The sequence below is a fragment of the Eriocheir sinensis genome, chromosome 3 (assembly GCF_024679095.1).
Source record: "Eriocheir sinensis breed Jianghai 21 chromosome 3, ASM2467909v1, whole genome shotgun sequence".
Lineage (NCBI taxonomy): Eukaryota > Metazoa > Arthropoda > Malacostraca > Decapoda > Varunidae > Eriocheir > Eriocheir sinensis.
The window spans coordinates 23,857,380-23,929,468 of record NC_066511.1 but is presented as its reverse complement, the minus strand read 5'-3'; the positions used below and the strand labels follow the sequence as shown (position 1 = coordinate 23,929,468).

The 72,089-nt window shown below is 42.0% G+C and overlaps 1 protein-coding gene across 4 annotated transcripts; it reads left to right on the top strand.

Moving 5' to 3' along the window:
- Positions 1-16,808: 16,808 nt before the first annotated feature.
- LOC127006955 (pantetheinase-like) lies at positions 16,809-41,542 on the top strand. 4 transcript variants are annotated; one of them, XM_050877355.1, is made up of 7 exons: positions 16,809-18,771; positions 19,482-19,657; positions 23,905-24,060; positions 24,328-24,533; positions 24,867-24,972; positions 26,277-26,388; positions 27,341-28,509. In XM_050877355.1, exons 1-7 carry the CDS (start codon positions 18,543-18,545, stop codon positions 28,210-28,212), a joined length of 1,857 nt encoding a protein of 618 aa, XP_050733312.1. In that variant the 5' UTR covers positions 16,809-18,542; the 3' UTR covers positions 28,213-28,509. The 4 variants fall into 4 exon arrangements, with proteins under 4 accessions (XP_050733312.1, XP_050733332.1, XP_050733322.1 ...); XM_050877375.1 differs by having other exon boundaries at positions 17,313-18,771; positions 19,497-19,657; XM_050877365.1 differs by lacking the exons at positions 24,328-24,533; positions 24,867-24,972; positions 26,277-26,388; positions 27,341-28,509 and adding exons at positions 38,225-38,430; positions 38,763-38,868; positions 40,023-40,134; positions 40,628-41,542 and having other exon boundaries at positions 18,624-18,771.
- The last annotated feature ends 30,547 nt before the right edge of the window (positions 41,543-72,089 follow it).

The following is a 72,089-nucleotide window of genomic DNA, read 5'->3' as shown; positions in this document are numbered from 1 at the left end:
TCTGTCGCTTTCAGGTAATGGAAATGTTTTATTAAGTACTGATAATGAATAAAATTGTTCAGTATTTTGCAGGGTCTAGAGGCATTTATTATGGGGTGCACCGAGCATTCGTGGGGGTCTGTCCCCTGACCCCCCCCCCGAATAAAGGGGAAAAGGTATAAAAAGAAAGAGACTAGGAAGGAGGACAGGAGATGAAATGGAAGTCCTATAGACACACAGTGAAGCTCTTTCTTTTTACACCAGTCCGACTTTATTTTGGGGTGTTAGGGGACACAGACCCCTGCAAATAGTGAGTTTCCACAAATGTTTGGTGCGTCCCACAATAAATGCCTCTTGACCTGCAAAATACTTAGCAATTTTACTCATTAACTGTACTTGAACCTCATTGGTTGCGATACTGCCACTGCGCACTGCATGTGGTATGAGTAGAATGGATGGAGTGAGTAATGAAAGTGTGTAGGAGTGTTTTGGCATGTGTCACGTGGGTGAAGGGAAGAAGTGTGGAGTGGTGGAAGAAGTGAAGCAACAGACTTTAAAGTGGTTTGGCCATGTGGAGCAAATGGAGGAGAGTAAGATGACCAGGAGGGTGTATGTGAGTGAGTTAGGGGGCGGGAATGTTAGAGGACAACCTCCAGTGAAATGGAGAGAGAGGGTGCAGGAGTATGTCAGGGAGAGGGAGCCTTGAGAAATTTTGAGCAGGCAAGGAGTGAGTGTACTTTGAGCAAGCAAGGAGGGAGTGACTGGATAGAGAGAGATGGAATTAGACTCTTCTGGCATGGCCATCCCCTGGTGGGAGCAGGTGTCAAAGATGAATGAATGAACAGTACTTTATAAAACATTTCCATTACCTGAAAGTAGCAGAAAATATAAAATAGTATGATTCACCAGCTATACAAACTGTATAAACTACACTAATTTATGTAGTCTTAGAAGTAGGTAGTCATTAAAATCTGTTTGCTTTTGGGTTCTCACTACGAAATCTCTATTTTTTTTTTAACTAAAGGTGCTAAAGCATATCATACCATGCACATTATTTACTAATGAATGCTCGTTTATAAAAATAAGGTAATAAAAAGTGGATCATAACTACAAGCAGTTTTTCAACTGATACGTCTTGTAGGGCAGGTATTAGTACCAATACTGATACTATCAGTACTGGCTAATATGACACAGTACCGTTGGTATTGTCAGTAAAGTATTCATTATTCCTGGTACCGATTGTCAGTATCAAAAAAATAAATATTGCACTGGCAGTACCCCCTTATACTGGAGCTAAGCAGTATGGTACCAGTGTAGTGTCATATAGCTGGTACTGTTAGTACCAGTACCAGAACTGGTAACTGTTATGCCCTATTTTTGACACTGCATGTTTGTTAATGTTATCAAAGTAATGTATACGTCTGATCCAGATTTTATTACCCTTTCATATTTATAGGAAAAAGCATTTAGTTAAATCAATATGTTATATTTGAAGGAAAAGGCATTCTTTAGTAAATCATTCGCAAAGTATGATATGCTTAAGCGCCTGAAATTGAAAAAAAGAAAACGGCAGACACTTCAGTGTGAGTACCCAACACTAAAGTGAGATTTTAATGACTACACAGATTATGTAGAATAAAGTAGCTACACAGTCTATGTGGTGCAGTGGTTAGCATCCCCAACTACGAATCTGGAGGCCTAGGTTCAAATCCTGGCCTGGGCAGTCGACATGCTGCCTATCCAGCTATTCATTCATCCTTCCTTTCAGGATGGTTGGTAAGTGAATGGTTACCTGTGGAAACTTTGGGAAGGAAAACTGTGGTAGCCTGGTTACACTGGGCTTATGTTGGCATAATGGGCTTTTTCCTAGCACAGGCTCAGAAGGCCAAGGGGATAAGATGAGCACCGCTACCACACGCAGCTACAATGTATGCTCCCAATTGTATAGCATGTATAGTTCATGAATGATGCGATTTTGTGCTGGTTTACGCAAGTATACATTGTCATTTCCTTAGGAACAACCAAATCATCCGTGGGTGAACTGCAGCTGGGAGAATAGCATGGGAGATATAAGGCAAGTAAAGTTGGGGCCATACACTATAGCTGCACATGGACTCTGTACTTTTGTCTCTCTCAATGGCTTTTCAACCTATGCATGGTGTGTAAAAAAACACTATCCTTAAGTGCGACATCCTGGTTACCAGAGTTAGCCTACTGCAGGTAGCCATTGAGACCAGTCTATGAGAAAGGATGAAAAGTGGAGTGGACAGCAATTAGACTGCCTGGGCTTGGACTTGAAGCCAGCACACCAACTGTTGGAGTCTCTCTGGCATCTGTTGCTGTCTGCTTCTACATGTCAATCACATCACAGAGAAACATTTTTCATGATAATATTCAAGGTAATCACTAACTTTTATAACAGAAATAAAATATAGATCAATATAATTTGTTGTTTATTGCAAGCATGTGGCTGTTATGTGTCAGCGAAGTCAAGAGTAGCATGCTATTATTGTTTGATGTGCATATGTGCCATGCTGTACCTCCAACATCCATTTAAGATTGTTAAATAGTGTATGGAACAATTATTAAGATTAAAATAATTCTTTAGTAGCAAAGAGGAAATTTAATTCTGAGGCTAAAGTGCTGTTGTGGGAAAGGTGTAAATGCAGTTATTCAGATTACAATAATTCTTTAGTGGGAAAGGTGTAAATGATCAAATATACTGTAGTACTTTAAAAAAAACTTCCATTGTTACAGGTGAGTGTTGCAGATCACCGGACATGCTGCCGATTAACTTGAAAAGCAACACGACAAATGTTCATTCACACTACTTAAGGAGAGTCCTATTTTGTCTGTAACTGCAAATAAATTGATATTAGAAATTGTATATGGTAATTTGACCCTCTTGCACTTTGTAAAAAAGAGAGAGAGAGAGAGAGAGACCAGTAGGCCTGTACAAGGCAGCTCCTTTGAACCTAAGCTCCCCTGTATCTAACCCCACCTAATATCGCTGTCCATGAATTTATCATCTATTTTTTAATGTGACAATTGTATTGGCACTCACCACATGACTGCTAAGCCTATTCCACTCTGTTAGTAAACCAATTCTTGCCTATGTCCCTGTTGAATCAGAATTTATCCAGTTTAAACCCATAACTTCGTGTCCTACCCGGTTCTCTTACCAACAAAACATTATGAATATCCCCCTGACTAAAGCCCTTCATCCATTTATAAACCTCAATCATGTCTCCACGCACCCTTCACCTTTCTAGAGGATGCAAGTTTAACTGTTTGAGTCTTTCCTCGTATGGCAAGTTTCTCAACCCCTGAATCATCTTAGTTATCCTCCTCTGCACCAATTCTAACATTTTGATATCCATTCTATAGTAAGGTGACCAGAACTGAACTGCATAGTCAAGATGAGGTCTAACTAATGCTAAATATAGTTTGAGGAAGACTTGGGCGCTTCTGTTGCTTACGCTCCTTGAAATAAATCCCAGTACCCTATTTGCTCGATTTCTAGCTTGAATGCATTGTGCCCTTGGACAGAGATCAAAGCTCACTAAGACCCTTAAATCCCTCCCACACCAAGACCTGCTTATGAGAGTGTCATTTAAGCAATAGTTATGTGAGGGGTTGTTCCTACCTACACTCAGAATACTGCACTTCCCTACATTGAACTCCATCTGCCATTTATCCGCCCAGTCATACGATCTGTTTAGTTCATCCTGGAGAATACTAGCGTCCTGATCTGACTCAATTACTCTACCGATCTTGGTATCATCTGCAAACTTACTGACATCACCACTGATTCCTGTATCTAAGTCATTGATATAAAAAATAAACAAAAGTGGACCTAATACCAAACCTTGTGGGACCCAACTCGTAACACATCCCCAGTCAGATCTTTTACCAGTGATTTGCACTCTTTGCTTCCTATTGCTAAGCCATGCCTTGATTCAGTTCAAAACTTTACCCTCTACTCTGTGAGCCTGTGAGGAAAAATGAAGGCAGACTGGAAATGGAGGCAGACATGAAGGGTGAAGAAGGGCACAAGACTGAGCCATGGAACCAGGGAATGAAGGGAAACTAGTGAAGAAAAAGGGATTTGGAAAGGAGGAGAAGTGAGAGCTGCAAGTTATGCAATGGGAAATATGAAAATGGTTACAAGACTAAGAATTATTACATCTGATATTAGTTAAAATCATCCATTAATAGCATTTAAAAGTTTTTACATTTTAATTAAAAAATAACTGAATATCTCTATGCTACTGAAAAGCAACTGGCAAAAAGTTCCACAAATTGTGAATGAGAAGCCTGTAAAATTCATATTTGTTTTCATGAATCATGGAAGAAATTTCATTGTTTAATTAAGGTGCATTTAGCTATCTAGAGATAAAATAACAACACTGACTATACTGTATACTTACGTGACTAGGTTGAAGGAAGCTTTCTGTCAACATGTATTCATGTGTCAGCACCAGAAGTCCCTTCTTGCTTTATCTCTACAGAGTTCTGCAAATCATAGAAGCCAACAGTCATCACAGAAGGCTAAACCTTGACAGCCTGGGAAACATTAATGGGTAACGTGTGTGTGTTCCACTCAGACACATGGGGTGAGGGGGGGAGGTTTACATGAGTTCAGACCACACACTCTGTCCTTTGGCCGAGGTGAAGAGACATGAAACTGCCATTAATACAAATATTGAGGAAAAGGATGTGGCAACTGAGTTTTTTTAAGCATATCAATCATGTTACATTGAACCAATGAAGGGAGCTAAATCAATTCTTGTACAACAAAGTTGGTGAGAAAAGAATTTGGTGGAGTCTGAATTGTTTGCAATGTGTCATTGATTACAGACAATATGGATTCATCCACATTACCTTTGGGACTGAGGAGCTTGGATAGAGCATTAGATTTCTGCTGTCATGCATGTGTGAGAAGAATCAAAGGTGGGTAACTATTGGCAGAGGAAGAGACAATAGAAGTGAATGGTGGTGTAATAGAAGTGAAACAGGATTGCAAGCCAATCTTGGTGATACATTGGATAGCATGGATGGAGTGGAGGGAGCAGGAAGAACATGGATAGCAAAAACATGGCAGAAGTGGAGAGATAGCAGAGCTGCTGATAAACAGGAGTATTCTGCTGTAATCAGAAAAAAATACTATTTTAATGTTTAAGATCAGGATTCCTATATGGTTCTAAGGCATGGGCTTAATGAAAAAGTTGGAGGATGTGTTGGTTGGCTGCAATTGGAGAATGTTGCGTTATAGCTGTTATATGGCTGTAATCACATGGAGAGATGGTGGGGGTGAGTGAGGTGGTGGTAAGATGATGTAGATTGCAGGACTTGAGTACAGTGCTGAGACTGAGGTGGTTTTAGTATGTGAAGAGGAGGGAGGCTGGTGAGGCATTGGGGAAAGCTGTTGGGGTGGAAGTGCCAGGTTGCTACCCACCAAATAGGCCAAGAAAAACATGGAGGCAGTGTGTTGATGAGGATGTGACAGTGATGACCATCAGTGAGACTGAGGCATTGAACAGAAATAGTCGGAAGCGTGTCATCGACAGTCTAACCTCATAAGAGATTATGGGAAATTCAGACATAAAACAGATGATGATCATCATGATTATGATGGCTTTCACTCACAATTACCTCCACTGTCAGCTAAGGGTCCAATCTCAATTCCCATCTCCTTATTCATTGCTAGAATATTTCAAGGAAACACTGTTTAGATTAGTTTTATGAGTGGTGACAATTTTTTTTCATACCTATGCTTTACTTGGCCTACTTATTTTTCCATTCAACACTTGGCTTCATGATAAAATTCTGTTATTTTTGGGCTAGTTTTGCACTGTTTTGCCTGTATGTATTAAAAAACGCTAAAAGGTTTGATTTCACTATCAAAACATGGAGAACTTTTATTAATATTATGTTACTTTTCTCAAGAATGGACAAATTTCTTCTGCTGAGTACGTAAGTAATTTATCTTTAAAGTGTTGCCATGCTACCTCTGCACTGGATTGATCTGGTCATTGCATTTTTTTTTTTTTTTTTGCCTAATTTACTCTATTAAAATCATTAAAAAAATAGGTATGTACAGTACTTGTATTTTTCTCAGAGAGAGAGAGAGAGAGAGAAAAAAAAAAAAAAACTCACGTATATGCTTTTAAATACCACGACTTTTTTTTTTACAGCTAAGGAGACAGTTCATGGGCGTAAAAAAAAAAAAAAAAAAAAAAAAAAAGCCTGCTACTTACTGCTCCTGAATAGAGGTCAAAGGAGTGTCCAAAAAGAGAGGTTAATTTCAGAAGGAGAGGTATCCTGATACCCTCCTCTTGAAAGAGTTCAAGTCATAGGCAGGAGGAAATACAGATGAAGGAAGATTGTTCCAGAGTTTACCAGCGTGAGGGATGAAGATGCTGGTTGATGGTTGATAAGGCAAACATGTGTACAAGTAAACAGCACATAAGTGTTGCTGGATATGATTACAAAACCAGCTGTGGTGTTAGTAATGCGTCGAACAGCAGTGCTTTCAAGAGTGCAGCAGTGCAATTTGTAATTCATGAATACAATCCGCTCTAAGACGTTCAATATAACGTCACACTACGTGACTAAAAGTACGCTAGTTTCAATATCAAAACGCCAACAGTGAGCAGTAAGTATTGAGAAGTTTCGTTACGTGCTTGTATGCTACTGACAAAACCACAATTTGTCTATTTTTAGATTCGTTAGCACACAGTGTGTGTGTGTGTGTGTGTTTCACCATGGCCTGATCACAAGCTGGACTCGCAATCACCAGCAAGTACACTCCCAGCAAGAGCAAGCCCATGTTCATTATAGTCGATCTATGGGTACTGCCAGAACCTCACACACCACACACCCCTTCCCCCTTGCTCAAGGGAAAAAACTTGGCCGGAGCGGGGCTCGAATCACCGCCTGTCAGACCGTGAAGCTTGGAACCACAGCGCTTTAGCTGACTGAGCTACAGAGTGGTGTGTGTGTGTGTGTGTGTGTGTGTGTGTGTGTATGTGTTGCTTTCACAACTTTATAGGTAGATATAACTTGAGAACACACCGACATGTATGTATAGGCTTTTTTTACCATTCACTTTAGTAAAACAATATATATATATATATATATATATATATATATATATATATATATATATATATATATATATATATATATATATATATATATATATATATATATATATATATATATATATATATATATATATAGAGTCGCATGGATTCTTCATGTATTACTACAAGCTACGGTTTTATACTTCCGGTTTTACGTTGTCTGAATAGCGTGAGGTGATGAAATAAAAGACCCTTTCCTCACAGCCAAGGAACTGTGGGAGATGCATGCCGATGTGTTGGGAGAGGTGTCAGTGCGAACAATTCAGCGTCGACTGCAGAAAGACCTTAAGTTACCATGTCGTTGCTCCGTGCACAAACCTCTCCTTACTAACAAAATGAGGAAGCAGAGGCTAGATTTTTGCAAGAAATATGAACACTGGACATCAGAAGACTGGCGCAGGGTGGTGTTCAGTGACAAAAGTGCCTTCAAAACAATCCCTAAAGCACCACTAAAACAGCCCCACACCACACCCGCTGAAAACTTCACTGTCTTCACCGTGTATTTACCTTGGAGGAATAATACGTGAAGTGGCCCTCAGTGCTTCGCTCTTCACTGTGAGGTGAAACAAGGGGGGGAAGGGGGGCAGAGCTTAGCTGGTGGGCGGAGCCAGCAATTCCACCCAAAACATTGCATTTCTCGCTCCCAGATCGTCGGCATAAATGAGCTTGTCTGCCTTATTTTTAGTTATTCAACTTCTGCAGTACAGGTAACTCTCGATTTACGCGAGTTTGGTTTACACATTTTTTCACTTATACGCGATATTTTATGGAGTGGCCATCAGATGTCTCCCGCAACTGGACTCACACAGCGCCGCGGCCACACAACTGAGCTCAGTTCTTCCCGCGTGCCACTTGAACAACAATACAGTACCCACGCTGCCATGCTACTCAACAATAGGGGTGGGCTGATACTGGTACCAGTACTGGTACTAACGGTACCAGCTATACTGTACGGTACCAGTACCAGACTGCTCGGTACCGATACCAATACTAGCCAGTCGCTCATGGTGTCCTTCATTTCTTCCTCACACGAGTGAGGCTGAGGCTGAGACTGAGTGCCTGAGTGGATATCTCGGTGATATGGATATTCTCTCTCTCTCTCTCCACTGAATGAAGTGAATATTTATTTTTCGATAGAAACCTATCTCTTGTTTGATTTACATTGATTTTGATTTACGCGACCACTTCAAGGACACAATTCTTGCGTAAATCGAGAGTTACCTGCATATGCACTATAGTATTTCCACGAGCAACTGGCGGGTGGGATAGTGGTGAGTGCGGGGTCAGCCCCGCCCCGCACCTTGCCACACACCCTCAACACCTCTCGCTTCCTCTCATATGTCAGCTATTTACTACCTTTAAATGAATTTAATCAAATAATTGGATAATCCAATAAGGTCATATAGTGTTAAGATTGTTTCGTTTTTAGGATAAAAACAAAGATTTTGTATAAGTGCCACGACACTTGACAATATTGTATTCCAATGTTGTCAAGTAACGTGGTATTTATACAAAATCTTTGTTATTATCCTAAAAACGAAACAAACTTAACACTATAGGACTTTATTGGATTATCCAATTATTTGATTAAATTCATTTAAAGGTAATAAATAGCTGACATATGAGAGGAAGCAAGAGGTGTTGAGAATGTGTGGCAAGGTGCAGGGCGGGGCTGACCCCGCAGCCTCACCCTAAGTAAAAACATCCTTCGGAGGTGGAAGGATGCTTGGGTGAGGAGGGAGGAGGAAGAGTGGGGTGAGGATTCGGCAGACGACGATGACGACCACTGACGCATCAACAAAGTGATGATGGTGAGTGTGAGGACATGCTTTTGTTGTGTCAGTGACTTACAAATGTAATGTAGCAATTCTTTCTTTAGAAAACTTTAACTTAAAGGAGTTATCTTTGCCACCAATAGCATGGGTAGTCAAAGGAAGAGGAAGGAGGCAAGTGAGGCGGAGTGGTGGAGGTGAAGGGACCGGCTGGTGACGGGAGCGCGGGGTGAGGAGGGACGGTGGCCGATGCAGGTGAAAAACAAATCTAAATAAAATGAGAACGTGTTTTGTTGTTTCCATGGCCTACTACAGGTACCTCTCAATTTACGTGAGTTTGGTTTACGCGTTTTTGAAATAACGCGGGGTCCAAAATCCAAATAAATGTTTAATTTACACGTTTTTTCCACTTATACACGATATTTTATGGAGTGGCCACCAAATGTCTCACGCAACTGGACTCACACGGCGCTGCGGCTACACAGCTAAGCTCAGTTCTTCCCGCCCACCACTTGAACAACAATACAGTACCCACGCTGCCACGCTACTCAACAATACGGGTGGGCAGGTATTGGTACTAGTACCGGTACTAACGGTACCAGCTATATGGTACAGTACCGGTACCAGTACCAAACTGCTCGGTACTGGTCCCAATACTAGCCAGTCGCTCATGGTGTCCGTCATTTCTTCCTCACACAAGTGAGGCTGAGACTGAGTGCCTGAGTGGATAGCTCGGTGATATGGATATTCTCTCTCTCTCTCTCTCTCTCTCCACTGAATGAAGTGAATATTTATTTTTCACCAGAAACCTACCTCTTGTTTGATTTACATTGTTTTTGATTTACGCGACCTCTTCAAGGACGCAATACTCGTGTAAATCGAGAGTTACCTGTAATATATTAGTAAAGTTTCATCAATGATGTCACACTCGATGATGTCATCAGTGAAACTTGTGTTAAATATATATATATATATATATATATATATATATATATATATATATATATATATATATATATATATATATATATATATATATATATATATATATAAATGCATTATTTAAACTATATATATATATATATACTATATATATATATATATATATATATATATATATATATATATATATATATATATATATATATATATATATATATATATATATATATATATATATATATATATATATATATATATATATATATATATATATATATATATATGAAATGTATAATAAGGCGCTTAATATAGGTTGATTTATAAAGTGAAATGATTATAAAAAAAATGGTAATTTTTTTATTTAGATATCTTAAAGTGGTTTTGATTCAAGTTAGTCAGCATATTAAAGTGTTCGTATATGAATTTTTATGCAGATATATTATTTTTGTGGCATCAGGAAGGTTTTTCGTCTCGGTGCGTGAAATGAGTCAGATTTGGCAAATGTTCGTCGCGAATTCTGGTCAAGCTCGAGCAAAAACTACTGAAGCTAGGAAGACGTGCTTGGTGGCAAATGAAAGCTCTGTTAATAAAGATTAATACTCAGAAAAAAATTGGAAAGCATAAAATAAATAAAAAGATTATAAGCAAAAAACTAGGACGTGTCCAAATCGCGGCAAAAGGCCCGAAAAACATGCTATTTTGTGATGGCTCGATGACTAACTTGGAATCGAGCTATCAAAAAATCCTTCGTGTTGGTCAAGCTACATTGCCAAGAGGGGCTACATGCCAAATTACAGCCTTCTAGAGGCAATAGCAAGGCCACACTAGACAAAAACGGCAAAGTGTCTGGAGTTCATCAAAATTGCTCTCGACAGGGTTTACCTTTCGAGCTCTAGTGACGAAACTACTGGGAGTAGGGAAATGTTATGAACTATATTGGAAAGCACATTGGCAGGGCTAAATCATTTGTTAAATAAGCTTTTTGAAATTAAATTCTCAAAAAAAGAGTTGGTTTCAAGGTTGGGAGCTCAAAAATAGGGTTTTGTCAGTCGTTTTTTGCGAATTTATTCAATTTTTTACCCTTTCGAGTCGGTTTTTGAGCCTGGTCGCTAATTAAAAAAAAAATATAGCCCTTTCATTTAGCCGTCAATTGATACCACAAACTTTTCTGTAGCCCCAGAAATAAGGGAGTTATGGTGACGCACCAAAACGGTTGATTTTCCAAAATTCGCGGCTTAATGACAAGGCTGGGGCAAGTGTTCGTTCCATGGTATAGGGTTCATTGCTCTAGCTCATCCCTATACTGTCCAAATCCCTAAAGCAAGAGTTAACCAGCATCTTCATTCTCTCATCTCTTACACTGGTAAACTCTGGAACAAACTTCCTTCGTCTGCATTTCCTCCTCCCTACGACTTGACCTTTTTCAAGAGGAGTGTATTGAGATACCTCTACATTTGAAATTGACCTCTCTTTTGGCCACTCTTCTGAACTCTTTATTATATGGGCAATGTTCAGCAGGCTTTTTTTTCTCATTATTACTTTTTTTTTAACCTTGAGCTGCTTCCTTTACTGTAAAAAAAAAAGTCATCAACATAACTCAGTACTAGGTGATTTATCCGGCAAGTTGATCAGTCAGTACCTGTGCCAGGGAGGGCGGCATTAATATCAGCTGTGCCAACATTAAACAGGTAGGGAGACAAGACCCTTCCCTGCCAAGTACCACTGACCGACTTAAGGCTGCACAGCGGCTGCCCTCCGTGTTGCTGCAAGTCCATGGGTTTGCTTACCTAGTGATTACCTAAGAGGCAAGGTATCTAGTGCTCATGAGGGGATGCCTCAACTTGTCAACATGCTGGGCATAATTATTTTTAAATGTGTTAATGCTGCCACTGTTGATGACTCCCTCCAGCTGTTTGTTCCTGGTACAGTGGTCCCTCGTCTATCGCGGGGGTTAGGTTCCAGAACCCCCCATGATAGGTGAAAATCCGCAAAGTAGCAGCCTTATATTTATTTTATTATTTACAAGATAATTTGTTTATTCTTTGCCAGCGGAAGGGGAGGGGTGGGGCAACGCTCCGCCAATCATGAGACGTGGCTTCCTCGAGCATGCGCAGTCCTGAATCCTTTTGCATGGGACTTGCCTGCTTGCAGTTGCAGCCCCTACACGCAGCAATCAGATGTCGATGTGAAATGGACAAGGCGAGATGCTAAACGCATGCTATACACGGGAGACAGAGGAGACTGATGCTACGGTCGCTGAGCCAAACAGCGCCCAGGATACAAAACGTAGTGCTCTGGTTGGTCGCCTCCCATCTATCAGCCCATAGTGTGCCGTGTACAATCTCACATGGGCAAACTATCTCAAGTGGAAGCGGCCATAGCTGCCTTTTCCATACGTGCGAGTCCTTGTCTACTCATCTGCTGTATGCTACGAATTCTATTTTGATTCAGTATTATTTTGATATGTTCTAATTAATATTTTTATATATATTTTTTATATTGTTTTCAATTTTTTTAGGTTAGAAAGGCTTATTTTACCACAAAAATAATTATAATAATATATATAAAAATACCTATATACCGCAAAATCCCACAATATAGCGAAAAATCCACAATAAAAAATTAGATATATATAATTTAAAAATCCACGATACAGTGAGACCACACAAAGTGAACCGCGATATGGCGAGGGATGACTGTATTCACAACTCTGGAGGAACAAAACATATTTCTCTTTTGTGTATGGTGCCATGGTTTTAGCAGTTTCAGCGTGTGGTCCCGGGGCTGTAGGTGTGTGTGCCTAGGGGGTAGTTTCAGGAAGCCGTCATTCCCCCCCACCTTGTCGAACCCTTTGTGGATTTTAAAGACCTCAATCATGTCTTCCCTGGTCCTTCTTTCCTCCAGTGTGGTGAGGTTCAGTCTAGCATATAATAGTACAATACAAATGTGACAAAGTACCCAGGTGCTCCCCTTATGTTGAGTTCCATTTTCCAGTAATTCACCGTCAGATGCCTAGTTTGGATGGAGCCACGAGACAGGGAACCGTCCAAGGGAGGGGCGATAGATAAAAGAATGAACAATAAAAGAGAAGTAAAAAGAACAAGTGTAATAGTGGAAAACAAACAAAAGGACAGAAAAGGTAAATGCAAAAAGCCAAAAGGAAAAGACCAAAGTAAGCTAAATAGAAGAAGACAAAGGAAAAGAAAGTAGAAAAGCAAAGTCAATGGAAGCAAAGTGAACAGAAAAACAGAGTTCAGTGTAAAGTCTATAAGTGTGCACACTGAAATAGGTAACTAAGAGTGCGTAGTGAAGTATGTGAGTATGAAGAACCAAGAAGGACCTAAGAAGCGATACAAAGTGGAACAGCTCAAGAAGAAAGGCCTGCCTCAACAATAACCACACACACACACACACACACACACACACACACACACACACACACACCTCCGTGCAGTTTAATCATACAAGACTCTATTTCTATTTTCATGATCTTTAAGCTTTGTCATGTCTTTAAACATCCACCTGTATGTTTACTTGCACCCTGTTACATGTATTTAAGGCATAGAGAGGAAAATACACTCACAGTTAGCAGTGTGGGTCCTGGACTATGTTCAGTCTGTGCAGGTGGGTGTTGAGGTGTGAGCGTTCAATCCTCAGGCGGGTGATGGTTGTGTCCAGGGGATGGCAGGGGGGGAGTGAGTCCACCCAGGGGAACGCCAGTACTCGTCAACAGAGCGATTTGATCGGCTCGATTGATGTCGGCCGATTCTGGATCTGGATCTGGATATATGATGCACAGGGCACCCGTACATGTGCATAACCGGCATAACACGCATATTTGTTGGCTGTTGGGGGGACGGGGGAGCCGGGTGTGCAGGGGAGGGAAGTGAATCAAGTGTAATTGTTAAGTGTTGGTGTGTTGTAGTGACAAGTGATTGTGTATTTGTTTTCTGAATGAGTCTATTGTATCGCAGTCTAAAATCTGATGAGGGAGGTTGTTCCAGTCACGTATGGTGCGTGGAAAGTACGAGTGCTTGTATGCGTTAGTGTTAGTGGCGGCTCTGACGTAGACACCCCGCTAGACACTGATGCCACGTCTCCACCTGACCTCACAGGCCCACACACCATGCCTCTCTCTCTCTCTCTCCAACAGGTGACCCGTTGGAGAGTCAGGCCTTCATATCGGCACACCCTGTAAAAATAAAACAAAACAAGCAGTATCCATTACAAATCTTCCAATTCCCTATTTCTTGCACACCACATCTTTTCCAGAAAACTCTTCATGGCTTCTATAATTTTATCATTTGCTTCATCACTCAGTCCCAGCAGCAGCAGCATCCATTCGGCCCTCTCTGTTCTTGCAATCCTCCCATTCACATCCCAGCCCATCTCACTCAGTGCCACCCTCATCATCTCCGTCCTATCTCCGGTACCTCCCACACACCAGTATCACATGCGCCACAGTTTCATCCACACCCCTGTAACACATCTGACACACTTTGCTGCAGGACTCAGACCACCTGTAATTTCTTGCATTCACATTCATACACTGCGCTCGAGCTTGGAAGAGAAGATCACCACCCAAGCTTCAATCATACCAGCTGACACACTTCGGGGCTTCCTTTTCCCTGTACCACTCCAAAGTAGTCTTTCGCTCCATCACATGCTTCCACCTCCTCAGACCATCACCTTTCACTGCACTGTCTATCTCTTTCTTCCACTTTCTCACATTCCATTCTAGACCCTCACTATTTCTGTCAGTCACCTTCCATTCACAGAAACGCCTCCCTTCCTCTCTGCTCACCCACCTGACTCGCATACCACTGTCACCAACCATTCTCATGCAGTTTTTAATGCATTTGCTCTCATGCACACTCCACAAGTAGACCTTCCGTGCCAATCTCGCGTCATCCATTCGTTCCAGTCTGACTTTGTATCTAAGGGTAGCCTTCCTAAATCTTTCCCTAAAGGTACTCCACCCCATATCACCTCTCAATGCTTCCACCGCTGCATACCTTGGTGCATTCAAAGCTGACCTACCGATCCTATTTTGCCCTACTTCCAATTTATCCATTTCCAACTCACTCCATGTAATCACCTCCATCCCATACATCACACTCGGCATTGCTACACTCTTCCACACCTCTCTCAGCACATCATACTTACATGCTCTCATTCTTGCCGCACTTCCCAGACGGCCCACACATTGATTTACTAGGCTAATCTCATTCTTTGTCCTTTCACATCCGCTCGGACTCATCCACACACCCAGGTACTTGTATGCATCTGTTTGCCCTAGCTCTGTCTCCTAGCCTCCAGGTCCTATTTCTCTCATCTTCTGCCCCATTCACAACCATTATCTGACTTTTCTCACTACTATATTTTACTCCAAAATCTCTCCCATACTCATTCATCACATCTAATAGTTCCTGCAGTTCCTCCGCTGACTCACTCATGACTATCACATCATCTGCATACAGAAGCACACTTACCCTGTCTTCTCCCACTTTTACTCCTGCATTCTTTCTCCTCATCCTGGCTGCCAACTCCTCAGTGTATAGAGTATAGACTGAAGAGAGTTAGAGACAGGATGCAGCCCTGCCTAATACCTCTTTCACTCCTCACCCACTCTGTCTCTAATGCTCCTAACCTATACCTGGCTCTCGTATCCACATACATGCTCCTAATGATTCGCACTATCTTATCACTCAAACCTACTTTCTCCAGTACCTTGCACATCACCTCCCTGTTCACTCTATCATACGCTTTCTCAATATCAAGAAACCCAAGATACAACGGACTTCCATTCTTCCTTTTCCTCTCTCTCATCTCATTTACCACATACATATTGTCCTCTGCCCTCCTGTCTGTGCGAAAACCATTCTGCTCCTCACCCAGCACTCTCTCTCTTTCAATCCACTTACACAGCCTTTCATTCAACACAGCACAGAAAATCTTTCCCACCGTATTTGCCAGGGCTATCGGCCTATAATTCTTCAGCGCTTTCTTACTCTTATGCCCTCCCTTGTGTATCAGAGTGACTCTGCATTCGTTCCATTCCCGATCGAGGCACTCTCTCATTCTCCCATACACAGTTGAACAGCTCAGTCATCCTGATACCGTCGCGGTGGCAATTCTGCCAAGTGTTGTACAAATTTCTTTGTACTCACTCAGAGATAGAGAATCAATCATAAAAAACATATTTGTTTTTATACTAGAGTGAGAGAGAAGGAGAGAGACACGGGGAGAGAAGGGTGTGAGAGGCACGGTGACGGTACGCGAGATCAGTTGGAGACAGCACCAGTGTATAGCGGGCTGTCTACGTCAGGGCCTCCACTTAAGATTTGCCGGACTATAGTGTGATATGTTTGGTATTTATGGATGTGTGTGTTACGAGTACGTTGACTGTTTGCGTTGTGTAGGTATATTTGTGGGTCAATGTCAATATGAGTGTTTGTGATCTTGTACATAAGTGTGTCTGTGTGCTTGTCTGCGTATGTGAAGAGGTTCCTGTTTATCTGTTGTTTGATCCGTGTTGTGATGCCAGGCGTTCGAGTGTAATTGTTTGTAATGAACCTAGCCGCCTTGGTGTTGATTTGTTCTAACCTATCAATGTTTCTGTGTGTGTAAGGATCCCACACCGTGGAGCAGTATTCCAGTGTTGGTCTCACAAATGTGTCGTAAGCTATGTGAGTCGGTCTGTCGGCACTACCCCTTCTGACGGGCTCATTTATACCCCACCTCAGACAATCGACAAACCACCTCTGTAGGGCTCTTCCATAGCCCAGTCAGTTAACGTGCTGACAGATATTAAACAACAACAACAGTGAATCCGCCAGTGCTCGGCGGGGAGAGCCAGTACCGTCCCAAGATGCACGACGAGGCACAGCAGATCAGATGTGTGTCGGTGGCATTACCTGTGTGTAACGACGCCGCCTAAAATGTTGTCGTACGTCCAGCAGCCATTAGTGCGCCGGATCTTGACCGCGTGTGTGTGTGTTCTTTATTACTCCTGAGAGATTTTGTTCTTTCAGTTTTCTTGTCCTTATTTTCCACATTTTGTATATAGTTTCTTTATTTTCCTCCATATCACTTGCATTAAACAACCATTCCCCCATTATTTTCAGTTTATCTTCTACGTATGGTTGTTGTAACTTCTTGTTGTTTCTTCTAATATCCTGGTAAGCAGTACAGTGTAGAAGGAAATGTTCTAGGTTTTCATCTTCTTCAAGGTTGAAAACTCTACACTTAGTGTCTTGGTGTCTTTTCCGGTCATAAAGTGGTAAACAGTTTGTTCTGGCCCTGCTGTACCATGCAGATGATGGAGGATGGTCTGTTATCGTAACATTGTTCTTCTTTAATAGTTTCTTTGTATCTTTTGTATATTTCCAGTGTGGATTTCGCTTCTACCTCCTGTTTCCATTGGTCAGTGTCCAAGTTTTTTATCTTTTCTTTCACTTGTTCTTTGTTTTCTATATTTAGTTGTTGGAGATATATGTTAACTTCATTCATGTACAGGGTTGTCTTGATCCAGCCATGCAGTGTTTCTATATCTTATCTGTTCTTCCATGATCCTTTTCAGTAGTTCGTTCTCTCCATTAATTGTTCTTTTTAAGTACATGCACTCTTCCATTTACCATCCTTTCTTTCATCCTGGAAGAACCAATTTCTCCTCTAAGAGCGCAGTTTGGGGCGTACTTTGGGGCACCAAGGATTTTTCTATATACTCCATTTTCTATTGTTTGTAGTTTATGGATTTCAGTATCTGTAAGGTTGATGATGTTCATTCCATATAGTATTGTAGGAAGGGCCACATTTTTCCAGTAAGTTCTTCCAATAAGTATTTTATTGCAGCTTTTTTCTATGACAGAGTAGATTAGGTTAGCAAATCTCTGTGCTTTCTTAGTCATTTCTATTTTATGTGTTTTGAGGTAGTTCCTCTTGTTGTCTATTTTTATTCCCAAATATTTTATTGTGTCGGTTACTTTTATCCCTCCCATTTCAGCTGGTGTTTCCCTCATGTTCATTATTATTATGTTACTTTTGGCCTTATTTAGTTCCAAGCCATAAGCTATACTTGCTTCTGTTATGATGTTAATATTTTCTTGTGCATCTTCAATTAACTGTTCACGAATGGAGTGACCAACCTAAAGTTTTGAGTCCGTGTGTGCTGTGGTATTATTCTTCTATGTTGGTACAAAGACCGTCAAAAATGTCGTTCGCGAAGGTAAATTTTTCACACACGCGTTCGATACTAATGTGAATGGGTAACATTTTACCGAACAATATGACCATTGGTGGTTTATCTGTTTGGAACGCGAAAGTCCTCTTCTGCACGTGTGTCAGGACTGGATCAGACCCAGTATAATTTGAGGGGCGGGGGCGTGTTGTATCTTCGCCGCCGATTACAATTTTTTTCCAAATGAAATGCATCGGCAACGTTCTCCGATTCGGGAATTACGATATCCTTAGTGTTGACGTCGTTGTTTATTCGAACTGGGAATATACGTCGTCGTGATGAAAAAATAACAACAACAACGCTTGGTATTGAGGTGAATTACATTAGCACTCATCATCGTCGTCGTCGTCGTCGAGTTCATGTGCTGCGCTACCCAATCATCAGTTATTTCTTGAGTGGATACTAATGTTAGAATAAGAACGACCCTGGAGATAATCATGAAGATATGTAAAGAAAAACAACATGAGACACTCGATGATAAAAAAAGCTGTATCTTATCAACTGTTAGCGGCTATTTCTTTAGGTGCAGCTACCAAATTACTAGTAGGCTTATATAAACGACACGGTCAGCGGCGAGAGGAGATCGCAGCAGTAATCCAGGTGTTGACTGAGGTCTTCGCGATGGCTCGGCTGAATCTTGCCTGCGTGGCTGCCTTAGTGCTGGTGTCAGTGGTGGCCGCTCTGTCAACCAGTAAGTATAGTCAACACCCACCTACACCTCTCCCCCCCCCCCCACCACACACACACAACGATTCAACTTGTACTAAATTTTTTAATTAAATCTATCATTCACTGTTGTCAGATAACGCACTTGACTTGTGACCTCCAACCATAACCCTCCTTAAATGTATCTTGTATGTGTGCTTGTGCTTGTGTGTGTGCGTGTGTGTACTGCTGGGACCTTCACACATTATACCTCTCATACCTCTTGCTCTAGGGGGGGACAGAAACCTCCCTTTGCCAGCGGAAAAAACGGCCTAAACGGGGCTCGAACCTCCGCCTGCCAGGCCACGAAGCATGGCAGAGCAGAGCTTTACCACTGAACTGCAGGAGCGGTGTGTAATCCACCACGGCCTGATCACGAGTTGGACTCGCTTTCGCCAGCAGGTACCCTCACGACGTGAGCAAGTGCTAATTTTTGTCAATCTCTGGGTACTGCCCGGACCTTACACACAACACACCCCATCCCCTTTGCTCAACGAGTCAACGGGGTACAGGAACCACTCCTAGTCAACGGAAAGAATCCGGCCTGAGCGGGGCTCGAACCGCCGCCTGTTTGGCCGTGAAGCCTTGCAACGCGGCGCTCTAACCGAATGAGCTACCGGAGCGGTGTGTGTGTGTGTGTGTGTGTGTGTGTGTGTGTTGTTCCAACGCCTTAAGGGCTCACCTCAAACTTCCCAGCCCCGCCCCTTGCAGGCGTGGGAGAGCGGCGGGTGCGGGCCGGGGAGCCGGTGGTGTACGTGGGCGCCGTGCTGGAGTACGAGGCGTACGACAAGTTGACGGAGGAAGGTGGGGAGGGCATCACCCAGGAGAACGCCAGGATCATTGCTGAGTACGCCACTGAAGCCAAGGCCCAGGTAAGCCGCAGGCTGGGATGATTCCCTGGTGATTTTCTATTGATAGAGTTATGATGCTACATTGCCAGCCATTTTTCATTGTGCAGTTTTGTCTCAAGAAATGAAGCACACACACACACACACACACACACACACACACACACACACACACACACACACACACGCAAACAAACACACATACTAACACGCACAGCAACAAGAACAACAACAAAGTTAACGGGAAAGTGCAAAAGCGGGTCTGCAAATAGATCCTGGGCACATTATTCATCCCAAAGGCTGGGGCACTCGCCCACCTGAATCTGTGCACCTTTCAGAACCTCTTTTAAGCCCCAAATACACTGCCGAATTTTGGCCACGAACTTGACGCCGAATCAGTTCGTAAAAAAATTCGGCGACCGGTTCGCCGACATGACGAAGATTCTTACAGTTCGTGACCATTCGGCGACATGTCGGCGACATGTCGGCGAATGCTCAAGACAATTCGGGAACAGTTCGGAGACATGTCACCGACTATTCGGCGTCCATGTCGCCGAGCTCAAAATCTGAAATTTTAACGGTTTTTTTTTGTCGCGGAATAACTGGCGACAAGTCTCCGAATTGTCTTCGCATGTACCCGAAGTGTCGGCGACATGTCGGGGACAATTCTCCGACAGTGCCAAGATTTCTGACAGCTGATCATCTGATGCCCCTGTGGCATATAAAAGCACGGGAATCCGCGCCTACCTCATGGACTACTACAACACCCGGGGAGCAGTGGCCTGGCAGGGCAGAATTGTGGGCGAGTAAATACCATGTGTGTGGTAATATGTATGATAGTACGTGTAATAAAATGTATAAATGTGACTTGTTTTTGTTTTGCTCTCCAACAAATATTTTAGAATGAATGAATGTTTACGTAATGTCAGTAAACAAACCAGTAACTTAAAGAAGAAATAAATCTAAATAACTGAAAATGAAACAAAGGTTAAGTAATGGCAGAATAATGATATTAAGAAATAAATAAAGTAATAAATAGTAAATTAATTATGAAATAAATGAAAATGTTAGTTCCATACCTATTTTATATATTCATGATTCTTCTTGTTTTTTGTATTTTCTTGTTTACTATTTATTATTTTAGTATTATTTTATTCCGTGTATATATATATATATATATATATATATATATATATATATATATATATATATATATATATATATATATATATATATATATATATATATATATATATATATATATATATATATATATATATATATATATATATATATATAGATAGATAGATAGATAGATAGATAGATAGATAGATAGATAGATAGATAGATAGATAGATAGATAGATAGATACAGATATAGATTTTTTTTTTTTATAACAAAGGAGGCAGCTCAAGGGCACACAAAAAAAGAAAACAATAATAAAAAAAAAAGCCCGCTGCTCGCTGCTGCTAAAATAGAAACAAAAGAGGTGGCCGAAAGGAAGATCAAATACGGGAGGAGAGGTGTCCTGATACCCTCCTCTTGAAAGAGTTCAAGTCGTAGGCAGGAGGAAATACAGATGAAGGAAGATTGTTCCAGAGTTTACCAGCGTGAGGGATGAAAGAGTGAAGATGCTGGTTAACTCTTGCATAAGGGGTTTGGACAGTATAGGGATGAGCATGAGTAGAAAGTCGAGTGCAGCGGGGCCGCGGGAGGGGGGAGGCATGCAGTTAGCAAGTTCAGAAGAGCAGGCAGCGTGGAAATATCGATAGAAGATAGAAAGAGAGGCAACATTGCGGCGAAATTTAAGAGGTAGAAGACTATCAGTATGAGGAGGAGAGCTGATGAGACGAAGAGCCTAAGCCTCCACTCTGTCCAGAAGAGCTGTGTGAGTGGAGCCCCCCCACACATGAGATGCATACTCCATACGAGGGCGGACAAGGCCCCTGTATATGGACAGCAACTGTGCAGGGGAGAAGAACTGGCGGAGACGGTACAGAACGCCCAGCCTCGAGGAAGCTGATTTAGTAAGAGATGAGATATGAAGTTTCCAGTTGAGATTTTGAGTTAAGGATAGACCGAGGATGCTTAGTGTTGAGGAAGGTGATAGCTGGGTGTTGTCAAAGAATAGGGGATAGTTGTTTGGAAGATTGTGTCGAGTGGATAGGTGGAGAAACTGTGTTTTTGAGGCATTGAAGGACACCAGGTTCTTCTTGCCCCAATCGGAAATAATAGTAAGGTCTGAGGCAAAGCGTTCTGCAGCCTCCAGCCTTGAGTCGTTAAGTTCCTGAAGGGTGGGTCTTCTATTAAAAGAAGTTGAATAATGCAGAGTGGAATCATCGGCGTAGGAATGGATAGGACAGTTCGTTTTGGAAAGAAGATCATCAATGAACAACAGAAAAAGAGTGGGAGATAGGACAGAACCCTGTGGGACACCACTGTTGATAGATTTAGGGGAAGAACAGTGACCGTCTACCACGGCAGAAATAGATAGATAGATAGATAGAAAGATAATAGATAGATAGATAGATAGATAGATAGAAAGATAGATAGATAGATAGATAGACAGACCCCCGTGTACACCTCCCACCGCGACCCATTTGCTGTGTCGTGATTAATTCGCCGAATATTCGGGGACATGTCCCCGAATAGTCTTGGCCATTCGGCGACATGTCGGAGACCTGTCCCCGAATAGTCGGCGACATGTCGGCGACAAATTTGCCAATAAAATTTAAATTTCAACGGTCAAAATTCGGCGACAATTCGCCGAACACCGCGAATCGGACGCCGAATTGTCTGCGACATGTCGGCGACATTTCGGCGACAATTCGGCGTCCATTTTGCATTCGTGCACATTCGGCGAACGGCCGCGAATTTTTCATGCAACATGAAACTTTCGTGGCGGTCGTGACCAACTGTCAAAAGTCGCGTGGTGGACGCAGACATGTCCTCGAACGGCCAAGAACAGGCAAGAAAGATGCCAAACTTGTTCGCGACACAGGATGACTTGCATATTCGCGTACATTCGTGAGCCAAAATTCGGCAGTGTATTTGGGGCTTTAGACAAATTTGATGAGGTCCGGTGTGGCGGTAAGTCCCTGCCTTGAATTTGGTATTTTTTCATGAAAACTAGCATAAGATCAGAGGTAAGCTTAGTATAAGCTATTGAAAGACAGTGCAGTGAATGAAATGGAGAAAAAAGCAAAGCCCCCACATGCCCAGATCAGGATGGGACAAACCAAATTAGGGGGACGAGACTTACAGCCTCACCGAGACATTATTCCTCAACAGTCGCCAATACCGACCGACATTTGGTGTCCACTTCATTCCCTCCCATCCCTCGCGATACCCGACACCACAAAACCTTTCAACCCATTCGTACACGCAGAGAGATAAAGATGCAGCTCAGTGCCCTCTTTCGTTAAAACGATTAACGCTTCCACTATCACATTAACTTCCTACACTCTGTTACCAGTGAAGAAAAATTGAAATGATCTCAGCAATGCCATATATTCTCTTTACATTAGTTTAAAATACACGTTGGAGTATTCTTGCATCATATAACATTTTATCTATGTCATCTGATTACATACATGTTCAAACCAGCCGTACGACTGACCCTGCTGCAGGAAACCAGCCACTGAGGGTTGCGTAATAATTATATCTAGTCTTAAACTTGATCATGTCATATTTTGGACATGACTTGAAATAAGTGCGTAGTATTTTGGTTTTTAACCGTTCAACAATAGCTTAACTGTCAGACAGTAGATATGTCACTGACCACAAGACATTTGTCTGGTAGATATAAGTGAACGATTACAAACTATGATTTGATTTAAACCTTCAATTAAATCAGTGATTTGATTTAAATCATACAATCCTGGTGACCAAGAACCAGTAACTAGGGAAGTCCCTAGACGTCCACATCACCGAAACTCCATGTTGTATGTAAGCCCTCCGCACTACTACATTGACAAAGTGAACGACAGACAGAACTTACTGTGAACATGATGTCCTAGCTCCTGAATAGCCAAACGTTACTCTAATCTCATCCTTCATACTTGACTTTGTTGTGGCCCCGCATGTTGCGTGCGCTAAACAAACAGGAGAAGGCATCACTTTCAATTCTCTCAGCTCTGGCACGCGTTAGTGCTGACCATCATTCTCTGGCGCATAAATGAGTTCATCTAATACTCCTAAAAAAATAACCGAGAATAGCGTGATATAGTCATTCTTTAGATATAACACTATTAAAACAAAATCATTCACAGGGCGTGGATATCCTGATTGCCAGTGAATACGGCATCCAGAGTCTAGAAATGCCCTCCATGGATAACGAGACTATGTTTACGGTGACGCAGTATGTCCCTGACCCTACACTGAAGGCTGTGCCATGTGACCTGAACGGCGACGGGCTTAACTTCAAGGTTAGTCAATAAATGAATTGGTTTGATTCTATTGCTTCAAGACATATTTGTATCATATACTGAGAGTGTGAGCTGTGTTCGTTAAGTGACATATGATTGATATTTTGGGCTAAATTGTGAGTATGTATGAACTCGAACCTCTCTCTACCTGTATGATAAATGAACGGAAGAAACTAGAATATTGAAATCTAAATTGCTGTGACGATGACACAAACATCCACTTTCAAAGGGGTGTGTGTATACTGCAACATTCCTTGTTCTTTTCAGGCGCTGAGAACCCTGAGCTGTGCCGCTCTAGCAAACCAGATTTACCTCGTAGTGGACTTAGCTGAGGCGAGTCCCTGCAGCCCCGAGGCCGCCGCCCAGAACCCCTTCGACAACGCTCTGGATACTGCCTATGAATGTCCCTCAAATGGTCTAATTTATTATAACACACAAGTCGTCTTCGACAGGAACGGCACCGCCACAGCAAGGTAATGCTTTCATAACGTTTTATTTTTAAACAATGGTTGCTTAAAATTTTGACATTATCATGGCAGACTTCGGTTGAGTGAAGAAATCCTCTACTTGCCAATTCATGTCATGGGTATCAACATAATCCTTTTCATGGATCTCTTTCTAAGCTGAAGACATCGCGTATTATTATAAGATTAATCATATATCATACAAAAGAGGCATACGACGGGAACGCCATCCTCGGGGATCCCTCCGAGCAAGTCTCCATTCTAGCCACCTTCCCATCCCATGGCAGGATCCATCCAGTTGCTGTAGTCATGAATAATATGAGGCTCACCTTTCCTTCACAGGTACCGCAAGCAGAACTTGTTCGTGGAGCCCCAATTCATGCCAGGGACCGAGAGCGACGATACTGCACTGTTCATGACCGATTTTGGTGTGCTTTTTTCTCTACAGGTGAGGAATCGCTTCTGATCTCTGTTGAATTGTTACACTGTATTGTTTATTCGTTATTATTCATCTTTGTTTTCTTTATTATGGTGTGAAATGTTCCAAATGACTTGGCATTTTACAAATTTGCTTGTATAAACAAAAACGAAGTATGTATCGTTGATTTTTTTTTGCAAATTATAATTGGTATGTCATTTTCTATGTTTGGGCGCAGGAAACAATGATGACACACATGATTAGAGCAATTAAGCTTCGAATTCTCAGACACGTATTCAGGAAGAGCTCTCCTGAGCTAGAAACATATATATATATATATATATATATATATATATATATATATATATATATATATATATATATATATATATATATATATATATATATATATATACACACACACACACACACACACACACATATATATATATATATATATATATATATATATATATATATATATATATATATATATATATATATATATATATACACACACACACACACACACACACACACACACACACACACACACACATATATATATATATATATATATATATATATATATATATATATATATATATATATATATATATATATAGACACACACACACACACACACACACACACACACACACACACACACACACACACACACACACACACACACATATATATATATATATATATATATATATATATATATATATATATATATATATATATATATATATATATATATATAAATGAATAACTACTTTGCATAAATATGGTCCCTATAATTTAAGTGTTTTATTTGTTCAGCAAGGCTTTCAAATTTGGTATATATTAAGCTACTTATTGATACGTTATGCAAATTTTACTGTGAATGTTAGGGTAAGGCTGTCGTCATTTTCCATTCTAGCATAACTTCGACGGCATCCTGTCCCCTTCAAATCTAACAACATACGTGCACAGGGCACCTTTTCTCTTTGTGTTCTCACATTTAGAAGGATCTTTACTTTTTAAGACTCACCTTATCATAAATATCTAATTTTTTCTCATGATTTTATGATTTCATGATATATGATGATGAATGTTTCTTGTTTTGTAATTTTGACTAGACTCTTTTCAATCTTGTAACCTCAAATTTTAACAAAACCTTCTATATATAATGTAATTGTGTCGAAATTATTACATATTGTTCTTACAAAGGCTTCGGGTAATATCATACGACTACAAAGATTAATTTTCTTATGCACCTACTCTACTTTATTTTCTCTCAATGAAGATGACATTAATTTACCAGTCAAATATTCATTCACCTTCAGGTGTGCTTTGACATCGAATTCGAACACCCTGGACTGTTCAACGTTTTGAACCGCGGTGTGAAGGACGTGGCCATGAGCACCGCCTGGGTAGACACCTTTCCTCTCTTTTCTGGTTAGTATAAAGACCATCATCAAGGAAAGAAGGGTACCTAATGGATTAACACAAAGGTGTTACTGTTATTCTTTTTTTGTCATCTAACACTTACTACAACTAAAAGACTAAGTGTGCTATCATACTTCATCTGTAAGAATATTTTCTCTCCAACTCTATATTGGCAATGTCATTTTAATTTCATTTAGCACGCCTCAATGGTGCAGTGGTTAGCACTCCTCACTACGAATCTGCGGGCTTAGGTTCGAATCCCGGCCTGGGCAGTCGGGGTGCAGCACACCCAGCAGTTCATCCTTTCGTTCAGGATGGCGGATAAATGGGTGGCTGGGTAAATTTGGTTAAGGTAAACTGTGGTATCCCGAATGTTACACTCGCCCTGTGCCGGGTTCAGGGTTCTCTCTCAGCACAGGCTCAAAGGGCCAACGGGACGGCGATGAGCACCGCCGCCACGCGCAGCCAAAGCGTATGCTCGCAACTTTACCTTTAATGTCATTTCCATGTCATTTCCTTTCCTTTGGGAATCGAGGTCTCCTGGGCCAAGATCAAGGTAAAGGTGATTCGGGGTTTATTAGATTAAACAGTACGACAGTCTGTTCATGAGTGCTGCGAGGACATTGACATCCTGGAAAATTAAACATTTTTGACAGCGTAGTTCAGAACAGTGGGTTTCGTCAAGTCTTTTGGTGGACTGGCGTGGCCCACGGTGTTATGGACTTTATTCTGTTTCATTTCATCTGTCCACCCACAAAGCTTAAATTTTGACAGATGTAGCACATGCGCTATGCTAAGCTCGTTATTAGAGGGAAAAATCAACGTGTCCGAAATCGATAACTTTGGAGGACAGAAATATATATCCGAATTCTCTCTTAGATAATGTATTTAATGTTATGTTGAATCTTTGAAGCGTGAGTGAGGAGTAGCAGTCTAAATTTATCTACTGCTCTTTTTCCAGCTATATCCGTACAGAATGGTTGGTCGCGACAGTTGGGCGTCAACCTGCTGGTTTCCGGCTACCACTTCCCCGAGAGAGCCAAGATGGGCTCAGGAATCTACCGAGGCTTCTCCGACTTGAAACACGACTACGTTTACGATAAAGAGTCGGGTAACAGAATGATCGTGTCCGAGGTAGAGACCATCGCTGCTGCCGACGGAGTGATAAGGTCCAGAAATAAGCAGAGCACACTTGACACTTTGGGTGGTAAAGGGTTGGCAAAGGACGATGTTTCAGTAGATGAACAGCCTCGAAGGTCCCACTTGATATTCTATGATGATTTAAGTAACTATTCACACGTATCCCTTCCTCCGAAAGCTTCAGGTGAGCCTCAGGTGGTGGAGTTGTGTCACGGAGGTGAAATCTGCTGCTCTCTCACCTACACCTCAACTTCCAACCTGAACTATAGCTTATTAGCCTACAGCGGCCTCTTAATTATAAACAATGGACAGTTCAATTTGTACATCCAGGTGTGCAGCGTGGTGTGGTGTCAGACTGATGACGTCAATACTTGTTCTCACATTAGTGATGGACTTCCTCCAAATGATGAATTCGGCCCATTTACAATTTCTGGAAATTTCTCCTCCGATCCCTTGTATCCGACTGTCATCACTCGTAATCTTACTCTTATTGGAAATGATCTTTATTCTGTCACCGTTGATGGAAACATCCACACTCTTACGGTGCCGCAAGAAAGTCCGAACATCATGACAGCAGGATTAGTGGCCCGATGGTATGAGCGAGATCTTTCCAAACTCTCGATTAAAACCTTCGAAAATAGTTTTTACGAGTTTTTCATTTCATTTATTTCGAGACTCTGGAATCTCTTTTAACATTCACGTCTAAAGTATTGAGACACCCTCGTCTCAGAACACCATATACCTTATGTTTATCACAAGAACATGATAGGTAGACAAATAATTTGTGAGTTTTGATTAGTATAACCAATAACCAACAATATAACCAAAATACTAGTGTTCTTAGGTTATAGCAACATATTGCCAACAAAGAAATTCAGCGGTTAGCGACGCCTTTACAATAAGAGATCTAGAGTTGCTTCTCAATACCTTCATATCCTTTGTAAGTGCATCACATTTCTGAAATAAACCTACCACCAGTCTAAACAAAAATGATGTTATTTGCATTATTTTCATATCGCCGTGCCCATCGAATGGAATATTTTGCAGGAAAAAAATCATCTACACATCCCAAGAAAAATATAAGATTCAAATCATCTGTTTTAAAGAAAAGAAGAATATAAGAATAGAGAAAATAATGAGTGAAGAAAACACAAAGAGCTTGGCAGGCTGCAGGCTTGGTCTTTCAGTTGAAGAAGGCAGCAGGCAGGCAAGGAACCAGGGAGACTGGGAATCTAAGAGACAGGGGACAGGGGACCAAATGTGCAGAGGTGTAGAGGGAAGGGTGGCAGGGAGGCCGACCAGGGTCAGCTGTGGTCAGCGTCAGCATTGTGAAAGGCTTGGGGGTGCGGTCAAGGATGGCCCAACAAGTCGTGAATTTTGTGGGGAATATCAAAGGCCTCTTTATAAAGCTACAGATGAAAAAAATTACGTCTGGGAAGTAGAATGAGTAACCCAAACCTTCCCTCCTAATAAGGAGGGCACGATGGCAACAATTGGTGGGTCTTGAAAAGCTGCAATGATAACCTCACCGAGTCATGTAATTCTAGCAAGGTCATGGTACATAGGTAGAAGAGAGGCCAACAGATGACCAAAAAGGGTGACAAACTGGGAAATAGCTGATGTAAAGGACCAAAGGGGAGGTCGGCCTAAGACGATGCGATGTATCTGAAAAGTTTTGGGAACGATTACTTCGATACAGGAAACTAGAATTAAGAGTTATAAAAAAAACTAGTGAAAATACTTGTCAAAAGCCTTACATACATACATACATTCATACATACATTCATACAGAGACAGATGCGCCAACATGTCCATAACTTCAGTATTTTTTGCTTTTGCCTGTATCTATTGTGTATTCCTTCGCTTTGTAATCTGTTGCCGGAGCAGCGTTTAGAGCTATTTTTGCTTTGTTTTTTTTCTTATTATTGTACTTGAGCCACTTTCATTGCTTACAAAAAAAAAAAAAAACTAGCTTAGTCAAAAACTCCAGCACAAGTGAATTGATTCCACCCTATTGAGTACCGTTGTGTGGACTTCATGAATTATCGCCACCTATTCCCTCTTCGAAGTCGGGCAAGGAGCCTCTCATGAGTGGAAAGTGCGGGAACACGTCACAACCGGAAGGGGAAGAGGAAGCGGCAGCAGGTTTCCGGTGAGTGAACTGCGAGGACGAAGCGAAGTGGACGTGCCAAGGATAGATGAACAGCAATTACCTTTCTCTCTCTCTCTCTCTCTCTCTCTCTCTCTCTCTCTCTCTCTCTCTCTCTCTCTCTCTCTCTCACACACACACACACACACACACACACACACACATAAGCTTCATCGTGCTTCATCTTTGCTACCAGTCTACTTAGAAAGTCCTTTTTTTAAAATATTAATATTAATATGTCAGTTTTTCACGCGAATGTAATAAATATGGCGTGTGATAGAAGTACATTGCTCATATTCCAAGCTGGTCCGAGATGAAACGCATCCTTCTAAAAACTGGCAGGGTCGAAGCCCCGAGCCAGAAGGAATAGCGAATCAAAAGCCCTTTACATGGATTAAACCTCTTCCATTATATGAATAAGAATAAAATAAAGATCACATTTCAGTTTCGGGGTAAAAAGAGCAACACCGTTAATAAAAGTGGGTGGAGGGTTTCATGCAGCATCGATAAATGAGCTTTAGTTGGAGACATCATTTTATCGTTAAAATATTTATATATTTAATGCTTTTAGAAACTAATAAGTCCTTAAACAGAGTGGATTGATAATTATCGATTATTATGATAATACCAACACCCACACAGCTGCTGTGACAAAATAAAACCCACGAAGAACTGCAGGACATGGCTGCCTTCCCTCATCTGAATCAGCTGCCACGACCTTGCAGAAATATTACGCACCGTGAAGGACGAGGCGACAGTGATGCGTGAGCGAACTTTTTTCTAAATAATAAAACATTTTTTATATACATGATGAAGTGCAGAGATGGGTACTCTCACTTGGGATTTATTTAATTTAACGTAATTTAAAAAAAAATGTTAGAAAATAAGTACATTGTTAGAATAAGAATGACCTCTCAAAGATTCATGAAAATAATTTAGGAAAACAACATGATAACATTGATGTGAAAACACAGGTGTATCGTTTCAAGTCTTATCAGCCAGTGACTCAGGGTGCAGCTACCCGGCAAGGCTTACATTAACGCCACAGTCAGCGGCAAGGAAAGATCGGCGCAGTAATCGAAGTGTTGACTGAGGTCTTCGTGATGAATCAACTGAAGCTTGCCTGCGTGGCTGCCTTGATGCTGGCGTCTGAGGTGGCCGTTCTGGCAACCGGTTAGTATAGCCAAGACCCCCCCCCCCCATCCGCACCACACACACACACACACACAGGTTTTTGCTATTTGCACTCGAAGTGGTTCACGAGGCATCGGGCACGGCAACACTTTGGTATTGACGGGCAATATTGTCACACGACTTAAGCCACACTCGGCCCAGATGAAATACTTGCTGTGTATAGACTAACTTATCGGCGAGAAAGGGAAGGAAGCTCTAGTGCGTTTTATCGAGGTTCAGTTTTGTGGAAGGCAAATTTCTACTGGCATGGTTGTATTCTTAGATCCACTTTCAACCTGAGTTCCAGATTTAACCTAGTACACTTCCCTCATCCCTCGCAGCCCAACACCTGGCCATGCTTGGTGCCCACTTGTTGACGAGGTCTTCCTGCATGTGTGTGTGTGTGTGTGTGGTGTGTGTGTGTGTGTGTGTGTGTGTGTGTGTGTGTGTGTGTGTGTGTGTGTGTGTGCTTCCAATTTGGCTCTCCGTGCAAACTAGGTAAGCAAAAGAAAATGTCTCTGGGTCAAAATCGGCTAAAGAAACCAAACTATGCCATTCATGAAAGCTTGGGGCGGGCAAATACTAAAGGAAGCAGTAGAGAGATATAGCGTCACGACTTAGAATGGAGATTTCGAAGAGAATGGCGGGGTTCAATGGGGATTGAGTCTAGCTTTCGTCTTCGCAAAGCACTCCTGGCGAAAGTTACGTAACATTTGGTTACAGAACATGGTATGGTATGTTTCGAAACAGTTCCGGTGTTCTGTAACCAGCCACAGCAGCTATCAGTGCATGTGCGATAACATGTAATATGTTCCATAGCCTGGCCCTAGATATCGAATGTTCAGTAAGACGTAGCACGCACTGGCTAACAGCACCTTCTCCTTCGACATTTTCACGTTAACTATTCTGTAACATCACACACCAGTGAGGACTGTGGGTTGGTTCCAGTATGTTCCTAACAAAGTTCTGTAACCTACAGTAACCTCGCATAACCTTGTTACTGTAACATGTTTATGTTACGTACGTTACGTAACCTCAGTGTATACGTAGCTTAACTGTCATATGCATTGTGCTACATCTGCAACCCCCCCCCCCCCCCACACACACACATTTAAATGTATGTGCCATTCACTACTATCTGGCCAAGTGCTGGACTAGCTATCGCGATCCAGAGTCCTCCCGAACGTGTTGGGGTTCAGGAGCCATATCTTTGTGTGTGTGTGTGTGTGTGTGTGTGTGTGTGTGTGTGTTGTTCCAACGCCTCAAGGGCTCACCTCAAGCTTGACAGCCCCGTCCCTTGCAGGTGTGGGCGAGTGGCGGGTGCGGGCTGGGGAGCCGGTGGTGTACGTGGGCGCCGTGCTGGAGTACGAGGCGTACAACCAGTTGACGGTGGAAGGCGGGGAGGGGATCACCCAGGAGAACGCCAGGATCATTGCTGAGTACGCCGCTGAAGCCAAGGCCCAGGTAAGCCGCAGGCTGGGATGATTCCCTGGTGATTTTCTATTGACACTGTGGTCTAGTAGTCAGCGTGCCTGGCTACCACTCCGCGGGCTCAGATTCGAATCCCGGCCCATGCAGGCTGCATGCAGTCCACTGAGATCTTCATCCTCCCTTTCGGGGTGGTCGATAAATTGGTACCTGGGGAAACCTGGGAAAGGTAAACTGTGGCTATCACGGATTTCATATTGTCCCGTGTCCCGGGGTAATTGGTTGTTACCTACGACAGGCTCAAAGGGCCAACGGATCGGATATGAGCACCACAGCCACGCGCAGCAATAGCGTATGCATCCACCTTTACCTTTACCTTACATTGCCTGACTTTTTTTATTGTGGGAGTTTTGTCTCAAAAAATTAAATACAGAACCAACCACGCACGCACACACGCACGCACGCACGCACGCACGCAAACACACACACACACACACACACACACACACACACACACACACACACTGATATCAGCCTTATCGCAAGTCCTAATGGCGTAGTGATAACCATGGAGCCGCCGCATTTGCCGCATCTCAACTCAGCAAAGATACTAAAAAGAGTCTTCCTTCGCAGGAAAAGAAAAGAGATTATTAAAAGAATGACGAAAACAACAAAGCGGAGAAAGGAAAAAATGAGAAGGAAGATTCACGATTATAATCCACAATTAATGAATAATATGCGTATGATTTCGCTAAGTTATCAGTTTTAAATGAAAAAGTGACAAGGGCAACATGTTCTAATTAGTAAACAGGTGTAATTGGGTACACTGAAGGGGATGCAGTTAAATGTCCCTATAATTATTATCATCTCGATGAATAGTTATGCACGGTGCTGTGCAATATAAATAAGCGAGAAATGTGCCGTTGATGCATACATCTATGACAGTTTTCTAATGGACTTGAAGATCTGGATCTTTGTCCTTCTGCACAGGTATCGACAACGCCATATACTCGTGTTGAGCGAGTCCATAACACCGTGGGCCAGGCCAATCCGCGGAAAGACTTCCTGGCCAGACTCACCGTTGTTTTGAACTACGCTACCAAGATACGTTAAACTTTCTGAGATCTCAAAGTCCTCGCCACACGCATGAACAGACCGTACTGTTACATCTAGCAAGCCTCCAAACACCTGTACCTTGGTATTCGCCCAGGAGACCTGAAGTCCCAAGGGCTTCGCCTCCTCGTGCAGTGCCTCGAGATTCATCACCAAAACCTCCAGCGACTCCGCCAGGATTACTGCATCATAGGCAATAACAAGGTCAGTGATCCTGGTATTGCCAATGGATGCTTCATGACTCTGGTCCACAACTCTGACCGGTACTCAGTCCATACAAGTGTTGAAAAGGGATAGGGCAAGGATACAGCCCTGTCTCACTCCCGCATTTACGGGAAAGAAGCTGGACAAGCCCCCCCACACTTCACAGCACTCTCTGTCCCAGAATTCAGGCCAGTCAGCAAACCAATAGTCCTCGCAGGAATCCCACGGAGTCGCAAAAGATTCCAGAGTGCCTATAGCGATGCACATAGTCAAACGCCTTTTTGAGATCAACATAGGTTGCAAGCATCTCCTGTCGAAACTCACGTCGGCGCTCCACCAGTACGCAAAGGGCTAGGATACGGTCAGTTGTTGACTTACCAGGCGTGAACCCAGACTTTTCAGGTCTCTGCAGCTTCAGCAGCTGGCTGCGAATTCGCATCAGCTATAGGTGGGCAAACACGGTAGTTGCTGTAGTCCTGGCGGTCCCTTTTCCCTTTCTAGACAGGGACGACCAACCCCCTCTTCCAGTCAGGAGGAATGGTACCAGACTGCCATACGGCAGTCAGGACCGCATGCAACCCGCGGATTATGGCCTCCCCTCCAGCTTTGTGCAGCTCCGCACTGATGTTATAGGTGCCAGGTGTCTTTCCACTCCTCAACTTTGCCACAGCCTCTCTGACCTCAACCAGAGAGAGTGGGCTTTCGTCAATGGGTGGATCAGCATCGCCACCTGCAACCCAGCAACTGGAAGCTGCCCACGTGGAGGGTCCACCATGTACAGCTGCTCAAAGTACTCAGCCCAACGAGCCCTCTGCCCATCCATGTCCGACATGAGGCAACCGTCAGATGTTCGGATAGCGCTCACCTGAGAGGGAGACTTGGAGCGGAGCTTCTTCAGGGCTCGGTAAGCAGATCGGAGGTCATTCGCTTTTAAATAGCCCGCGACTTCCTCAGCGAGACCCCTGACATATCTCTCCTTATCTCTCCTCAGGAGAGCTCTAGTCCTACGCGACAGAGCCCTGTATTGGTCCCGATTCCAAGCAAGTCTGGCAGCGCGACTCTCCTTAATGCTGAGCACATCGGACCGATTTGAGACTGTCACTGCATACTCCTGTGCATATGCCAGGTCCTTTAGCCTCTCAAGATGGAACACAGTAGTGTTGCATCTCGAGATTCTTCTTGACCTGACATGAAGCTTGAGTGTTGCAACAACAAGCCTATGGTCAGCTGCAAATAACTCAGCACTCCGGTAAACCTTGCAATTCTGAAGGATCCTCCAACGAGTACTTACGAGGATGTGGTCAATCTACTTAGCTATCCCTCCGGCATCACTACACCAAGTCCAGCGGTGTAGCTCTGGTCTCTGGTACCAGGAACCCGGAATTCTCAACCTTCTGGATTTTGCAAAATTCAGGAGGAGAGAGCAGTTGATGTTCCTGGTACCAGAACCATGGGGACCAACACATAGCTCGTAGCCAACCCTGTCAGCGCCAGTAGTAGCACTGAAGTCGCCCAGGACAATGAGTGTGTCCCGGGGAGGGCACTAGTCTAATACAGAGTCGAGTTTGGCGAGAGAACATCTTCTCTTCAGTTTCACGCATCTCGGTAGGAGAATAAACTGCAACAAGAGACATAAAGCCCAGTGTGTGCTTCAGCCTCATTCGCATTATACGCTCATCAACCGGAGCAACCTCAACCACAAATGGCAGCAGTTGGCTGGAGAAGCCCATAGCTACCCCCTTGACATGGAAGCAGTTGCTCATTTCGGACCAGTAGAAGGTGTACTCCCCAAATACTGATCTCGCCACTGCCAGGCCTCCTCACCTCAGAGAGTGCCACTATATCTACCCTCAGCCTTCTGAGCTCATTTGATAGGTAGAGCAGTCGATCATCTTTCGAGAGGCTTCGGACGTTCCAGGAGCCCACACGCAGAGCCCTCCGAAGGTTAACCCCGGGCCTGGTTCTGCGGGCGGGCTCAGCCTCTCCACCACCCCGGCCACCCTCAAAACAAAGAGAGGGTCTAAAAGGCCGTTCCTCTGCATAACTATCTATCTATATTTATGTCTATATCTATCTATCTATCTATCTCCCCTCCCCCATCCTCCACAGCCACTACCTCCCCCACTTCCCCTCCTGTCCCCTCCTCCTTCCCCTCCTCTTCCCCCTCCTCCCCCGCCTCCCCACCACCTCCTCCACCACCTCCGCCATCTCCTCCTTCTCCTCTTCCCCTTCCCCTTCGACGTCATCTCCCTCCTCTCTCTCCTTCTCCCACTCATCGTCATTCCCCTCCTCCTCCTCCCCTGTTGCCGCCCCTCCCTTTCCTCCTGTAGCGGCTTCCCTTTCGACTACTGACGCCGTTTCTAAGAGAAAAGTCCTGGTGGTGGGGGACAGTCAAGTCAAACTTATTGACAGGTACTTTTGTTCAAGGGACAAGGAGAATAGGCTTAGAGTGTGCTTCCCCGGGGCAGGCATACAGCACGTATCTGACAGGATGGAAGAAATTTTAGTAGGGTTGGGGACACAGCCTATCGTCTTTTGCAGTTTCAGTGGTAATGACATCGGTAGAGTGGGGAGCGAAGTGATATTTAGGCGCTTTAGGGAGACGTTTGGGAAAGTGAGAGACTTCGGTGGACTTCTGGTCGTGTGTGGGATCTTGCCGAGGAGGGGGGTAGGTGAAGGATGGCTTTCTGGGGCCCTTGCAGTAAACAGTAGGCTGGCGGCTCACTGTCAGTGTAACGGTTGGCTTTTCATAGATAACTGGAACTTCTTCTACGATAAGGGCATCTTGTATGCCAAGGATGGAGTACACATGTTACTCAAGGGGGTTGAGGTTCTCGCAGACTCCTTCGAGTGATCACTCTGCAGGATTTTTTAGGATAGGCGAAGGGGGAGGGCCTATCGTCCATAGATGTGCAACGCAGACGGGGACTGGGAAGCTTAAGATAAATAAAAAACCTGCAACAAAGGATGGTCTAACGGCTTATTATGCTAACAGTCGGGGTCTCAGGAACAGGATAGATCTACCAAGGGGGAAAGCATGTGTCGAAAAATTCGACATCATAGCAATCGAGGAAACATGTTTGGATATTGCAAACAAAAACTTCATACCGGAATTGGAAACAGATGGTTATCAGATGTTTCACAAAGACAGAAATGGGAGGGTGAGTGGCTCTATATGTTAAAGACACACTTAAATGTACTGCTAACAATTCTGTTCAAACAAACGGCGACTCCGAGTCAGTTTGGGTGGACGTCCACAGAGGGAAAGACAAACTAACTCTCGGGGTTCTATACAGGCCACCCAACCTAGGCAGACAGGACACAGACATATTACTACAAGAGGTTGGCAGGGCACGCAGGAACAAGAATGTCTGCATCATGGGGTAGGGATAAATTTAACTGAGCTCCATTATTTAAAAAAAACTGACCAGAAAAACAAAGGGGACCAACACTATCATCGTAACTACAGTAAATTCCCGACTATCCGGCAACCGGGGATTTAGTGGTGCCTGATAAACGAAAATTTCGGATACTTTGGGTGTATTCCGAAAGTTCCCCGTGTAATATCAATTAACTAGACATATTAACACACTGTTTACACACTCAGAGATGCATCTTCTGCCTTCAAGTATGCATGTATGTACTTACTGAAGCGCTGACCATTACCCAAGTATCCACAAACAAAGGGAACGCGTGTTACTAAGGAAGTGATTCGGTACGGCACCCCTTCGAAGGATTCTCGACTTCGGTACGCACAAAGCTCGGTTATTCCACCGCAAGCATGAGCCAGCCCTTGTTCCATATTTATAGTTGTACAACAATCCTGCTTCCAAGTTATAAATAATAAACGGGTTTGAAAATTTCGAAATATTGTCCGAATATGACCCGGACATTTTCAACTATTGGGGTATACCAACCAAACGGTTGCTATCACTAGTTGAATCTCATAATATTTCAACAAGTTTAACCAGTCTTCGGACAAAACTGGGAAGAAATTTATGTCTTAGATGGTACATGTTACGCCTCTGAATACTAAACGTTACTTTAATTTCATCCATAATTCCTGACATTGATTGTGACTTGTGTAAAATGGTACCTTCGCTAGCAGAATGCGCCAGACAAACAAGAGAGGCATCACTGTAGAATTCTCTCTCCTCCGTTACGTGTTCCAGGGTCAACCATCATTTTCTGGCACAAAAGTGTTTTCTAGTACTTCTCAAAAAAAAAAAAAAAAAATCAAATAGCGTAATTCTTTATATATTACACTATTTCATAATCAATTTTTCATTCATAGGGCGCCGATATCCTGGTTTCCAATGAAGCCGGCATCCAGAGTTTGATAATGAGCTCCATGGAGGATGAGGACAGGTTTACTGTAACGCAGTATGTCCCTGACCCTACTCTGCAGGCAGTGCCATGTGCCATGAACATCGACGGGCCAAATATCAAGGTCAGTCAGGGCATGTGTTGCTCTGATTTTGTAGCCTCATAACATACTGAGACTAAAGTAAGTAATTTCTATTTTGATATTAAATATTTACGAATTCGAACCTCTATTCGATTATTAAATATTGAAGATGACTCAAAAATCCACTTTCATAGGGGTGTGTATAATACAATATATGTTGCACTTTTCAGGCGCTGAGAACCCTGAGCTGTGCCGCTCTAGCAAACCAGATTTACCTCGTAGTGGACTTAGCTGAGGCGAGTCCCTGCAGCCCCGAGGCCGCCGCCCAGAACCCCTTCGACAACGCTCTGGAAACTGCCTACGAATGCCCCGCAAATGGCCACATTTATTACAACACACAGGTCGTTTTCGACAGGAACGGCACAGCCATAGCAAGGTAATGCTTTCATAATGTTTTCTTTTTAATTAAATAAGAGTTGCTTAAAATCCTGACATTATCATGGCAGACTTCGGTTAAATGAAGGAGTCCTCCACTTATCAGTTCATGTCATGGGTAGAAACATGATCCTTTTCATGGATCTTTTTCTAAGCTGAAGACATCGCGTATTATTATAAGATTAATCATATATCATACAAAAGAGGCATACGCCGGGAACGCCATCCCCGGGGATCCCTCCGAGCATGTCTCCATTCCAGCCACCTTCCCATCCCGGCAGGATCCATCCAGTTGCTGTAGTCATGAATATTATGCTTGCCTTTTCTTCACAGGTACCGCAAGAAGAACTTGTACCTTGAGCCGCAATTCATGCCAGGGACCGAGAGCGACGATACTGCACTGTTCGTGACCGATTTTGGTGTGCTTTTTTCTCTACAGGTGAGTGAATTGTTACAAAATATTTTATTTCGTTATCGTTCATTTTGTTTTCTTAATGAACGTATGAATTGTGTGAGATGAGAAATCGCCTGCCTCACGGGCCCAACAAGCCAAGCTAAGGAAAACTCTGTTGTCTTCACGTATACCACGATATTAGCCCTTGCCCTATAACCTGATATTGGACATAATGCGCTTGCATTACTGAACGTAATGTTAAATTCCAATATAAAAATACTTTCGCGTCCATCATTCTCGACTCGACTCGACTGTCGTTAATTTCCAATCCAAGAGTGTTATTGTAATGCTGGGACCTTGCGGCACAAACACCCATAAAGAAACCTAGATAGACGTGCAGATAGACTTGCATTACATGTACTGAATCATGCTTATTTGTCTTACAGACTAGTTATACCTATATAGTAGTTTCAAATGGATGATTTGCCAGAAATCACTGCAAAAGTTTGGTTCTGAAAATCATTTACTAATGGGGAGTTTGGTAAACAAAAACGAATATGTATAGTAAAAGTCTTATGCATATTATGGTTGGTAGGTCACTTTATATATTGAACTGCATGAAACGATCACAATCACACGAATAGAATAATTAGACAGTGATTGCCCAGCCACATGTTCGGAAGGGGCTTTCCTGCGCTAGAAACTAATTGCAAGTGAAGCCACAGTGACCAAACCAAGCTGAAAGAGAGAGAGAGAGAGAGAGAGAGAGAGAGAGAGAGAGAGAGAGAGAGAGAGAGAGAGAGAGAGAGAGAGAGAGAGAGAGAGAGAGAGAGAGAGAGAGAGAGAGAGAGAGAGAGAGAGAGAGAGAGAGAGAGAGAGAGAGAGAGAGAGAGAGAGAGAGAGAGAGAGAGAGAGAGAGAGAGAGAGAGAGAGAGAGAGAAGGGGGGGAGGGGGGGGAGAGGGATTTTTTTCCCTTTTTTTTTCGTAATTTGTTTGAATTCAAAATTTATATTTTAATGAATATTTCCTTGCCTTGCCGAGTTATGTCAAATTCCAAGTTATACAACTCCGAGTTATAAGGGTTTTACTGTATTTTTAATATTTTAATACTATATACCTTAATTTTTTCTAGGCACCTTATCACCCGTGTTTTTGCTCAACCTAAACGACATTTACCAGTTAAATATTAACCCCTTCAGGTTTGCTTTGACATCGCATATGAACACCCTGGGCTGTCCAACGTTGTGAACCACGGCGTGAAGGACGTGGCCATGAGCACCGCCTGGGTGGACATACTTCCTTTCTTCTTGGGTTAGTATCGAGACCATCATCAAGAAAACAGGAATAAACAATTACTGCAAAATTGTTAATGTTATTAATTTTCTTTTATCTTGCACATAGTTCCTCCTTGCAGTTTTGGAAAATTTCGGTTTATACTATTTGCAGGAGCAGCGTCTACGTTTATTTTTTGTTTGTTTGTTGGTTTTTGTTTCCACTTTTTTGTAACCCTTGAGGTACCTCCTTTCCTGTGAAAAAAAATCCACAAATAGGAAAGCTAAGAGCTACCATCGTACTTCACCAGTAACTATATTTTCCTCCAAACATCATAATATATTTTGCCCTCTACGATCAATTAAAAGTAATGAATTTTTAACCAAAAACTGAGTAAATATAAGATTAGATGCCAATAAAATGTATACCCACTTTGATAAAAATATGTGATAATTTTGTTGCTAAATTTCTGAAGCGTAAGCGAAGCATAGCATTTCAGAATTGCTTATTGCTCGTGTCTTTTTTTTCCCAGCTCCAGTCGTACAGAATGCTTGGTCGCGAAAATTGGGCGTCAACCTGCTGGTTTCCGGCTACCACTTCCCCGAGAGAGCCAAGATGGGCTCAGGAATCTACCGAGGCTTCTCCGACTTGAAACACGACTACGTTTACGATAAAGAGTCGGGTAACAGAATGATCGTGTCCGAGGTAGAGACCATCGCTGCTGCCGACGGAGTGAAAAGGTCCAGAAATAAGCAGATCACACTAGACACTTCGGGAGATAAAGGGTTGGCAAAGGACGATGTCTCGGTAGATGAAGAGCCTCGAAGGATCCACTTGATATTCTATGATGATTTAAGTGACTATTCACACGTATCCCTTCCTCCGAAAGCTTCAGGTGAGCCTCAGGTGGTGGAGTTGTGTCACGGAGACGAAATCTGCTGCTCCCTCACCTACACCTCAACTTCCAACCTGAACTATAGCTTATTAGCCTACAGCGGCCTTATGCTTCAAGGGAGTGGTTCATACGCTATGTACATCCAGGTGTGCAGCGTGGTGTGGTGTCAGACTGATGACGTCAACACTTGTTCTCACATTGACAATGGACTTCCTCCAAATGACGAATTTGGCCCTTTTACTATTTCTGGAAATTTCACCGCTGATTACGTTTATCCGGCTGTCATCACTCGCAATCTTACTCTTATCGACAATGACCTTTATTCTATCATCGGTGATGGAACCACCCTTACACTGTCGATGCCGCATGAGAGTCAGAATCTCATGACAGCAGGATTTCTTGCCCGCTGGTATGAGCGGGATCCTTCTAAACTCATGACTAAAACCTTTCTTGAAAATATCCTTTCATTTTTTACCAATCTCTGGAAAATCTTTAAATAAACACAAATGAAGTGTTACATAACATCTGTATGAAATACACATAAAAATGAGCCACGTTTGTTTCAGAAAACCACATACCTTAAGCTTTTCTCAAGAGACTGAAAAATACAGAAAATCTGAAAGGTTGACAAAAGGTTTAAAATTTCGGTTTGTAAAGTAAGAATATACAAACAAAAGATAAAAAAGAAAATGTGCTCTTATTTTACAACAATATACTGCCACCAATGAAATTCAGCGGTACATGCCGCCATTACAAAAAGAGACTTCGTGCTGCTTCTCAACATTATCATTTCCATTGTCAATGCATCACATTTCTGAAAAAAAAAGAACTACCCTCAGTCAAAACAAAAATGTCATTTGCATTGTTTTAATGTTATAGTGCATGACTTCGAATATTTTAGCTGAAAACGAAATATTTCCATTTACACACTTCATTAAGTCTAAGTAAAAATCAAAAGTATTTGTTTTACAGAAGAAAAAAAATAAGAAAAGAGAAAAGAATGAGAAGAAAACACAAAGAGCTTGGCAAGCTGCAGGCTTGGTCTTCCAGTTGAAGGAGACAATTACCAGGAATTAGGTTCGACTGGGCTGTCACGTAGACAGCAGGCAGGCAGGGAACCAAGGAGACAGGGGACATAGGCACAGGGGAAAGGGAATCAAGTGAGGTGTAGAGGGAAGGGTGGCAGGGAGGCCGACCAGGGTCAGCTTTGGTGAGCGTCAGCATTGTGAAAGGCTGGGAGGTGCGCTCAAGGAAGGCTCGAGACGTCATGAATTTTGTGAAAATACCAAAGGTCTTTTTATAGAGCTACTGATCAAAATTACGTCTGGAAAGTAAAATGAATAACCCAAACCGTCCCGCCTAAGAAGAATCGGGGCACCCACGCGATGGCAACAATTGGTGGTGGGTCTGGAGGAGTTGCAATGATAACCTCACCGGGTAATGTAACTCTAGTCTTTCAACTCATTTGTAGTGTTCTTGCAGTACACTACAATTTACATATTTTTCTCAAACCCTCGTCCCTGCTCACCACAATCTTCAGTGGTGTTATTATTATAAGAGGTGTAGTCAGATGATGCGGAAATTGCGACAAATAAGACTAGGGTCGGATGTTTAAGGAAAAAATAAAGGAAACATAATAAGAGGCTTTCTACCTTTGTGACAAAAAATGGGGTTTCAATCAGAGCATTCTCCTTGTCATGACATTTGAATCATAGCCATGGAATTTGACTGGAAACGAATGAATCAGATACACGGACATTGAACAAGTTTCTGGGATCGAGACTGATATATGATAAAAAAGGGATAAAGATCGATGCTGGGAATCACTACAATAAACAACAAATAAGAACTGCTAACAGATAAGAGAAGACAAAAGTAGATAGCAAAATAAAAGCAAGTATAAAAAAACCCGGCAATGGTCAGGGCATATATGCAGTAGAAAAGATAACAGATGACCAAAAAAGTGACAAACTAGGAAATATATAACTGATATAAAAACGAATGGATATGCTTGTCAGAGTTCTATGCTCTGCAGCGGAATGGTACAGGTTAATTAGGATGCTAAATAAGATAAATATATAAACATATCTCTCTTTATCTACCTATCTATCTACTATCTCTATATCTACCTATCTATCTATCTTTGCCGACATGTTATTAACTTCATTATATTTTTATTTTTGAGTGTCACATATAATTTTAGTTAACCCAAGAAGTTTGGCATAAGTAAACAGATTCCTCTTCAAAGGTTACCGTTGTGTTGAATTCATGAATTTATCGGCAATTATTCCCTCTCCGAAACTGGTCAGAAACCATCTCATGAGTGGAAAGCGCAACACTAGGCGCAGTGTGCAGCTGGGGGCGGGTGTGAGTCGTGGGACGTGAGGTGTCTGCTCTTCCCTGCTGTATTTTGAAATACTTTTCTGTGCAAGGCAAGTTTGTTAAAGTTCTTATCATGTATCTTATGCTGTACTGTAATAAGTGCACAAGATTAGCTGTAACTGGTGAAATGACTCATTCACAACCCGATAGCCTAGCTACTTTGCTTTGTTTTCTCGTGATTTTTTCTTTTTACTTAAATTCTCACATTCTTTCCCTAATACTGTAATATTATATGTGTCAATGGCAGATTCATTGTCATATTATTTATTAATATAGTAGCCTACTGCATAGTGTAAGTGCATAATGTTTTTTTTATTTTTTATTTCCAGAACGTGTCCGTGGGCATTGAGTAGGCATAGCCTACTGCATAGTGTAAGTGCATAATGCTTTTTTTTTTTTATTAATTTCCAGAACGTGTCCGTGGGCATATGCGTAGGCATAGCCTACTGCATAGTGTAAGTGCATAATTTTTTTTTATCATGTACAGGACGTCACAACATACTTACGCCAGTAATTTACAGGATGGTTGCAGCAAACAGCTATAAAAAGTGACAATTTTATACGGACTAATTAATGATTTAGATTTTTTTTTTTACTTTACTTACATTTAGCGTACTGTCAATGACTAGGATTTCTGTGTTCAGATTATGGGCCGGAGGACCAAAAAAAGTTCACGCAGTGGAATAATTACGAAGGATCAGCAGTTACATAACGGTGTTATATAGTTCATGCATCATTTGTGGCAAAGTTAACATTAACTATGGGAAAGATAACTGAGCCAGAATAATAAGGATATGGTAAATTAGAAGGGAGCTATATAGCTGATATATCATCATAATTAATATAGATTTAAATGGCTTGATATATATGTATATTGCACGATAAATATATGTATGGGAACAAATTTAGTTGAAGTTGTAATGACAACTACCTCAAACTATTACAGGTGTCTATAATTTTTGTTAAAACCATTATATTTTACTGTTGTAATTTAATCTCATCAATTCAAAGTGGACAATACAGTTTCATTATCACCAGTAATACATATATTAGGTGACTAATTGTTATACTCTTCAAGATTCTTACTTAGGTTGATTTACATGTGACATGCAAAAGTAATTTTGTAACATGGTATGATTTCTCATGCAAATTTAATTTTTATTGGTTTAGTTAAGTAACTCTAGTATACTATATTCAGAATTATAATTTCAGTCGTTGCAATACACTTATTTCTTATGTCCTTATGTATAAGCCAGTGTGGCTTGTGGTAAAAGTGGAAGGGGAAGCGGGTGAGTGGGGGCTGGGGCTAGCATATTATATATGAACTGCATGTGGGAGGCAAAGATCGGCATATGGGAGACCTATGACCGGTATACTACGTCGGGCCTCCGTTAAAACGATGAGCAAAAAGGACATCGGGCCGACGGAGTTTTGCACGTCAGGCCGCCACAACAACACACGTCAGCCCGCTGGAGGTGGAGGGCCGACGTACTTGTGTTTGCTGGGGTGACTCCAGCCCAGACAGCGAGGTAACCGTGAGCCTGAATACTATTAACAAACAAAACACGTGTTACCCTAAATAGACATAAACTAGCAGTACCAAAAAGACTAACAGGATGCCTGCCGCTATGAAAGGGGTGGGTAGGTTAATGGTGATGGCGTTCAAGACCAGAGGTTGAGGGCGGAGAGTTACACTGGAAGCCGAAGCCGGTGTCCCCCAGAGAGATCAAACAATTGATGCTACCCGGTTTCTGGCGAGATGCTTGACGCCCTAATGTTTTTAATAAATTCCGCCAAAGGCGAGACTGAAACACCCAAAGCAGGTACTCAGCAAATACTGTGATAGAAATATATATATTTTTTTTAAAGTTCAATGCTGCTTGATTTCGCAAGGCTTTCATGTAGGAAAAATTCTTAAAGAGGAGAACCTTGCAACGGTCATTTATTTTCTCTCGTTTACCAATAAATAAAACAACGAGAATGATGAACTACATTTTTATTAACAACAGTATCACTTATTGTATTGAAGTGTAATTGTTACAAGCCCAAGAGAAACAGGTAATTTACGATGATTGAAAGTATAGTTCAAGCTTCGTGGGCACAAGGACTTAATCCCTGGTGACACCTGCAAAGAATGAATGTACCCCAATGGGGAGAGGCGCGGGCCCTTTACACAGCACACAGCACAGCAAAGCTCGGGGTCACTGTATAGAATATAGATTATGAGTGTGCGCGGTTTCCTTCACGGCAGGAGCTTCGCCGGGCCCAGGTCGCGTGTGGGTGCCCGTTACTGCCACTAAACGAAGTAAGCAATGGATAACTTTGTTCTTGCATTTTAGTTAACAGCATTTAGGCTACGCATATGCATAATTAGGAATGGCAGTTAAGAGTAGCAATGATTCGGTAATTTTGGTTAATACTCATTTACATTTCTACGAGTGCATGTGCATGAAGTGTTATGCTGCCAGAACTCTTCTTTTGTGAATTTCGTGCAAAATCGTGAAGTAGGCAGATATGAAGGATGGAAAGTGGAAGTATGTCAGGTGTGCGGAGGCGACGCCCCAGGGATAAACCAGCTGCCAGTGAGGGGAGGGTATGAGGAAGGAAATGACGTGTGAAGAGGATTGTGGGCTGGGATGAGAGGAGAGAGCTAAGAGAGCAGTTTGCTTAGCATGAGGAGGGAATGGCAGATAGAAAGGATAAGGAAGGAAGGGTGGCGAGGAAAAGGGTTCATGCGGGACTGGCGTGTGTGGTAAAAGTGGCTAGGCTATATGGTGGCGACGCGATCTCTGAAGTAGGAAAAAAATGCTCATTTAAAAATGGGAAAACTAAAAGGATGAAATATTATAAGGGTAAAAGTAAAAAAAAAAAAAAGTTGATTCAAAGGTTAATACGATGTAAGAGGTGCAGTGTTTGTGTTGTAAGGATAGGAAGATGTATTGCAGGAAATGCGGTTATTTTAGCGGTTTGGGAAGAAAGATGATAGACTGCTTTTTATGACTGTCATGCTTGAGGAATGTGGCATTATTTTTTTTTATATTCACGAACATATGTTGTCGCTTTGGGACTTGAGGATTATAAATTACTTACCTGGGTCAATTTCACCTGAACTTCCCCTCCGGGTTCTGCTCCACCCCGGGGACAGGAGTGAGAGGAACTGGATGCCGTGATCAAGGGTGCGAGATTAGTGCAACCGTGGCGGGACAGGAGGGTTTTCAAGTTGCGTCAGTAATCCCAGATTGACAAGTCTGAGCCTGTCTTAGGTGACTCACAACACCACGCCAAAACGCTCGATGAAAGCCGCTGACCAAGGCAAACAGTGCCTCTATAATGGTAACCAGAAACTGTGGAAGAATTTGTTGCATATGTTTATTGCAAACCGGTCGCTGATAGATTAAAATGTTATTCATGCATTATTTTTGTTGATTATTTAAGTATACATATCAAAAGAATGACATAACCTTATAAAAGTCGACAATAGGTTTTTCTGTTAAGAAAAGAAAGCACTAGGCATCGTTTGACTGAAAATTATATTTATAATTTTTTTTTTATTATTGTGCAGTTCAACAGTGAATGCACTGCACAGGAATATTTAATGTTAAGTATCTATATTACAAGATGATGTTGATAATGATGATTGTAATATTTTTTTTTTCTGATCATGAATGATTATTATTATTATTATTATTATTATTATTATTATTATTATTATTATTATTATTATTATTTTATTATTATTATTTTATATTTATTACTGTGGGTTAAGGATCGTAAATCGTTGTTAAATATTTATTTGAACATTGATAGGTGAGATTTTCTTTTATTAATATAATTTATTTATATATAACTATAATTATATAGTTATTATTGCTAATCGCGCTCTTTAGAAGCCTTGGGGACATTGTTGATGAAGGCTACGGCATTGATGTATTGGTGGTTCTCCATTTTTTTTTAATATTGAATTATTAGTTTTGTGATTATTTATCTAACCTATATTTTGTAATACATTTTATGACAGCCATGATTACTATTTATGATGATAACAATATGTATACATACTTTTTCATTAATATTCCCAAATGTGAAAACAAGTAGAATAACGTAGCGTACTTAATTTTGTCTTATAATCATTCATAGTTATATATGACAATAGACTGAAATAATAATCCATCTATCTTGACATATTTTTGCTAAGAAATATTACGAATTTTGAAACCGACATTTTTCTGAGGTGCTCCGATAATTATATTCATACTATGAAATTTTAACAATGAAAACAATTTTATTGTGTGCAGAAGTCCGTATACTTAACCTTGCTCATCTTATGTAAAACTTTTACAATATAACGTCGGTTTTTGTTTTACTGATGGGATTTAATTGGAATAAATTCGCTCAGTGATGCAACATTTTTCAATGAATAACAAAGCCTTACGCTCACGCAGGTAGGAAGAAATATAATAAATCAGTTTATATAAAAAAAAAACGAAAAATTGTGAACTGCTGACATGATGTAGAAAAAAAGCTACGTGTTAGAACTTGCGACAGTGTAAGAGTGCTAAGTTTTCCGAGAATATTGTGATTAGTTTTGCAGCTGACTGGGCGGCGCAGGAGGACGGAAACCAAGGTGAAGGGGAGGGAAAGGCCTAGCAGAAGGGAAGAGGCCGAGGACATGTGTGGATTCTAGATGTGGAATCTTATTGACTAAATCGAGCCCCCATCCCCCCCCCCCCCACACACACACACGTGCGATGTCGCTTAAAGGACAGAAGAAAATTTGTATTTTTTGTGAAGAAAAAAATCCTTTGTTTACCGTCTCACGGGGTTGTTAGAGTTTATCAAGCGTTGGTGCTTAACCAACCAACAGAGACAATAATAGTAAATTTCATCACCATCCTCCTCCTCAGGGTAATAATAATTATACTACTACTACTGCTATTACTACTACTACTACTACTACTACTACTATTACTACTGCTACTACTACAACTACTACTGCTAATAATAATGATAATAATAATGGCACGTTATTATAATAATCTTAAAAATGATAATGTCGAATGTCGAAGCCGAAGGTTCATACTGTCGTTGTTTTGTGCACATGAACACGAAACGTTCTAAAACAGTGTATCGCCGCCTGTCAACAAACTAACGCCCATCAGCCTCTTCCGTCTCGTTCACTTCACAATGTAGCATTGGGAAGGGTGTGCCCTGTTCCATGCCCTCCTCATGTGTAAATTTAAATAACATTGCTGAAAGGTGTCACCACTGCGGAATGTTTTACTTTTAACTTAGAAAGGCGGCTGCCAGCACAGAGGTGGAAATCTTAACTGAGATCACGTATATTTGATTCAGGAATGACGGGTAGGGAAACCGTGATCCTCCTCTTCTTTCCTTCTTGCGGCGAAGTGGAAACATGAAAGGATTTCTTTGTTTATCTGTTATCTCTATGCTCGAGCCGTGCCATCTCTCCGCCTCGGGTAATGCAAAAACTTTCCCCTCATAACAGCAAACTTTTCTGCCACGTGTTATATACGTGGCCGAGGGAGATGGGCTCAGATCTCGGTGCCAGTGGAGGCTTGCGGGTACACGAGCTAGACGTTACTCGTTTATTGGGCTCTCATTTGAAAATCATATATATATATATATATATATATATATATATATATATATATATATATATATATATATATATATATATATATATATATATATATATATATATATATATATATATATATATATATATATATATATATATATATATATATATATATATATATATATATATATATATATATATATATATATATATATATATATATATATATATATATATATATATATATATATATCACGATTTCTTGGGATAAATTATAGCAGAATGAAAATGTTTTGCTTATGTTGTAATAAATTATCTAGGTGCATATTTTGACAGTAAGCTCCAAGGGGCTCTTGAGGTTAACGTTGGTATTCCTGCAAGGCGACTGCCGTTAGATTGTGATCAATCTTCCGAGGTCGAGTGTCAGCACTTCTGTTCTTCGGTGTGAAGTTGTGATGAACTCCCCTAAAAAAAATGTCAGTTACGTTTGTACAAGGGGATGATAATGTCTTCTGACTTAAAATACCAGGGAACCTCCTATTCTTGGTACAGTTTCTTCGCTCCCATTCACCTGAGAACTGATGGTAAGGACGGAGAATATTGTGAAGCGAGGCGCAAAGAATAATAACGAAATGCTGGTCTATGGAGTAAGGCAGTGTTTGCTGGCAGTATTTGCCGGGGCCCGGGTTTTTCCGGGGGTTTACGCTCATGACCCGCCGCGCGGGCGAGCACACGATTTTCCTTTCTAAGCGGGGACGCAGAGAGGCGAAGGACAACCGGCAGCCTCAGCGGCCGCTGTAAAGTAACAAGAGTGTTTTTCACAGCTCATGGCACATTCCTAAAAGAAATAAAGGCATGGACTCGCAGAACGTCTGTGTTTGTGACAGAACATGCATGAATACGCAGTTTCTTTCTCCAGAGAAGGTGTTTAGGTGACGAACGAGGAAACGGCGCGGCTGGCCACTTCTTTGAACGTCACACACACACACACACACACACACATACACACACACTTGTTTACGAAATTATTCAATTACACTGGGGCTGCAGACGATAGTTCTAAGAATTAAGAGTAAGTCAAAATCATATTGCTACAACTTGGAAAAAAAATGGTAAAGGCTGAAATGCAGTTGGTAGGAGAACGAGGTCAGCATTATCCACACTGAGTATAACGTAACAAATTATTCACGTACGACTTTCTTAAAGGAAAACTACGAAAACACAAGCAATCCTTATGAGAGAGAGAGAGAGAGAGAGCATATAAGTGCGTGTGTGTGTGTGTGTGTGTGTGTGTGTGTGTGTGTGTGTGTGTCATATATGATTAGGGGTTTTAGGATTAGTAACTTTATGCCTGAGTCATTGTCAGTTAACAAACTAACTGCACGCGCGCGCGAGTGTGTGTGTGTGTGTGTGTGTGTGTGTGTGTGTTAGGTGGAAGGCGAGAGGGATAGACGGATGGACGTGGGGGTAAGGTTGATGGATAGATGTGATGCCGTTGATGACTCGGGGCGTAAGGGAGCCATCAGGCCTTTGTGGCAGGATATTGAGTGACAGACACACACACTGACAGATACACAGACAGAGAGACGCAACGTTATATATATAGACAGGCAAGGTGGATGGAAGCACTGGTGTGTGTCGATGGAGTAAATTTAAGACCAATATCAATACCTATTTCGATACCCGATCTAAACCATTGAAGGTTATTAGAACTGTAGGCAGAATTTTCGCGGTGAAGGTTTTGCGCGACGGGGACATTACCAGTATCCTATATAAATTTACATAGCTCTTGAAAAAGTGTTATAGTTGGATACATTAGTCAGTTGGATGACATCTGTCGAAGCGTGCAAGTCATCAATTTATCAAGCATCATTCAGTCATTTTTTTCTACATCCTACATGCAAGAAATCCGTGCTTTCTGGTTTATTATATCAGAAATTGCATGATGTTACTTGCACTGAAAAGTCTGGTTGAATGCTAAATATAGAAAGATTAAATTGTCTCTTGCAAAGGTAATGTTCCCCTCCGTTGTCAGTGTTTCAGTACGAGCTCGTTAATAATCTATGTTTTGTTCTTTGGCGTGCGGAGTATTGGTCAGCGGCTCGTCATAAAGACAGTGCGATGCTTCCCTTCAGACGCCAGCAGTAAGGACTGAACACCTCACCCAGACTTATTAACAGCGGAAATTGCCGGCAGGAGGTGGATGGCGAGGAGTATATGCATAGACGAACATACGACTGGAAACGGGGAAATATAGAACAAAGGCAGAGGGGGAAAGACAGGAGACAAAAATACATATACGGTAAAAGAGAAAAAGAAATAAAAACCACGATATACATGCAAGAAAAATATAGCTTGTCGAAATAAAGGCATACAAAAAAAAAAAAAATCGAGAGAGAGAGAGAGAGAGAGAGAGAGAGAGAGAGAGAGAGAGATTTGCTCCGAAACCACTTACGTATTGTTGTGAACCATTCAGACAAAAAAATACCATCATGCACCCTCACTCCCCCTCAACACAAACAAAATCACTGAATAAAAAGGAGTCTAGTCAACAATACGATTCTTGCAGCACTGAGCCGTTGGAAACAAACAAATATAACGCACATCCACCCACCGACACACACACACACACACACACACACACACACACACAAGAAAAAAAAAAATAGACGTAGAAAGAGGAGGGCTGAGCCGGTGCAGCATTGGGGGCGGTGGAAGGAAGTGGGAAAAAAGGAAGCGAGGAGAGAGAGAAAGGAAAAGGGAGATTGCGATGGGGAAGACTCATTTGAGTAAAGTGGAGGGCTTCACAGGGGAGCTTTGGTGCTGCGGTGGTAGTGTGATGTAGCTGAAACGCAGGAGAAAGGGAAGAGTGTTTAAAGCCAGCAGTGTGAATGAAATGCGAGCTACATAAGACACTTTCAACCGCCGATAAAAGTGAGAGTTTTGGTACACGCTTCCGTATGTCGAAGAAGGGCTCAGCAAACATTGACTTCTTGGCGCATCTCTCCTGGCACGGTCTGAAGTAGCTTACCTTTCCTTTTTTTACTCCTTCCGTAATGAAATACAGAACCCTCTTAGGTGTCTGGAGGGGTAGCATTGAGTTGAATATTGCCAATTATTTTCGTTGATTATATATTTTATTTACTCCATTGACTATTGATTACATATCCCTTTCCTCTCTTTTAACAAGTTGTATTCTGCCTCTTGTAAATCTTTGCTCGTCATCATACAGCGCTGCTTTATTTACCCGGCAGTAGTGTACAGTACTTCGTTTATGCTGTCTGTGGTCTCAGCTCCACCATATAAGGGGCATTGCGTCTAGAAAGAGCTGGAAAAGTGTTGGTACCTGTTCAGTTTTTTACGTAAATTTAGTTTCCACCCCTATCACACTCCTCTCGTGGTACCTCATCTCGCTCTTTGGCAAGTACTTTTGACTCATCTTTTTGTAGGGAATCGGCTTACTGGCGTGTTTTTAAGGAAAGCGGATGAAGGGAGGTCCTCAGAGGGAGCTTTATATGAGAGGAAATGACGTGATGGAGCGTAATTTTAAAGTTCGGTCAACATTAAATAAGGGTTTGACATTATACTCTCAAGAGGAGGAGCAACGTGAGCAACAACTATGACACAAAATATAATAAGGATCACTAGGAGCGGGACAGTAAAAAATGGAATAAAATGTTTTGAAAAGTTTAAGTGCACTTAGTAAAGTTGCAAATGCAAAGACGAAATGCGAAATGGAAAACAGAAGAGAAAAAAATGATACAAAAAACTTATGTGACTTTGAAATCCTTTGGAGAGATGAAAAATATAAGAATCACGTGGAAACATAAAGAAAATAAGAATAAAGGAACACGCCTCGGTCATGGCGCAAACAAAATATATTCACCTTCTAATGGACATGTGAAGAGTCCATGCTGAGCAAATAATTGACGTTAGATGAACGGGAAGGATGCTGGCAGAGAAAATAACCTAGGAACAGGAAACAAAACCAGAGAGAGAGAGAGAGAGAGAGAGAGAGAGAGAGAGAGAGAGAGAGAGAGAGAGAGAGAGAGAGAGAGATGGTGGGGGGGGTGGGGGGTGAGGGGGGCAGTATGCAATCATCTCCACTCCATCAGTGTTCCGTGACTCTGGTCCCTAAATTCTCCCCCCTGAAGGCTCCCGTGCTCGTCCATCACCCTCGCCCCGCACACCACCTGCTCGGGGCACCGCCAGCAGTACCTTCCTGCTGCTGCATTGTTAAACCGGGCCCAACACAGCTCCCGGTAACATTTATTTGGAATGTTTTTTTGACCGGGCGTTTGCTGGCATCACTCGTAGCGTGCAGCAGCGCCATGCATCATCATCCGCCAAGATCCGTAACGACATTGATCGTCCACGCTAATCCATTGTCTTGTCGGCTTCTCACTCTGTAATTATATCCGTCCTCTGTAATCTGCGCTTCCCCGCGGTATTTTCAGTTTGCTCATATACTTTAACATTGAACTTTTTCGTGAATAGATTTACGGTGTCGTTATACAATACTTCTCGGCTTCTTATTCGTAGTTTTTAAACGAAGCTATCGACGACTGAGAGAGAGAGAGAGAGAGAGAGAGAGAGAGAGAGAGAGAGAGAGAGAGAGAGAGAGAGAGAGAGAGAGAGAGAGAGAGAGACGGAAACACGTCTATAAAATGAGATATGAAATGATTGACAATACTTTTTGCTACACGTGTGGCACAAACTCATAGACAACACATTGCTGCTGGAGGTGAGGCCGCGACTGTCACATCCATCAACGTTGACATTATCGTTGATCGCACTCCTACTGCAGGAACAATACAAATCACTGGCGTGAAGGCGAACAAGGCAAATGGTGAGAGCCACTGACTCGGCAATTCAGGTCCTTAAACTTAAGACTCCCTTCATTCCGCAGCCACGGCAGCTATATAGCGTATGGACCCAGTTTTACCTTACCTACTTCAAGTCACTTACGTTTATTGTAATATGACTGCCGTGGTTATGCAGAAATCTTCATAAAATGCAATGAAATAGTAGTCTTTGTTTAAACTGAGGGATGGTGTGTTTACACCAGTGTCCACGCATGCAGGCATGCAGGGTACAGAACTGTGAAACTGTGAATTATGAAGATAAACAGCTTATTCTGCTTTGTAAGTGTACTTTACGGAGACGTTTTGTGATATTATCGTGTCCTACTTACACGAGAAGATATCATTCAGTCGACGGGGCATACGCCAGGGGCCATGTCGTCTCGCCCACCCTACGACGCCAAGCTCGGGGGTCCCTCCGGGCAAGTCTCCATGTAGGCCCCCTTCTCTTCTTGAGTACCTCTTCGCAGGATCTATCGACTTGCTTATGCCACGAACTCTGCGGGCGCTCCCTTTGGCCTCCTCCATTTAGGATCGTGTCTTAAAGAAACAACCCCTGTAGAGAAAAGCATTGTTTAGCGATATTATTCGGATACAAAAACGTAAAGATGTGCACGATGTTCTTATTCTGCATGATAAATTTGTTGAATCAATTCTGAAATTTAAATTTTTGGTTAATGTATATAATAGCCTGCCGCCTATAGACTTTGGGACAATGGCCCCTCTCGTGAACAAACTTGCAAAGTAAGTTCAGAAAATGAACAAAGTCCTTCCCATTTTTTAATTAAAAGTCTGAGGTCTGCAATACCATAGATACTCTGAGGATGTTGAGCAATGATGTCATGAATTTAAGTAAGCAATTACTAATGTCATTTCTGGAGTGCAAGAAGCAGCTCAAGATATTCATGAAGAAGATAAGAGAATTCCTGGTGACCATGTTCTTTAGTCATCCTTCTAGAATTGTTAATACCTCCATTCAAGTACAAATTTTAAGGAGGCTAGTTCCTCATTTGACACAGACGCAAAGTGCAGTGACTTTAACAAATGTGGGGAAAGATGAAAATCTGGGTGAGTCAAGGCCCCCGTCGTTACCAACAACACCAATACGAGCAGTATTATGAGACAAGCGACATGTCAAGGTAAAATTAGTGCATAAGTGCAGTGAAGGCAATACTTCATCAACTAAGAATATGCTGGACCACCAAGAGAAGTTGCTTATCCCGCTGGGTGACAATTGTGCAGAGCAGACGCCTCATTATAACTTAGAAGATAATTGGACCATAATAGATTACACAAGAGTGAGGGAGTGTGCGGCGGCAGAAGACTTGGTGGGTGCGAGGAGCGAGCCAGAACTGTTGGTGTGTATAAGATGAGTATATACCATTGTTACTACTGATGATATCACGACCAATGTAGATATTATTTTCAGCATGACTGATAACAGTACACAACTTGATATAGAAAGGGTAGAAATTTTACATTCTTTTTATATTGTACTGTTGTATATATGGATATTCAAATTTCTGCTCATAATTGTTATTCTTGAAGTTTATCGATATAATTCGTTCTTTAACTGATTTTGATTATGACAAAATTTTTCTGCTATAAACCATTATGCTAGAGAATAACTTTGGTGACAGTGAGAAATGTGTGTAAATGTGCCAGCTATTTATTTTGAAAAGGCTCTTGTGTCCAACCTAGGGAGATGTGAAGGTGCTTTGGCTTGTATGTTGAAGAAAAAAATAATTTTAGTTAAATGTTCCTTTGCTTGATAAGGATTGAATTGTTTTACAGTAGTCAGTGGGACACCTCAGATTTCTTAATTGATGTCAATACAACATGGTCAATGCAACATGGGAAACGATCATTGATGAATATCTTCAAGGGCTGTATTTCTTTTTATTTTTTGTAGGTGCTGCCTATAGCGCCGGTAGGCTGTCTTAAGCGACCCTAGCCCGTTAGTGGCACAGGCGAATTTTATGTATAGTGACTGCCGTGATATATGACACTTGCTTGGCCCATGCTGCCCCCGGGTGCTCCACTTGGACGAAATCAGTAAAATTGGGGTTAATTGAAGATCTGGGTAACATGTAGAAAATCTTCCGCCACTCGGCGATGGTTTGAAAAATCAGTGTGTTTCGGTGGGACTCGAACCTAGGCCCACGGGCTCACCACGCCCGCGCGCTGACCACTTGGCCACCGCCTCTCAATGACGTGGATGCCTTGGAACACATTTTTTTCAATCATAATTTTACTTCGTTTTATGTTTTATGTGATTGTAATGCAGATACTTTTATGAGTAGATCATATGAATGCTTAATTAATTTATGTGAAAAGTAAACATTTGTCTTTATGGGCTTTAACATTATGAGTACCAATGCTTATACGTCTATACCGTACCGCAACTCATATTATATATGACTGGATAATTTTTTTAGAGAGAAAAACAAATGGTGTGTATGAGACTTGGCTGAAGCTTCTCTATAAACTTGTAGGATCCGATCATTTACTGGTGTTGGGAACTGTTCATTTGAGACAGAAGCCTGGCTGTATTACCAGTATGTGTGACGTTAACTTTTTGTCTGGAAATGGAGATTGGTGTTCTACGTTGGAAAAAAAGCTTATCCTGATTTTTCTGATATATTTCGCGAAGTCAATAGTAATATCAATAATTCAATTCTGAGGGGCCAATACGTGCATGCCAAAGTGCTGAACACCTGCCACGAAGTGATGAAATGCTGCGGTTACTTACTAATTATATCTAATATTCATTAAGTCGATATGCCAGAAAGATAACCGAAACGAATAACTCAAAGGTTTTACAAGTCTGTAATTGACATGTTAAATTTGTATCCAATCGCGGGATGATTACAGAAAATGGTTACTAAATGGAAGAATTAGAGGTTTTGATGATTAGAGACACATAAATAAGAGTAGGATAGATTTCATAGATGCCTTGTCTTGATGTACGTAAAAGAAAAAAAAAAAAAAAGGTCAACTTCTATTCATGACAAAAATGATTTGGGCAAGACTAAGAAGGCAATTTATATTTTAGTATGAAATTAGGCACCAAATTAAGAAAATATAATGGTCTAATATTATTGTTGGACAAAATTATGTAGCCAACAACAACAACAACAACAACTACAACTACAACTACTACTTCTATTACTTCTACTATAGTCTGTTTCATTCCGTCTGACCACTCGGGAACGTAGATGTGGCACCCGCGCATTGTTAGTTCATGAATGCGTGAAGATCAACTTTTTATTTTCAGTGATATATAGTTGAATGTTTGTGTACAAAGAACCCTCAAGCCCTCTTATGTAAAACGTAAACATAACGATTTGCATCGATAATATACCATACAAGCACAAGAAAGACGACGACGAATACTACCAGCAAAAGCATGCCAGTATTCATATGCAATCAGTAACGGTGCTGCACTGGTTCACCTGACACTCTCAGTCCAATCGTGATAGCAAATTTCATTTATTTCGAGCTAGCGATTCTCGTTTAGGCTGACCACAGTGGCTTCTCACGTATCGGGGTTCAATGGGAAATCGCTGCCCCTGAAAGCTCAAGACTCAATGCGAATTAACCAGGTTGCTGAATCCTTTGTCATGACTCACGCTACCTGTTATGAAGACTGCGATGGATAGATTGGCAGCTGACTACGAAGCACACCATCCGGACTCGCGAAAGAAATGACAAGCAAAAATAGTTGAATATACCGACGGCGAGGAATAGTTCTCAAGCAGCAGTCTCAGGCTGAATGAAAAAAAGGTCTTACACATTTTTTTCTTTTTAATTAGAGGCATTGTATCGTGTTTCATTGTTGCATATTTATCATAATTAAGAGGAATAAAACGTGTGTGTGTGTGTGTGTGTGTGTGTGTGTGTGTGTGTGTGTGTGTGTGTGTGTGTGCCAGTAGGCGTGAACTGGATGTATATATCACGGCCTTGGAGGAACCGCAGATATACACTGAAATTGAAAACTCCCTCGCCGAGAAAATTTTGTTTACATTGTTACATGCGGATTCTGAGGTCCCAGGGATTTGCTAGGCGCCGCACAATGCCTCCTGTAACTCACTGCAATGGTTGAGGCGGGGAATTACACTGAGGCGCCTGGAGGACCTTGTGTAAGTGTAAACCTCCACTCGTTATATTGTTTTTTATTATTATTATTTCTTTTTTATGCGGCGGAAGGATGAAGCCCCTTAGGGAGTTTACTCGTGTCTCTCTCTCTCTCTCTCTCTCTCTCTCTCTCTCTCTCTCTCTCTCTCTCTCTCTCTCTCTCTCTCTCTCTCTCTCTCTCTCTCTCTCTCTCTCTCTCTCTCTCTCTCTCTCTCTCTCTCTCTCTCTCTCTCTCTAAATTCTTAGAGTCTGGCAATATGCTAAAGTGAAATTTCTACTATCAATGACGTTCCTGGTTTATGAAAAAGGGGTGAGCAGGATAAAGGGGAAAGTGCAATATTTTTTTTTTTTTTTTACGTTTCGAACTATAGCGCTGATGGTCGGCCCCAGCCCGATACGGCGCGGGGAAGTGTTTATAGTTGCGCCATCTTGCTTGGCTCATGCTGCCCACCCCGGTGCTCATCTTTGAGCCTCTATTTAGAGAGAGAATCTAGAGTCCTGGTTGATAGGTGGTCTTCAGAACAGCATTTGGATAGTCTTAGGCCACTTGGTGGTGTCTGAAGAAAAATCCCAGCAGTGGCGGCGGCCAGAATGCGAACCTGCGTCCTCCTGGACGCGGCAGGAGGACGCGGCGCCGGCACGCTAACCACTTAGCCACCACCTACCCGATGGCACTGCCAGGCACTTTAAGGGATGGTACTGTATGTAAACTGGTACATGCAAATAGAGAGCACGGCAGTAACATGAAGAAAAATAACATTTTCAATAAAAAAAATATCCTTTTTAATGTTAACAATAAGGGCGTGATGTTAAATGGAAAAAGTAATGTGAAGTTTGGAGCATATGTTACAGCTGCGCGTGGCCTCGGTGTTCATCTCTTGTCACAATGATCCTTGAGCCTGTGGTGGATGAGAACCCATAACCCCGGGACACTGCATATGCAACGTCTGAGTTGCCATAGTTTACCTTCCCCAGGTTTCCCCAGGTACCCATCTACCGGCCAGCCCGAACGGGAAGATGAACAGCTTAGTGAGATGAGCGCCGACTGCCTGAGCCGGGATTCGAATTCAGGCCAGTGAATTCGTAGCGAGGCGTGCTAATCACTACACCATGGAAGGAGTAAATTTTATTTTTATTACTAAACAAAATTGTAAACCCACAAGGAGAAGCTCCGGACTCAGCCTGGGCTCGATGCAACGGAGGATACTCAAGCAGCGTCGTATGCAAAAAGTAAATGCTCACCGCAGGGCGCCTGAAGCAAATATTGATAATTTACTGGCGGCGGCGAGGTCATGTATTTGTTAGCGAGGCCAAGCAGAAGCTCATATTTTTGCCGACTCGTGCTCCGCCTCGGCGCAAGGCAGCCAGCATGGCCCGCCGGGAAACGAGGAAGCCGCAAACATTTTACGATGTACGTTGCACAAATTCCATATTTCATGATAAAACTGTATGAACTATATCAGTAGTGTTATCTGCTTTACACATCGATGCCGTCTTTGTTAAATACATATACGAACACCATTTATTGCATGACTTTAACTTCCTTTTTTAAAATTCATTGTATCGGAAAATATTACCTGTGCTACAATACTCAACAGTACACTTCGTGTTTCGCTTCAAAGAGCTGTGTGCTCCCTGCTGTTCTTTCAGTATCCGTAATGTGCTCTTTAGCGGCCAGCAATATTTATGTGCAAGGTAAATGACTTCGTACTTTTTTTCCTAAGTTTTAGTTGCTGTTTCCCTTTTCGACTTCATTGTTGTTATTTACCTCATTATGACTGCCACACCATCATGATCACTGTCTCAGTTTTTTATCCTGAATGAGAACCGTACGCGAGAGGTGGGAGGCAGATGGATAAAAAAAACGTGCGAGATGTATAAATTAATTGGTTTTATTGTATGTGTGTGCATATGTGTGTGTGTGTGTGTGTGTGTGTGTGAGAGAGAGAGAGAGAGAGAGAGAGAGAGAGAGAGAGAGAGAGGCATCATTGGGACATAGGATGTGATAAGTTTTAAAGAAATAAGGGAATGCAAACGAAATTTGTCTTGACAGATATAACGGAAAAACATGAATGAAACAGTGCTTTAATAGTGCCCGACTTTTTTATTCAGAAGTGCTGAACATATCCTTAAAAATATATTCAGCCTGGTTTATTACCGATGCGCCTCCGCAGTGCAGTGGTTAGCGTCCTTGAGTACAAATCTGCGGACCTGGGTTCGAATCCTGACCTGGGAAGTCGGTGTGAAGCCCACCCAGTTGTTCATCCTTCCTCTCGGTATGGTCGATAAATGGGTATCTGGGTAAACCTAGGAAAGGTTAACTGTGATAGCCCGGATGTTACACTGGCCATGCGTCGGGTTAATGGGTTCTCTCCTACTACACTAACTACAGCTATACCGTATTTCACAACATTTCCTTTATCACCAATGTATACTTTTACTGTATGTCCCACTTGTCCCTGCATGTGATTTTTTGCTTTATCTCAAATGTCCCACTTTCCTTTTTACAATCTCATTTCCACTTTTTTTTCCCATGTGTCATACAGACCATCAGCTCCTATATATTAATCCTTTCTCTATGTCCAAAATTATTGCATTATCCCTTATCTCCTCTAACACCCACTCCATATATTCCTTGATACATACTCTTCCTGTATCACTCGTTCACTTTAATCAGGTGCTTTATATGATTTTACTTTTTCTTTTCTTTAAATTTCTTTTCTCCCAGCCCTCTTCTCGTATCTTCTTTTTCCATTCACATATCTTTCATTGACACTTTTTCCCTATCTTATCAGTACCTAGCTGCAGTGTACTTAGGAGCAAAGGGACAGGAGAAGGATTAACCTGCAAGATCAGTGGATAAATAGTTTAGACTTTAGATGAAGATGGAATGGACTGTGTAAGACAAGGTAGAAGACCTAACAAAAATATACAAGGGGTCAAGAGAGATGAAATGAGGAGGCAGGGATTTATTGATGAATGTGGGAAATAAGACAAAATAAAATAAAGAGATAGAACGAGAATCTGATTTAAATGAATAGGTAAGAGCCCGAGGAAGTATATTAAGGAGACAAGGCGAGGTCTCTCTCTCTCTCTCTCTCTCTCTCTCTCTCTCTCTCTCTCTCTCTCTCTCTCTCTCTCTCTCTCTCTCTCTCTCTCTCTCTCTCTCTCTCTCTCTCTCTCTCTCTCTCTCTCTCTCTCTCTCTCTCTCTCTCTCTCTCTCTCTCATTGTTCATACAAATGCCCAAGACCTGGGCAAGGATGTACAATTGTACGCATAATATCTAAAAACACTTTGAAAATATACAATATGTCTTCCCCAAAATGTTAAACAGCAGGAGAAGTATTAACATACGCTACAGCTGCGCGTGACCTCGGTGCTAATTTCCGTCACATTGGCCCTTAAGCCTGTGGCGGGTGAACCCCTTACCCCGGGACACAGGGCAGGTGTGACATTCGGGTTACTACAGTTAACCTTCTCCAGCTTTCCTCAGGTATCCATTTAAAGACTGCCTTGAAAGGGAGTATGAACAGTTGGGTGAGCTGCACGGCGACTGCCCAGCTGGGATTCTAACCCAAGTCCGCGGATTCATGGGTAGGCGTGCTAACCATTGCATCACGCAGGCGAATTATTAGAATTTAATAATATTTATTGTATATTAGTCATTAACATACTTTAGTCATAGGATTGAATGTCAAACCATCCAAACTAACAAATTATTCACACAGTATTGAAGTTGCTCTTCTTCTAAGATAAATGTTGTGTGCCTATGAAATGCAATATTTGCTCTTTTTTCATGAGACTCTGGGTTCCTGCAGACGAGGCGGGGGTGAAAAAATAATGGGTGCTTGTATATTCATCAAAATAGTTCATACAAATTTGGAGATAAAAGGGTCAGAATGGGTATTGCTTTTATTCTTTGGTTCGCTCCCAGAAACATTGCATGCCGGAAAACATTATCGGTGTCCTGACATGTAGAAAAAAGAACAGAGAAGCTGCAGACTACCTGCTTTTTCGGGACAGAAAAAATGGCATATACAGGATTTGGTGACAGGAAACAGGAATGCAGTGCTGACGGTTATTGCACCGAATATTCCTTTGTTTTCGGGACGACTTTCCCCTCGCATCTGACCGGCGACTTGGCACGTTCATGACGACACTCGACGACATGAAACCAAGTAATTCCACAATTTTCTTTTTCTCCGAAATTTAACCAGCTGGCAAGATGTGAAAAAAAAGCTGTCCAATCGTTGTTTTATGTAGAAAAGTTTTGCTTAAAGTATATAATTCTTGTGAGGTTTTTGGATTTTGCCGGGTTGCCTCTGAAAACTTTTTTATTAAAGTTTATGAAGCTACCTTGAACTTCAAAAAAATGCCAACGTTAAAACCTCAGTAACATTTTACAATGGACTCATGGTAATAAAGACTCATATCCGCAAGACTGTCCGAGTAAGGTCCTTTAGGAAGCTGAGATGAGGGCCATGCTTATGAGACTGTCCCTCCTTACTTCGTCTCCTCCTCCTCCTCCTCGACATCATCTTCCTTAAACCTAGTGAGGCAGTGCATGAAATACTTGATAGATGTGGGCTGATGAGTTGGAAGTGTGTCGGAGGAATGAGTGTAGGTGTAGGGGAGGCGTTACGATTACTTAAGAGGCGGAGTAATGACAATGTGTGTTTGGCATAATACTTTTGTAAAATGGTCTCTCACTCTTTTATGGACATCGATATTGGAGTTGTTTATTATCTATAACTTAGTTGATTTGGTTATTGTTATATTATTATTGTTATTATTATTATTATTATTATTATTATTATTATTATTATTATTATTATTATTATTATTATTATTATTGTGATTATTATTATTATTATTATTATTATTATTATTATTATTATTATTATTATTATTATTATTATTATTATTATTATTATTATTATTATTATTATTATTATTATTTTGCAATATGGGCTAAATCGACGTAGCACACACACACACACACACACACACACACACACACACACACACACACACACACACACACACACACGGGCACGTATACAGATCTGCGAGAAATGTCCTTTAAGGGGTCCGCCACCTTTAAAAACGCAATCATGGTAAATGTGTAAAACAACCACTTTTTGTCGGCACACGCGGTGATAAACTTCCCGAACTCGACTAAAAAGCGGCAACCTATTCTGGCTTAAAAATCCTGCAGTTTAAGGACTCGTCAGTTGGCTTAAAGGAGGGAGAGATTGTGCAGCCGGCTTGGCGTGAAGCGGGTAAAGGGCAAGTTAAAAATTAAGCTCTGAAGGGAGTCAGTAAAGGGGAAAGAATGTTAGGAGAGGACGAACCAGGCCGGTAGACTCTGCTGGTGAAACAAGGTGGAAAAGGTTTTAGTTGGAGTGAACATTTTTAGTGCCGGTGACAAACTGCCGTCTATAGGAACAGGAGGAGTGTATTTATGAGGAGAGTGATGTTCATAAAGCCCCATAAAGCACAATAAGAAGCAGTTGCGATAGAACAGCGTTATGTTAATTGTGCACGATTTTGGTAGCCAATAACAAACTACGTGCAGAAGCTGTGCCCTCCCCTTCCTTCCATAAAGGCTGTACCTTCCTTGGAGATGATATGGACCTTTGTTTTGTAACGCCCATTTCGGGTTTGCCACTTTACAAACGTGAGGGAGAAGCTACCTTTGGAGAGGGGGGAGGGGAAGTGCGCACTAGGCTCTCCCGAGTTGTGTCTAATGAATTCAGCAGGAGTGACGGATCAGTGAGGTCCTTCGGGTTGGGCGGGATGCCCGATGTGTGTGCGCCTTTCAGCAGGTATTGTAGCAGTGGGGTGTCCTGCTTCTCTCCACACATCTCACACCCCCTCCACCGGGACTCCTCCTGGCACAATTCCGAGACATATATGCATTATGGTCCCTAGGCGTAATTTGTGTAGCATGAGGCTCGCCGAGTTATGGGGAGCGTGAGGAAGCTGGCGTCTGTTGAAGTCTGTTGCCATGACAAACCAAGTGGCTGAAAGGGAGTCCGCTGGCCGCCGCCACCTCCATTTCAGTGGTTATGCAGTGCATGGGCCTGGTGGCCATGGAGGACCTCACTTGGGCGAGATTAGGTGGAAATGGAGTTATCATGGCAGGCAGCATCGTTGCCACCTTAGCTGCCAAGTCCATTGCGTTGTTTCTCGGCTTCCCGCTCGGCTTGGCAGTCAGCGAAGGGTGACAAGACGGGCGGAGGATTTAAGGCCTGGAGCACTCCCTATATACGCGTGAGGACACAGACGTTGTTGCAGGAGAAAGGGCTTGTGGGGACTTGAAGCGCAGGAAGTGAGTAATTGTGAACTACGATCCCTGTCCTTTTAGCCTCCTCGGCGTTACTGATGTTTGTAGGATGGCAACGAGCTCCACTTGTGTAGAGGAGCAGCAGTTAGAATGCTGGTACAGAGCAGTTGCTCCATTGGTGACGAAGGCAGTACCGACGGCCCTTGTGTGTGGTGGATGAAGCTATTAGTGTAGTACACATCGACGTGAAGTGGGGCTGCGTAATGTAAACTGTCCAGTGCCTTTCGCTGCAGCTACTGGCCTGGTAGGAGGACTTTCTTAAAATGTAGTGGCTGGAGAAATAGCTCTAAAGAATGAGTTATTATGAGTGATTATGGGATTGAAACCAGGGTTGGGTATGTTAGGGGCAGGCAGAAGACGTTACTTGATTCCTTATAGTGAAATCTTTTGGGCATACAAGGATGTCCAAAATTATTCTGAAAGAGGAGAGGGTCCTGTTAAAGGGCCTGTCGGACTAAAGCGGCTCTGCTTCCGTGCTGGTTGACTCCTGGGAAGATGTTGCATAATGTTTGAGGCAATGGGGAACTCTTAACAAGGCTCGGAAGCCAAGTACTGAGATGTCTTTCAAGGGCATTAAGAGGAGGTCACTGCTGTTAGGTGGCACTGTTTTTCATGATCAGTACAAGAGCTCACCGCATCGACATAAAAACAGTACCGCTCGTGGTCCCTTGAGGCCCCAGAAAACCTTGGGAGGGTCATCATGATATGTATCCTGGAGGTTATACCGGCGGAAAACGAGGTAATGTATCTGGAGAGGGTTAGACGGAAGTCGGTTATCAGAGCCAGGTACCAGGCTACCGATGTCATTTATGATAAGAGGGCGGGAGGCTGTTTGTAGCGAAGGCCATTAGCTTGGTATTCCCTATGTTGATTAAAAGACTAAGACACGACCTTTTTCATTTGTTGTCTCGGATAGATACTTGCAACTTTCACTGATATCCCCCCCTCCTCTTTGTTAGCTGTTCTCCCTCCTCAACTCACTCCCCTTCTACTTATGATTTCACTGTCTTCCTTATCTTCCTCACCCCACTCTGTTAGCTTTCTTGTCTTCCAACACGATCTTTTCTCTCGCTGACTAACTCGTTTCTACAAACACTGTATTACTCCTCGGACTCACTCACTTCCTCTTCCAGCTCGGTCACTGCCCTGCTTATTTCTTCCACCCACTGGTTTACTTTCCCTCACTGTTTTTTCCCGCTCACTGACTCGCTCTTCGTGCTCACTCCTCGCGTCGTATCGATCGCCGTGGGATCGTCGGACGGGAGGGAGTTCAAGGACAGGACGGCGTGGCTTTCTTTCACGTGTAGCGGGAGACGCCGTATACCCGGTTCGAATACTGGCTGGGTTATTTCAGCATGTCTAAGTATGACCTATATGACATCAAACCCTGTGCCGGGATTGAACAGTGTCACGGCTGCACCACATCGGGTTGAGATTAGATGAGACGGGGTGAGCCTCTGGGCGACTCTCTCACTTACTAACCTCCACTTGGGCGAGGTTTCGGGAGACGCCATGCACGTAAGGGGTACAGATGATGACCCGGTTCATTATTATTATTATTATTATTACTGTTAGCATTATCATTATTCGTTCTTCTTCTTCCTCTTCTTCTTCTTCTTCTTCTTTTCTTCTTCTTCTTCTTCTTCTTCTTCTTCTTATTATTATTTTTATTATTATTATTATTATTATTATTATTATTATTATTATTATTATTATTATTATTATTATTATTATTATTATTATTATTATTATTATTATTATTATTATTACTACTACTACTACTACTACTACTACTGCCGTTTCTACATACTACTACTACTACTACTACTACTACTACTACTACTACTACTACTATTACTACTACTACTACTACTACCATTACTACTACTGGTACTATTATTATTATTATTATTATTATTATTATTATTATTATTATTATTATTATTGTTTTCATTTTTTTTCTCGGAGTTCATAAATCTTTCACTACTTCCAGTACGTTTGGCAAGGTATTCAAGGTACTTACATCTTGTTATTCTAGTGAGGGTGGATAAAGGCAACTAAAAGCAGCGTTGTTTCTATATTACAGGTTGCTGGGGTCGTGGACGCTGACGCGGCTCCCGAAAAGAAAGTGCTGGCTGAGTCAGTGATGTCGTGACGCCGAGAAAGCCATTGGAGTCAAAGAGCTTCCCACCGCCGGGTAATTTCCGCGATTTGCATGGGCTATAAGCAGCTGGCCTTTAGTTTTCTCTGTTTGTGCATTGGTGAACTCTGTCATGGTTTTCATTGCTGCAGTTATATAAATATTCGCTTCTTTAGAAAAAACTAATGTCAGTCGAAAAAATAAGACTTCTGAAAAATGGAAAACCCCACAAAAACAAACAGCTCACCACATCCCATCATGGACAGGTAAGTGTGCTGGATTCCTGTTTAGATCTTTCATGTAATGTTTTCGTGACAGTGACGTAAGAAGGTTTCTGCGACCACACTTTTAGCCTAATTCAGCAGGAAAAAATATGTACGTCCCCTGAGCTTTATCGTATTTGCTGAAAGGTAATACACACACACACACACACACACACACACACACACACACACATATAAAGGCACTCCACTATATTATGTCAGCTACATGAGTTTAAACAATATTCTTATAGTCTGATTTCAATGTGGATACAAACGTGTAATTAATAAGAGAAAATCACAAGGCACCGATGCTTGTGATCGAGAGACCCGTTCAATCTCTTTCAGGAATGTACATTTAGCTATGACACTTCTTATTTCTGCATTTTGCTCGCATCACCGCGTCATTCAGTCCTTATCGCTGGTGTTGTGTCGCTGTCTCATTTCGTTGTGCTTAAAAAAATTTCTAGCGAAGCGGCTTAAGCTATATTTACCGCAAATTGCTCCACATTTCTGAGTGTATTAAGTGTTTATATAGACATTCAAGGTCACAAGTTAGTCAAAATGATTCTGATACTTATAATGTCGCCGTCTGAACAAATATCAGTATCGTTCCGGCAAACAAAGGCAGTCCATTTGTTAGGTGTTTTATTTCCCCGACTTTTGTGAAACTGGAAAGAACAGCAAAATATATTGAAGGTTCATAGTGGAATTCGGGTTGTCAGTCAGGCCCCCTTTTCATGACGGAGAAAATTCCATCCATTCCTCTAAATCGTCCCCCAAAAGAGAGTTCAGTGGTCTTCCTTTCCTTCCTAACTCACAACGACAGGCTGCATAACCCTCCCCCTGGCCAACGCATTGTGTTCACCCACATTCTTTTCTTAGGCCTAATCGTCCCTTTGGCCAGAGTGCGTAAAAAAAACGAAAAAAAAACCGAGTAAAAAGAATTCTCCCACTCTGCAGAGGTAAAATATCGCCAGTGAGGGAAAAGTAGCCCCGGGGAGAGGAAAAATGATGATAAAAGAGAGAGAGAGAGAGAGAGAGAGAGAGAGAGAGAGAGAGAGAGAGAGAGAGAGAGAGAGAGAGAGAGAGAGAGAGAGAGAGAGAGAGAGGAAGGAATTTTAAGATAATTCTTTCCTTCATATTTGGCTTCTTTAGGAGTCTGAGAAAACAAAAGTCGACAACGGGAAGATAAAACTTTTATAATATCAGCGGCCCCGGCCTTCCTTTGCCTCCCCATCTTCCCCACGCCGAGGCAAAGTCTCCCGGCCCGCGATGATCCACACAGCTCCACGCTGCCCAAAGTTTAGAGCTTTAGGAGACACCAAGATCCACAGGCACTCGGCTTGATGTCACGACGAGCAAGAAGTTGAAATCGCTTCGGGAGAAGGAGTGGCAAGGAGGCCAAAGAGATGTTATGTTGCTATCCGAGGTTTTATGGAAGTGCGAGGGATAAAGTGGCTCAGGAGGGAGAAATGGTGTGCCGGAAAGAGTTTTTTAAGGAAATTATTTAGTGGAGGTTAAGGTGAGGCGTAGACTGGAGGGGGAAAGGCCTGAGAGAAAAGTTAGATTTATGTAGAATGTACAGTATATGTTGAACTTATCTGCTCCTCGGATCATTCTTGAAAAAAATAGTTTGTTATTTACCTTTGTGTTGGATCTGTTTTTCTTATATATATTTAAAATAGGTATTCATCGGAACGGGTGTCAAGAATCGAACATACTTCGGGCGAAAGATATATATAAAGATATATGGGATGGGGTGTGTGTTGTATGAGGTCCTGGCAGTACCCAGAGATCGACGATAATGAGAATGCACGTGCTCGTGTCGGGAGGGTACCTGCTGGTGAAAGCGAGTCAAACTCGTGATCAGGCCGTGGTGAATTACACACACACACACACACACACACACACACACACACACACACACACACACACAGTCTCCCCTCTTTCCCTGCATTCACATAAATCCTCCCCTTCTTCAGTACACACACACACACACACACACACACACACACACACACACACGGACACTGCACCACGGAACTGTGTAGTGCAGTGGTTATTACTCTCTCCCCACGACCAAGAGGTTCCGGGTTCAATTCCCATTCGGAGTGGCGATGGATTTGGAGTCTCCTATAAGCCGTGCCCTCTGTCCAACGAGCAGTGAATGGGTACCGGGTGTCAGTCCCGCATCGTTGGTGTGTGTAGCTGTGGTGTGAGGTTCCAGTCTTACCCTAATATAAGGTCCGCCCCGTGAGTTGGAAGCTCGTACAGGAAGGGTTGGTGACTGCGAGTTCAGCGCGTGCATAGACCGTGGTGATGCACACACACACACACACACACACACACACACACACACACACTCACTCTCTCACTCTCTCTCTCTCTCTGCCAGACTCTCTCTCTCTCTCTCTCTCTCTCTCTCTCTCTATCTCTCTCCTCCACCTGCACTCTCTCTCTCTCTCTCTCTCTCTCTCTCTCTCTCTCTCTCTCTCTCTCTCTCTCTCTCTCTCTCTCTCTCTCTCTCTCTCTCTCTCTCTCTCTCTCTCTCTCTCTCGAGTTTATTAATTCTACCTGTCTTCCCTTTCTCGTCCTGCAAGCCCTTTGAACTTTGCTTAGAAGTTAGCGAGTTTGTCTGTAACAGCGTCAGCTCAGTCATGAGAACACACAGACCTCGGTGAATTACACACACACACACACACACACACACACACACACACACACACACACACACACTCACTCACACTCACACACACACACACACACACACACACACACTCACACACAGTATAGGAAATGTTATTAACGTCACAGTTGGCTTTTTTTTCACGGCTTTTGATGTATAATCCTACACTGCATGCACGCACAGCCACAAATTTACTGTACAGTGAGTGACATTTAACGAACTAACGCGATGGTTAAAACTTACTACGGGATGAGGGGCTTGACATTTTAATTCACTACGTTTTGTAAAACTTCATTGGGCGTACTTAAATAACATGACACTTTGTATTGCGTTGGCGCGTGAATGGTGGTGGGAGTGTTGGACCTCGTGGTGTGCTGCCAATATTGGAATTCTGCGTTGTACTTTTCTCGGTGCTAATATCTGAAGAAGCACAGACGGTCGCTCACCGTGTAGGCTGATGTGTTTTGTCACTTTCTCATGTCACGAATTGCTGTATCGGCAGAAAGGTGAACAGTAATTAAATCAACAACGGTAATGCTACATTTTCACACACTTTAAATGACATGTTACTGGCAGGAACAGTTACAGCGTGACTTTCATTGATGATCACAATAAACTAATTATACAAATATATAAAAAAAGCAGTAAAAAAATGCAGCATAGTGATAATGATAATAATAGTAATGACAACTCATGTGGTCAATCAACTATAATGAATATTTTGTGAGGAGTCTCTATATGCCAAGTGTCTTATTGCGCTATTTCGTTAATCGTGTTTTCAGTTTTCGTAAGGCAAATGGGTCTTTTATATTGACCGTTATTTCTTTCCTGCTATAAAGTTTACTAACAAACACGATGTACGTTCCCGGGGTGTAGGAGGAGGCGGGGGAACAAGCTACACAGCCAAAAAGTCCTGCCATATTAGTAGGCTGACTATGATATATTAAGAAAATCGGTTGTTTTATTTTGCTCTTTAATGGTGTTGTAAATGCTATAACAGAAGGTGCCATTTCTTTTAAATAAATCTATAATATCATCATTGATTACAACTAAATTCAAAACAAGTTTATAAATACTAATTCATATTTGTATTTCTTAATACCCTATTTATGGAACAGTGGAGAACCATATGCGATATTGATAACAGTTAATTTCAGCTAGTAGTTATTTGATTCTTGAAATCTGCATGTTTTCGGAAGAGGAGGAGGAGGGATAATACAGTTATCGTCTAACCAAATTTTTAAGTAAACAAAGTTCTTTCCTGATTTTGGACGTATTCCAGTATACTCGTACTCGTAATTAGACATGTGTCTGCGTCCTTCCCCGTGAGTCTTCAAGACCTTGTAATTTCTCTGTTTGTGAGCTACTTCAAAAGCCTTCATCTGCACTTCTAGCGACTCTGTAAAGATCAGTTTGTCCCTTGCAAATACAATATTGATGACTTCGATGTTTTCAATACTCCACACTCGGTGATTTGTCAAGAATTCTTGACACTTTAGTCAGTAATAGTCCATATCCCCTTTTTTTTCATCTTGGGGTTGTTCCATATATCGTGTTTCTGAAGAGTGTGCAAAGCATGAAAACATGCTCTGCGCCATTGCAGTTCCTCGGCCGTCGGGGTCTCAGTTCCGACCAGCCCTTGCGGCTTGCAAGTCTTAATAACTTTCTCCAAGATGGTGTTCCATCAAATAAGTTCAGGAAAGCTCCTTAGGAACTGAGCATTGCCAAGTGCTGCGGCAGTTTCCCAGTCGTTAAAGGAAGAATCCAATTGTCGGGTGTAAGAAGCGAACATAACCATGAGCAAGGCGGAGCCCCCCTCATAATTGCCTCAGCAGCCTTGCATCCCAGGGTTTCTCCGACCTTAATATCCCGCACCAGCCCGCCGCCCAGGCTGGGGCTGGACCGTAAACTTACCGAACATTACGTCCAGGAGCACAATGGCGCCACGTGTATGAATCTGTAATGTTGAACAACAGTTGTAAACTTTCTGCTTTGTGGTGCTTTCAAGGTTTGGCAGGAAGAAAGATAAGTTTGCTCCCTCCAGAGTTGTTGCACCTCAGACGGAGGTTAGCGCTGTGTCGTGGATGAGAAAAAAAGGGTTGAGAGAACAGCTGAATTTACAAGCTTGGAAATATCATCCTGATTTTTTCCCTGTAAGCAGTTGACACCAAAGACGTCATTTACTTATTAATGTTACTTATATTTTTTTTGTGTGGCGGTCATCACGATGCCATCTCTGAGTGTATATGACGATTTTTATTATCTTTTCTACGTTGAAGTACGTTGTCATTTTGAAACAAACTTAAATTGATATTAAATATATGATGAGCGATATATTCAAACGTATTGATTTGTAGGTATGGGTTTGGGCACTGGCGTATATCCGAAAGAAAAGGCAGTGATGACTAGGGATATACCCATCAGTCTCAGGTCAAGTACTTAGCTTTGTCGGGCATCATGCTGCTGCCCACCGCAGGTCCTCCTCCGTCCATCAGCTTGAAGTAAACAATACATGCAACTGTCCCTCACCTTGTGACCTACAATACAAATGATACGGGAGTAGTTATGAAAATATCGGCCGGAGGGCAATATATTATTGGCTGTTAAAGCAATATGTGTGTTTCCAAAACATGTAAAACTCGATTAGTGCATCAAGTTAAATAGAACAATATTTTATTAA

Bases quoted from the DNA above. Each gene is read 5' to 3' on its own strand.
- LOC127006955 (XM_050877355.1), top strand. From the start codon at position 18,543: ATGAGACACTCGATGATAAAAAAAGCTGTATCTTATCAACTGTTAGCG. The intron at 19,658-23,904 runs GTAAGCCGCAGG...AATCATTCACAG, and splicing joins CCACTGAAGCCAAGGCCCAG to GGCGTGGATATCCTGATTGC. The intron at 24,061-24,327 runs GTTAGTCAATAA...TGTTCTTTTCAG, and splicing joins GCGACGGGCTTAACTTCAAG to GCGCTGAGAACCCTGAGCTG.